This window comes from Oncorhynchus gorbuscha, linkage group LG14, assembly GCF_021184085.1.
Source record: "Oncorhynchus gorbuscha isolate QuinsamMale2020 ecotype Even-year linkage group LG14, OgorEven_v1.0, whole genome shotgun sequence".
Classification (NCBI taxonomy): Eukaryota; Metazoa; Chordata; class Actinopteri; order Salmoniformes; family Salmonidae; genus Oncorhynchus; species Oncorhynchus gorbuscha.
Genome location: NC_060186.1, coordinates 28646057 through 28718145, shown reverse-complemented (window position 1 = coordinate 28718145; position 72089 = coordinate 28646057). Strand labels below are relative to the sequence as shown.

Here is a 72089-nt window from a genome sequence, read left to right as displayed (position 1 = left end):
AATTAGACGAGGTACGATCACGAATATCCTACCAACGGGACATGAAAAACTGTAATATCCTATGTTTCACGAAATCGTGGCTGAATGACGACATGGATTTTCAGTTAGAGGCTATACGCTGCACCGGCAACATAGAACAGCACACTCCGGTAAGATGAAGGGGGTGGTCTGTGCATATTTGTAAACAACAGCTGGTGCACGAAATCTAAGGAAGTCTAGATTTTGCTTAACTGAAGTAGTAGAGTATATTGTGACACTACTTGCCTAGAGAGTTTTCAGCTACAGTGCCTTGCGAAAGTATTCGGCCCCCTTGAACTTTGTGACCTTTTGCCACATTTGCCACACAGAAGCATTTCATTACACTTGCATTAACACCTGCTAACCATGCGTATGTGACAAATAAATGTGTCTGCCCAGTACACATGCAGTGGATGCCACTCTCACCACAGCCATTGCAAGGTCTCCCCGTTTTCGCGACACACTCTAGCATAATGCCCTTGTATTCTGCATCGCCGACATAAAAAAATCATGGCAGTCCCAGACTGCGTGGCCAGGCTGAATACAAATGTGTATCACAAGGAAGTATTCGGGCCCCTCCAACATCTCGAACTTTGTAGAATACGGTAGCGAATGCACCACGTCTGTGAACCGGACCTTGCAGCCTACTTAGAGCTGTTATTTTATGCCTTCAAGACACACTGGACTGACAGTATGATGGATGGAGTAAGAAAGCGATGGATGGATTTGCTTTATTTTAATAATGGTAGTTAGAGGACGTGTGGGGTTGCTATTTTAATTAAGCGGGATAGTCTGCAGAATATTAGGGTAGGCTTTTAAGTTTGACATTTTTTGAATGTTTAAGCACCTAATAATGAGATTGACCGAGGTGTGTTTTTTCAGTCACTTGAGCAACATTGTGTGGGTAACTATATTGGTTGGTAGATTTTAACGTTCGTTTGACTTAACTGGACATGTCAAGGAGTGCATTGTTGTGCTCTGATCCGTCTAGGCTAGTCTTGCTGGGGGTAAAGAAGGATCATTGAGTGATGTATGTCGGGGCATGAATCCAGGTGAGAGCTTTCTCGAGGCAGGTCGTTTTAAATTGTCTCAGGCAAAGCCGCATTGATTATTGTTTAGTGGATGTAAATGTGGTGCAATATGTTCACAAGATTACGTATGATTTAAATGTTTTAAGTGATCATGCCTCTCTTGGGTTCCTGCTGAGTCATAGTATTGCCTACTAGAGGGTGGTGTATGGTGTTTGAATGCTGAGCTACTAAAAGAATAAAAATATATTGATATGATTGTATTAAACAGAACTGTTGAGTGATTTTAAATGTGTTGATATTGTATTGTGGTGGGTCTAAAAGAGAAGATTAGAGGGTTGAGTGTTGACTATGCAAGACGGAGGAATTTTCTTTTAGAGAGGGAGCGGATAGCTTTAAATAAACAACTTAAAATTGAGATGGAAAAAGTTTATACGTTGGAGGGTTATGATGTGGCAGGCTTTATGGAAGCTCAGGCTCCTGTACATAACTTTGAAGAAGGACATGTATGGGGGCGATCAACGCTGTAGTGAGGTGTGAGGTTTTATCGATGCTAAATTATCTGATGCTGAACGGAAAATGTATGACAAATATATGATGGTTAAGGAGATACGGAAGGCTACCTTGGCCAGTAATAGGAATAAAATGTCCGGCATCAGTTGGGCTGAAAAGTGAATTTTATCATCGACTTGTGGATATTTTACCACCTGTATGTGTACATGGAACGGGCACAGGTAGTTCCAGAATCATTGTCCACAGGATTGTTAAATATTATAAAACAAATGGAGCAGGGAGAGGCTGGAAAATGTTAGGCCTACGTTTACGGAATACTGATAAGATTTTGGCAAGGGTTTTCGCTAACAGTGTTATCAAAGCGATAGGGCGTATCATATCTGAGTCAGGGATATTATGGATATTACTTGTACAATAAGGGATGTTGTTCAACATTGAGGGAGGCATAGTGCTTAGCCTAGATTTGAACAAGAAAACTAACTTGTGAAGTGTGAAAAAAGGCATGTGAGGGATGTGATGGAAATGCATGGATGAAGGTCAAGTGTGTATAAGAGTTAAAGGTACCCCTAATCAAAAACAATCAACCAGATCAGAAAACAAAATGGTGCTTGTGGAGAGAGAGAGAGGAAGAGGCAAGACTGGGCACCAGGACCTTTTATAAACTAGTTGATCCCAAAACCAGGTGCTACTTCTCACGTTAACGACCCAATCAGCTCCACCTGTCCCCAATCTGCAAATGTAAACACAAACACAGAGAAGGAGGCAGGGAAACCGAGGTGGTCTAACACCCCCTCCTATGAAAATCAGGAACTAACAAAGAACTGAAAACAAAACCCACAACCACACAAATATGCCAATACAACAGATCAAAAACCATAACTAATAAAGGTTCAGAAACAAAATACTATACAAACCATAAAGGTAATAGGCAAACCGGATGCCGATGATACCAACACAACCAAATCACCTGACCCCATCCAACCTCAGCAACCACGGTAGCTGGAAGCAACAATTTAAGAGAAAGAAATGGAGACCAAGCAACGGGAGAGCAGAAGCCAGAGCAACAGGAAGGACCAAATGAACCCTGTACAGACCACCAACCGAAAAATAAAAAAACAGCGAAGGCGTCCGAAGATCGACTAAATCGGTGCACAGGAAAGGCCATCAGCCACCACATTATCCACACTTTATACATGTCGTACATCCAATGGAACGCGTGCAGGATCAAACAACAATGCATAATCCTGCGATTTGAGGGCAAAGCATGGTGTGCAGGAAAGTAAGGGGGTCAGTGTAAACCACAATAGGGACCACACATATACCTCAAAATGCTGCAAGGACCTCCTTCACCCCTACTGAATAATTCAACTGATAGCTGTTAAACCTTCGGGAGAAATAACTAACAGGATGTTCAACACCCCCATCTGCTTGAAGTAACACGGCACCTGCCCCTGCCCAAAGGCAGTTCCAATCATGGGGCAGCCAACACAGGGTCAGAGCTAAGGAGCAGTTTCACATTTTCAAAAGCACTCTGACAGCAGGAAGACCAGATTAAATCAGCCCTCTTCTTCAACAGATCAGTCAGAGGTGCTACAACCGTGGAGAAGTTGAAACAAAACCCCCGATAATACCCAAACATACCTACAAAGCGTTGCAGCTCCTTGGTGGTGGGCCGTGGAAACGGATCGATAGCGGCCACTTTAGCCCACACCGGGAGAACATGACCCTGCCCGACCACTCTGCCGAGGTAGGTCACTGTTGCATGGGAAAACTCACATTTGGCTCAGTTCACAGTGAGACAGGCCTCAGCCAAACATTCAAACAGAGTCCGTATCTGCACCAGGTAGCGCTCCCAAGCGTCACTATAAAACAACCACATCATCTAGATAAACAGCACAGCCTTCAAGGCCAGAGATCACCCTATTCATAAGACGCTGAAACGTAGCGGGAGGGTTGCGTAGGCCTAAACTCCTGACCGTATAGGAGACAATACCTAAAGGAATAATAAAAGCAGATATTTCACGATCTCTTGATGACAACGGCACCTGCCAGTAACCCTTCAGCAAATCAAACTAGCTGAAAAACTGGGCAGCACCAACCTGGTAAACACAATCTTCCATCCGTGGGAGTGTGTAACTGTCCGGTTGTGTCACACTAACCTTCCGGTAGTCAGTGCAAAATCTAAGATAACCATCTGCCTTGCTCACCAAGAGACACGGGGAGGCCCAACTGGAGAAGGATGGTACAGCGATATCATTAACCAGCATGTACTTAAAACTTCTTAAGGCTAGGGACAACTTCCACTGAAACTGAAGGGCTCACAATTCAAATACATCATCTTTAAAATTTATTGATATTAAACATTTAGGTGCATACAAGAGTCTTATATTGGTTGAAAGCTTAAATTCTTGTTACTCTAACTGCACTGTCCGATTTACAGTAGGCTTTACTGCAAAAGCATTCCATGCGATTGTTTGAGGACGGCGCCCCACATCAACAAATTTTTCCAACGTCACAGGTTTCAGAATTTCACAAATAGCAATTAAATATAAACTTTTTGAAAACCTTCCTCTGATTTGTCATCCAAAGGGTCCCAGCTATAACATGTAGTGTCATGTTGTTAGATAAAAATCCTTCTTCATATCCCAAAAAGTCGATTTAGTTGGTGCCATCGATTTGAGTAATCCACTCGTTCAACATGCAGAGAAAGCAATCCGAAAATTTACACCTAAACGTTTTTTACAAAAGTCAAAATACGTTTCTATTTAGTCCTCGAGTACTGTAAAATGTAATTAAACTATAATATTTCATACAAAAATAAGTATTATAAATAGGAAATATTAGCACCTGCGCGTCCTATTTATCGCACACGCAAACATGGATATCCAAACTGGTGTCATTGAACTAAAACTCATATGTTACAAGCCTGAAGCCTTGAACAAAGATTTGACACCTAGTGGAAGTCATAGGAATTGCAATATGGGAGCTGGAATTGGATATGCCCCTATGCTTTCCATTGTAGGAGCATGGGCTCTCAAAAAAACAATTATTCTTGTTGGTTTTTCTTTGGATATTTCCTACCATATCTATGTATCAGCAAAACAAGACTGAAAATCAGTGATCAAATCAGTTAACTCTGCTTGACAATCAGACAGGTGACCCAACAAACTCTCCAAGTTTGCAAGGGACTCTGAATTCAACCTACCCTGCAAAATACCACCATCAGGGCCTGGCGCACCCTGTTCAACACACTGCATGTGAAGGTGAAGTGGCTGACCTCAGATCAACTGATTCCACCCCAAAAACCAGGACTAAACACATTAGTTTTAGCACATAGTTCTGATTTAGCCAATTCAGAAGGCAAACGAGCATAATAGGGCTTTAACAAATTGATATGGCAGAGCTGATTCGCCTTTCTCCGCTCAGGGGTAGCAATTAGATAGTTCAGATCAGACAATTGGGGAACCACAGTGTATGGGCCTCTGAATTTGGCCTGAAAAGGAGAACCAACAATGGGCAGCAGGGCCAGAACCTGGTCCCCTGGACTAAATTGTTGCAGCTCAGCTCGTCGGTCAAACAACCTTTTCATCCTCACCTGAGAGGAAGCTAGTTTTTCTTTAGCCATTTCACAAGCTACATACAACCGGTGTCAGGAACACTAACGTATGACAACAAATTTGGGGGAGGCTCAACCACCTTCCAATCCTCCTTTTATACAGCAAGAATACCGTGTACAGTTTGACCAAAAACAAGGTCATTAGGACTGAAACCAGTCATGTTTTAATTCAATGCAGTACGCACGTAACAGTGACAGTGATAAACGCTCAAGGGCAACTTGACTCTGCACATGATAAGCACTGGCCTGGTTATGATTAAACACGATATTCACAAGACTTGTAAAAATATGTGTGAAGTGAAGTTGGATCCCTGATGGCTCTGAATCAACTTAGGTATTCCAAAAGTTTAAATGAACGGTGAGCAGCATTCACAACAAATGTATGGTAATGTTGCGTAGGGGATAGGCTGCATGATCTTCTGGCCTGACACATCACAGTTAACATGTATGTGCTACATGATGATGTAAGCGGAAATGTCTTCAAATAAGGCCAATAAAAATGACAAACAATTCGATCATAGGTCTCACTAACCCCTAAGTGATCAGAAACGTCATGAGGTGTTTTCAAAACTAGATCAAAGCTTAGAAGGAACGCGATCTGAACAGAAGCATCACCCACAACTTTTGCTGTGAGGTGTCCATTTCCTCATCAACAAGTGATCTTGAACGTTGTAACCCTGGGCAGCACTCAGCCAGAAGTACTTGATCAAATAAACCTTAAGGTAGGATCAGCGGACTGCTCCATCATAAGATCACTACAGGTCATAGGCAAAGGTAAGTAATTTAATGGATAATCTAACTGTTCGGTTATGTGTTGTGTAAATTCCGTTTTGACCGTAGTGTCAGCACGGCTCATAGCACGAGTCACAGTGCATGCGGAATACCTTCTTTAAAAAAACATTTTTTACCCCTTTTTCTTCCCAATTTCGTGGTATCCAATTGTTTTTTAGTAGCTACTATCTTGTCTCATCGCTACAACTCCCGTACGGGCTCGGGAGAGACGAAGGTTGAAAGTCATGCGTCCTCCGATACACAACCCAACCAAGCCGCACTGCTTCTTAACACAGCGCGCATCCAACCCGGAAGCCAGCCACACCAATGTGTCGGAGGAAACACTGTGCACCTAGCAACCTTGGTTAGCGCGCACTGCACCCGGCCTTCCACAGGAGTCGCTGGTGCCCGATGAGACAAGAACATCCCTACCGGCCACCGAGTCTACGTCTCTCACATTGGTAGGCATGCCATTCCATAAAAATGGAGCTCTATAGGAGAAAGCCATGCCTCCAGCTGTTTGCTTAGAAATTCTAGGGACAATTAGGATACCTGCATCTTGTGACTGTAGCGTACGTGTAGGTATGTACGACAGGACCAAATCAGAAAGATAGGTAGGAGCAAGCCTGTGGCGAAATCTGCACGGAGCCTTCACCGTGCACTGCCACTTTAGGAGCGCATGAGCAGTAAGGAAGGAGGAAATAAAGAGAGCTCATTTAGCTCTTTGGGGAGGAGCTCTTGGGTGGCGCAACAGTTTGATTGGGCTGTGCTGCAGAAATTTTGTTTGTTTTCAGCGTGTGTAGTTTACAAAGTATTTAACTCAATCATCGGTGTAATTGCTCTTAGTTTGGGACCGCACCCGTTATGGATCGCATGGATTAGTAGCAACATTGTTGCGAAGCTTTAACATACAATCCAACAAACCATCGGACAATCAGACAGTACACCTGCACGCCTGAAGACTACAGCTAAGATCCCTCTTGTTCTCTTTCTGTTTTTCTCTTCCCTCTATCGTTCCAGTGCTTTACCCTGCAACAGACTCTCTATTTTTCCAATGCACTTCCCATTGAAGTTCATTAGAGCTGGACTATTATTGCCCTGCCAGAACTATTTGGGTGGACATTTTAGTTAAAAGGGAGGTTGCTCGCAAGTTATGCATTGTTATGTGAACTGTATTGATGTGTACTAATGACATGTGGCAGAGAAGATTGTGAACATTTTTAAGGCCTTTGTTGTGTCTATGAACCCCCCCCCCACATTCATACCCTCTGCACTCCTCCACTGGACGATAATACATATTATTGCAAATCCTCTGTTAATGACTGGGTTCTTTCTTGTATGAAGTTGCTGTTAAATTGCTCTGCCATTATTAGTAGTATTATTATTGTATGAGGTATTCTTGTTGGGGTTACCCACTGGCTATCTGGTAAACAGGCTACACTCTAGGCAGTTTCTTCTGCTGATGTGTGTGGGTCTGGTAGTGGTACTCTCTCTATTCTACTCTTTTCCTTTCGGCATGGTTAATACCTGCCTGGCGCCCGAACAAAATCTTTCTTTACCCCTCGAATAAATACCGCTACAAGCCCATGTAATGCTTTGTAGGTTAGCAGTAAAACCTTGAAATCAGCCCTTGCCTTAATAACTTCTTAAGATATAGGGGGCAGCATTTTCACTTTTGGATAAATAGCGTGCCCCATTTAAACTTCCTGCTACTCATGCCAAGAATATAAGATTTGCATATTATTAGTAGATTTGGATAGAAAACACTGAAGTTTCTAGCAGTCAAAACCCAGAGGACTAACCGTTCAGATTTTTTTCTTCTTAGGTCTCTTTCTGTTCACTGAGGTCTCATTGGGAAACTATATTTCTTAGTAACTTGTTTTCAGTTCCTACCGCTTCCACTGGATGTCACCAGTCTTTGGAAGTTGTTTGAGGTTATTCCTTTGTGCAAAGAAGAAGTAGGCCATCTAGGAACTGCGTAACACTGTTGAGAGTTGCGCAAGACTTGAAAAGTAGCTTGGTTTGTTGTGTTCCTGTATTGAACACAGATAGAACCCTCTTCAATTTGATCGATTATTAACGTTTAAAATTACGTTTAAAAGTTGTGTTACAAAAGTAGTTTGAAATATTTTGGCAAAGTTTATAGGCAACTTTTGAAGTATTATAATATGTTGCGCATTTTGGAAGCTGTTTTTTCTGGATCAAACGCTCCAAATAAATTGACATTTTGGATATATATGGATGGAATTAAACAAACAAAAGTACCAATTGTGATGTTTATGGGACATATTGGAGTGCCAACATAAGATGCTTGTCCAAGGTAAGGCATGTTTTATATTTTATTTCTGCATTTTGTGTAGTGCCTGCAGGGTTGAAATATGCTAAACTCTTTGTTTACTGTTGTGCTATCATCAGATAATAGCTTCTTATGCTTTTGCCGAAAAGCCTTTTTAAAACTGACATGTTGGCTGGATTCACAACGGGTGTAGCTTTAATTGAGTATCTTACATGTGTGATTTAATGAAAGTTAGATTTTTATATCATTTATTTGAATTTGCCGCGCTGCATTTTCCCTGGCTTTTGGCAGAGTGGGACGCACGCGTCCCCTATACCATAAGAAGTTTGTAGGGAGTCTAGCACAGGAGTAATACGATCAAATTTTTGGTTTCTAGTCAGGGTTCTAGCAGGCGTATTTCGCACTAACTGAAGTTTATTTAGTGCTTTATCCGGGTAGCCGGAAAGTAAATCATTCCAGTAGTCTAACCTAGAAGTAACAAACGCATGGATACATTTTTCTGCATCATTTTTGGACAGAAAGTTTCTGATTTTTGCAATGTTACGTAGATGGAAAAAAGCTGTCCTTGAAACACGACTGTACAACCATCAAGATTAATTGTCAGATTCAACAGAAGATCTCTTTGTTTCTTGGGACCTAAAAACAAGCATCTCTGTTTTCTCTGTTTAAAAGTAGAATGTTTGCAGCCATCCACTTTCTTATGTCTGAAACACAGGCTTCTTACGAGGGCAATTTTGGGGCTTCACCATATTTCATTGAAATGTACAGCTGTGTGTCATCCGCATAGCAGTGAAAGTTAACATTATTTTTTCGAATGACATCCCCAAGAGGGGAACATATAGTAAAATATATAATGAAAACAATAGTGGTCCTAAAACGGAACCTTGATGATCACCAAAATTTACAGTTGATTTGTCAGAGGACAAACCATTCACAGAGACAAACGGATATCTTTCCGACAGATGAGATCTAAACCAGGCCAGAGTCTCCATATTTTCGAAATCCCTCCAGATTTGTCATGTCCAGGATGATTTTTTTTCTATTGCCGGTGTGATGAACAGGTAGAATATTGAGGCCATGTCACGGGCATGGGAAATGGCATACGTTATCGGTCCTTGGGTCATCTCCATGACCTTATATTCTGCCATCCTTCCCTGTTTCTGATATGCCACTGAGGATCATTTGATTTGGCAATTTTTTGACAGGAAAGTCTCGCTTTCAGCTTGAGGGATTTCATCTTCTGAAGATGATACATCATGCTCTCGGTTGTATTCCTCCCCATCTTCATCTTCTGACAAATCCTCCACTTCCTCTTCTGAATCAGAGTAGTCTTGCTGGACACAAAAAATCTGTACTAGAACCTGTTCAGCAGTGAAATGCACAGTCAAGGCTTCAGCGCCTTGGACAAGACCAGTCCGGACATGTACGGACATGTAACCATGACAATATTATAATCTCTTGTTTCGTACAGCATAAACGGGGACATGAATAAAGACAACATTTCACTTTGGGTTAAAATGACCCAACAACAGCGGGAGGGTTAAGAAACACGGGATGCCTTTCATAGTAATGACGGAGAGACAGACGTAGGGATAGATACACATACTCAATAAAATGGGACACACCGCAGTGTTCAATAGACTGTTCAGTTATTTATTATGTATTCGTTTTCATTGTCATAGTACATGCTGTACAGGCACGGTGTCATGATTCAAGAGATGAGGCTCAGCTGTTGCTAGATCGCAGTCAAGTCAATCTCGTGGGGTTGCTTGTTTCCAACGATGGCTGTTTGCCGTGAAACAGCATGAAGGCTCACTGAACGTGCCTATGGGTCCAAGGTCCAGGTCAAACATTTCCTTCCACTGGTGGATGTACTGTGATGACGATCATCTTCTTTACTTTTAGGCTTCTCTTGTCATGATGTCTCTTGGCTTGTCTTTTCTTTCCCTTACTCTTGTCTTCTCTCCCCTGCAATTGACAACTGATCATGATGTGTGGACGACTCACTGCACTGCTGCAAATTGCACGTGTCTCACAGGATAGTCATACAAGCTTTTCACTGTCGGGTAGACACAGCACGCGTCATGGCTAATAGGGCGTCGAGATGGTGGTAGTGCGTCAACTCCACGTACATGGGTCTGGTGAAGGAACTGTCCTTGGGTCCTATCATTACATTGGGGCGGCAGGGTAGCCTAGTGGTTAGAGCGTTGGACTAGTAACCGGAAGGTTGCAAGTTCAAACACCCGAGCTGACAAGGTACAAATCTGTCATTCTGCCCCTGAACAGGTAGTTAACCCACTGTTCCTAGGCCATCATTGAAAATAAGAATTTGTTCTTAACTGACTTGCCTAGTTAAATAACGGTAAAATAACATAAAAAACATCAATTCTGTTGTGGATGACGGATCTCACGTTGAAACGGTCCAGGTTTTCCTTCTCGTGATCTGTCAGGGTCCTATTCTTCAGGAGGCAGTTGTACCAAGCGGCCATTGCGTTAGTCGATTCGGTGGGCTCCTGGTGTAGATGGCGGGTTACTAGGGAGGAGAGGATAGGAGGTCTGCTTCGGTTATCCGAGGGGTTTGGTGAGAACGGGGAGCAAGAGTGACTGACTGGGCAGAGTTTGCTGCACCAAGATAATGTTTCTGCAGCATCACTTTCTTTACTTCTTTTGCCGTGGGTATGACTTCTGGTACTAAAGCATGAGACGGTTTACTGAGGAAGCTGTTCGTAAATACTGGGATGTGACGGGAGAGGAGCGCTCAGTGACACGCGCTCTCGAGCTTAACCATTATACCGGTGACCCTCATATAGAAATCTAGATATTGTGGGCTTTACCTGGTGTAGCCTTCTTCCGAACCTTTCGGCGTCGGCTGCAACCCAATATGACAAGCCTGCCTCCCTTGTTGTTTCTTGTTGTTTTCTCCTTGGTTTTGTTCTATTTCTCATTCACATTCTTCTCAACTCGATCCTCGCTCTGTACCCAGTCACGTTGGTGGTGTCGTGGACGAGTCTGATATGAAGCGCCTGAACGGTGATGTGCACTACACTGTGACAGTGCACAAGAGTGGGAAGTTACCTAGATAACACTTATCTATCTCTTATCTATCTCTGAAGCACACATAGTCCTCTCACACTCTCACAACCACTTTTTTGACTGTATGTCTCTTTGATTACATTGTTCATCACAACCATGTTGGATTCAGACTCCAGAAACCATTCATTCTGCTCCTCATATTCCACTGCCGACTCCACTGATAGTGTTGATATGATTATTTTCTAATTTCTGTGGTACCCAGTTGTAATTATGAAAGTAATAACGCGCATCTCTGTCATTCGCTAGATGCCTGGTGGGCTGCTGCATTTATCCTTTCTTCAAGAATGAGTGTCTGGACACAGTCTACCACTGCCCTATCTGCAACGCTTCGCTGGTTGTAATAAAGAAGTGAAGTGAAGCAGCTATATGGTCCGGACAACTGTACGGTTTCATATGAACCTAAACCTGTGAATATGTTCTTTGTTCCTATTCATAATATTTTCTGTTGAACGTCTGTCAATAAAGAGAGACCAGACTCCAAGAAATTGAGTCCTTGTCATTTATTCACATAGATACCACAGGTTGATCCACGACACACGTCTATATCGCTGTGACAAGTGAGGAAACACAAAGGGGGATCGCCCAATCACACAGGAGCCTATTCTGCTATTTGTACGATTGTTCCCTTGTTGTGGCCAGTGTATTATTCAGTTCAAATAACTAATAAAAAAGACAAAGAAAACGTTTTACATAACTCATTCAAAGGAGACGTTGACGTTGTTTTCATTTCTTCTGAAGTGCCGGGTCAGGTCAGCTGCTTTTGTGTATTGCTGATGCAGCTCCTGACACCTGGGCTGTAACCACAACAGACGACACACTGAGGTCCTTGAAAATTATAGTAATAGCCATAACAATATACTAACTTCTCCTTACAGCCTGTAGGGTGTGCTGTTCGGGTGCGTTCCAGCTCTAGGCTCCCTTTGTTTCTCAGCTCAGATGGAGGCGGAGACGTTAGAGAGGCTCGAGTTCCTTACATGAAGCTGGATTGTGAATGGTAAGGGTTGATGCTTCCTCTCATGTAGTCTCGATCTGAGGAGGGTATGGTCACAGCCTCCGGGATGTCTCTATGAACATCAACCCGGATTATTTCATGCTACCCCTTTAGAACGGTCGAAGTCAGCACCATGGTCACCACGTACATGATGTAGATTATGATGTTGAACACGGCAATAGCGCACTCCATGTATTGCAGCCCCTGAGCTCCGCTGATCAGAGGTCGGTACAGCAACTCCATGCAGCCCTCGATCCCAGCCATGAACAGCTCAGTGTTCATCATGATGAGGCATGCCAGCACGGTCCTGGTGCTCTTGGTGGACTCCAGACCCCTGTAGGAGCCCTTGGCGTCGTCCATTTTCCGTTTGCTCTTGGAGGCGAAGTAGCTGAGCACTATTCTCACGACCATGGCCAGGCACCCGAGCGGGATGAGGGCTATCCCCGAGTGGATGTAAGCGCACTCGTAGTGAGGTCTGCCATCGGAAGGAGGTGACTGCTTCCAGCTTGCCCGTGGTTCTCGTACCATGCTTGTTGTTGATGAAGTACAGAATGTTGTTAGGGATGGTCAGAAACCCCACAATGAGAGAGGTGATGACAGCTTGCCCCTGCGCCTCGCTCAGGATGGTGCCGTTAGGGACGGCTGACATTCTGCTGTTAACCTCTCTAGGGTAGGTGGGACACGTCCCACCTGGCCAACATCGAGTGAGATTGTAGAGCGCCAAATTCAAATACAAAAATGCTCATTATAAAAATTCTGAAAACAAAACATATATTTACATGGCTTAAAGATGAACTTTTTGTGAATCCAACCACGGTGTCAGATTTTTAAAATGCTTTATGACGAAAGCATACCTTACGATTATTTGAGAACATAGCCCAGCAGACAAATCATTACAAACAGTAACCAGCCAAGTAGAACAGTTACACAAGTCAGAAATAGAGATAAAATGAATCCATTACATGTGTAAGTGCCATTCTACATTTTTTTAAAATCTCTTCCATCAGTTCGTATTGGTCATACTAATTACACAGTACCCCAGTGGCCGAAGACACTGGCCTCCTGAGCCATGGATTGTGAGTTCTATTCTTTTCTGAAGTGGCTGAAAGCAGAGTGGTGCAGCGGAAGCGTGCTGGGCCCATAAACCCAGAGGTCGCTGGATTGAAACCATCCTCTGCTAACCAGTCTGTTTTTAAAAATGAAACGCAAACAGAAATAAGATAGCATAATTTCATTGTTCATACTGATTACACAGTACCCCAGTGGCCTAAGACACTGGCCTTCTAAGCTATGGATTGTGAGTTCTAGTCTTTTCTGAAGTGGCTGAAATCAGAGTGGCGCAGTTGAAGCGAGCTTGCCCCATAACCCAGAGGTCGATTGATTGAAACCATTCTCCGCTAACCAGCTTATTTTTAGCATTGAAGTGCGAACAAAAATAAAATAAAATGTGAAGTTTCATTGCATGTGTAAGAGCCATTATATATATTTTTTACCTCTTCCATCAGTTCTTATAGGTCATACTGATTACACAGTACCCCAGTGGCCTAACACACTGGCCTCCTAAGCTATGGATTGGGAGTTCTAGTCTTTTCTGAAGTGGCTGAAAGCAGAGTGGTGCAGCGGAAGCGTGCTGGGCCCTTAAACTAGATGATAGGAACATTGTGGACAATTTTCAGTAAGTTTCAACCATGAAATACAGTTTTTCTATAAACAAGGTCTAAAACATGTTTGATGCACACTGTAAGTCCATTTTTTGCAGTACTGTTTAAACTAGATAGGAACACTGAGGACAATTTTCAGCAAGTTGCAACCTTGAAATACAGTTATAAAAAGGTTTCCATAAACAAGGTCTAAATCATGTTTGAAGCACACTGTAAGTTCATTTTTTGCAGTACTGTTTAAACTAGATGATAGGAACACTGGACAAATGTCAGAAATTTGCAACCATTAAAAACAGTTATAAACAGTTTTCCATAGACAAGGTCTAAATCACGTTTGATGCACTCTGTAAGTATTTTTTTGCAGTACTGTTTAAACTAGATGATAGGAACACTGTGGACAGAATGTCGCTAGTTCGGCATGACCTGTTACCGTTTCTGGGTCACGAATATGATTTTTCTTTTTTTTTATCGTTAAAATGGTTTGTGATTATTTTTCTTTTGGCCTATCCGGAATGTCGCTAGTTCGGCATGACCGGAGTCACCGTTTCAAAGTCACGATTATCAACAAAAAAAGCACTTTATTGTGAAAACGGTTTTTAAATCTTTTTTTTGCCCAACCCAGAATGTCGCTAGTTTGACATGACCGTAGTCACTGTTTCTGGGTCAGGAAAAGAAGAAGAAAAATTTGTACTTTTTCGTGAAAATCTTATAATCTTTTTTTTCCTATCCAGAATGTAGCTAGTTTGGCATGACCGGAGTCACCATTTTAAGGTCACTATTATACATTTTCTTTAGCACTTTTTCGTAAAAATGGTTTTGTCAAGCCTTGGTCTTAGTGTTTTGTGTTTTCGTTATATATTTGGTCAGGCCAGGGTGTGACATGGGTTTAATGTTGTGTTTCGTATTGGGGGTTTGTAGTATTTGGGATTGCGGCTGAGTAGGGGTGTTGTATAGGCTTGGCTGCCTGAGGCGGTTCTCAATCAGAGTCAGGTGATTCTCGTTGTCTCTGATTGGGAACCGTATTTAGGTAGCCGGGGTTTCACTGTGTATTTCGTGGGTGATTGTTCCTGTCTCTGTGTAGTTTCACCAGATAGGCTGTAATTTGTTGTTTTTGTATTTGTATAGATATTTCATGTGTCACTTTTTTCATTAAAGTCATGAGAAACCACCACGCTGCATTTCGGTCCGACTCTCTTTCTACAAACGAAGAACGACGTTACAGAATACTTTCGCAAGGCAATGTATATGTATGGGGGATTGGAAATTATGCAGATAATTGCGTTGATGGAACCCCCAATATACCTGCAATATTAAAGCTGATCTACCCCCTTGCATTGGTAGAATGTTTTAACTTGATTTGGGCACACATCGTGCCAGTGTGGTCATGTTTGCTGGGAAAAGATAGCTTATTTCAGGCAAAGTGAGGGCTGAGGCGCATCGGCCCAATGTGGGCAGCCTATGTAGGGCCAATATTTTACCTGCATTGGGTAAATGTGATCATGTTTACTGGGCTCTCTCTGTTCTTTGAAGTAAATTGAACTCTCTGTCTGTCTGTCTTATATTTTTTATCAATACCCTTGGATGAAGAGCATCATACAATTTGAATACCTTTTCCTTCCTCAAAATCAATACAGAACCAACTATATTAATTTGGGGAGAGTTCAAAAAGCAGGAAACATTTATGTCAATTTATCTAGCTAGCTTGCTGTTGCTAGCTAAGTTGTCCTGGGATATAAACATTGGGTTGTTATTTTACTTGAAATGCACAAGGTCCTCTACTCCGACAATTAATCCACAGATAAAATGATAAACCAAGTTTGTTTCCAGTAATCTCTCCTCCTTCAGGCTCCTTCTTCTTATTCTTTGGACACTATATGGAGGTTGGCAACCAACTTTAAGGTGCATTACAACCACCAACTGGGGTGTGGACCTCAGTTCATCTTTCAATCACCCACATGGGTATACGATCCTAAAAACCAATGAGGAGATGGGAGAGGCGGGACTTGCAGCGTGTCAAGTGTCACAAAATGGTCATCATGTAAGGTGAACACAGGTAAGTGAACGCTTTTTGGGAAACTGTTGTATTATGTTATTGTAAGAAGTGCTGCATGTGCTGTGTGTGTGGTCTCTGTTGTTGCACTGAAACCGTTGATGCAAAGTTAGTTGAAAATAATAATGCATAATTATTTATAGTTATGATATGAAGGTCTTAAAAGTAATAGGATATTGCAATAACCTGTTGCTACATAATGTTTTTCATTATGTTACATGCAGAAAGATGTAGTTCTTGTAGCAGGCTGGGAATCGAAATGTGTAGGCACAGCTGCATTGCAACAGTGGTACAGATAGACAGTTGCCATGAGAGGTTCAACACATGTTTTTTAGGAAAATTAATATAGTTGTCACTGTCCATTCAATTTCCCTTTCTCTTGGACTAGCAGTTGTTTACTAACTTAAAACGATAAGTTTGGCCTAATCATCATGTTATGAAATAGTTATGAAGTTGCAGTAAACACAATAAACAGCAGATAGAGGTAGAGAAACAGACCAATGGAAACAATGACCTCAGGAACAGTAAAGCAAAATCCTTCCTACAGAAATGAACTTCTTGACAGAAAAGTGAATAATCCCTGCACAGTGGATGAAGTAATTTGAACCCATTACATTGCAAGTCAACTGAACCTCAGCCAGCTAAAATGACCAATGATCTAGCTTAAGATGAGAAGTGGTGGAGAGGAGCCAGAACTTTCAGTTAGCTGGGAAGGGACCATTGTGTAAGAGTGGGAGGGGTCTGCAGCTATAGTGGGAGAGCGAGTTTAGGAGAAAGGGGTCAGCTATTCCTTTAGGATACATGGCAAATAAAGCATATAGAGGGAAATACTAAATCAGACTACTAAAGCCTTGGAGCTGCGTTGGACTTGATGCAACCTTTGAGATACACTTCTTCATAAAAAGCCAAGAGATGTTTTCCACGGTGTGTGAGAGATGATTGATGACTAGTGTTGGAGTTGTGGGAAAGGAGAGGCAGATCTTAGTATGGCAACATATAGTATTGGAGTTGACCTGCTTGTGATTGAGGAAGTCATGGATAATGATGCTGTTGTATCAAGGGTCACTGATGTGGAAATGAGCTCCTGTTCCGCTGGTAGACTCACAAGGTCTGTGCAACAGAGAAAGGTAAGGACGACTAGATGACGATTTGTGCATTGGCTGAGTTTGATAATATTGTATTAATTTCTTGTCCTGTGTCAAAATTGTAGGACCTCTACAAGGCTGATAAACGAGAATAATGTGATATTATGTGTGTCCTGCTGTATATCCAGCAGTATGTGAACCCCAGGTGCTTTTTTAACTTATCTACGACTTAGTATACAGCATCAAATTACATTTTATTGGTCACATACACATGGTGGGAGTGTAGCGAAATGCTTATGCTTCTAGTTCTGAGAGTGCAGTAATATCTAACAAGTAAACCAACAATTCCCCAACAACTACCTAATACACACAAATCTAAAGGGATGAATGAGAATATGAACATATAAACACATGGATGAGCGATGGCCGAGCGGCATAGGCAAGGTACAATAGATGGTATAAAATACAGTACATTCATATGATATGAGTGATGTAGGACATGTAAACATTATTCCAGTGGCAGACATGCGGTCTAAAAGGGTCTGCTTGGGAAACTCTACCCAAGATCTTCTCAGAAGCCAGTGAACTGAGAGACAATGCCCTGAGAACTGAGATACAGAGACAGAGTAGAGTCTCAGAGTGTTTAAAACATTTCCATTTGCCATTGTGACAGTGACAGGGGTTCAAAAGTATCAGTACTCCCTCTCCAATAGTTATTTGCGACTCAAACGTTTTATTTGTGTGCTGACTTAGCCCCTCATGGGATCTGAACTATTTTTGTCATGGTTTTGTATGAGACTTAATTGGCTGTGCAAAATACTGTAGGAAACCAGATGTGAGGAATGAATGAGAGGTGGAAAATCAGTTAGGATACTATTCTTACACTGATTCAGTCTCACTGGGACAGAGATGCCTCGACTCTAGATGTCTGGCTAGTGATTTTATGAGCTTCATAGACATATCTGCATGACTAGAACTAGGATTAAGGGAATCCAAAATATCTGATCTCTCTCTCTCTCTCTTTTCTGCAGTATCCCTTTGTGTGTAACTGTAATTTGAAACTTGTCTCTATCTTCCTGTCTCTCTCTCTACAGGTGTATGCTGAGAATGGAGTCTGCTAGCAGGATGACTGCAGGGCAGGACTGCCTTTACCAAATTGTTAACAAGTGAGTATGATGAGAGTGGGGACCTGTAATGTTGGGGGAATATTTATGGGTCCATTGAAAAAGAAAAGTCACCAAGAAGATCATGGTTACAATGTAAAGTGGTTCCCCTTAAGCCATACTATTCTTTCAACTACTAATACACTTCCCAATTCAAAACCATCAACACACATACAACTAATTCAGTTTCTCTTTAATTAACGACTTAAGTTTTTATTTGGGTTCAGAATGCTTATTTAATCTATTTTCTTATTTCCATCTAAAACAAAACCGTTTTAGATGGCTCTGGTCCATGTGGCTCTGGTCCAAGTATGTGTTTGTTTACTGAAGCTCTGTGAGAAGGATATGGTCGGTCACAGGCCTGTCCTCATGACATTTATGCTACCGCCAGACTAAAGACCCTGACTTTCCCATCAATGACTGAACAGACTGGAATGTTCCTTAAATGAGTCCTGTTGTTATTGTCTCTTTATGTTGACTAAATGGAGAATTTGAGGTCTACAATATATTTTCAAGTCTATTTTGCCTGAATTGAAAATTCAAGGTTGTGTTTTGAGGTCTAAAAGTTTTAGTTTCCTGTGTTAATATGGTTTTAGTTGCCTGTGTTAATATGGTTTTAGTTGCCTGTGTTAATATGGTTTTAGTAGCCATTGTGTTGACTACCATTTGGACTGATATTTCAGACGTGGCCTTCTGAAAGGGGACAGTGCACCTACAGACCCTAACAACAGGCCAGGGCAGTGCCAGGACAGGGAAGGAAGGGCAACCGATCTGCCCCTCATCTCCATAAACAACCTGCTGGAGGTCCCAAGCATAACTATGCAGGCTGAGAGGAACACCTTGGCTGGGGGCAGAACACTCTCCAAACCTCCCCATGCCACCATCAAAGACAAGATCTCAAAGTGGGAAGGGAAGGAGTCTTCCCCATCCCCAACATTAACAACAGCTACAACTACACCCACTCAGAGTATTGTGGAAAGAACTGACTCCTTAATTAAGAGTGATTCCAAACCCACCATTGAGGACTGCGAAAGAACGAAGAACAATGGGAAGGAGAACATAGAGCATATCTCCCCAACAGTCACTACAGTTCCTATTGGGAAAATAACAGAATCCCTAAAAAAGATTGATTCCAGACCCACCATGGAGCACTGGAGTAGACCAGCCAGCAAGGAGACACAGCAGAACCATGGGAAAGATAATGTAGAAATGGCTGGGAATTCGAGGACTACCTCGCCTGTGGGGCATGTAAAGGACACTACTGTGAAAATAACTGAATCCCTTCAGAAGATGGATGTCAGACCCTCCGAGGAGCAGCATAAAGGACACTGCAGCAGGCTGGCCAGCAGGGGAAAGCAGCAGAACTTTGGGAAAGAGATCATAGGAAGGGCAGGGGTTTCTCGGCCTACTGTGGAGCCTGTGAAGGAGCAGGTGATGGGGATGCTGAAGAAAGACAACGGTAGGAGACTGGTAGAGCAGAGAGCCGTCTTCACTCTCTTCAAGAAGCTGGAGCAGACCATGAGGGAGGAGAACCCCAGCAAGAGTCATCTAGAGCTACCTGGCAACTACTTCTGCCCACCTAGCAGAGATACACATGTAGAGGCCAAGAGAAGAGAGATAGAATCCATTTTAGGGACATTGGATGCTGACGAGATGTTTGGGGAGTCAAGGCAAGGTGGGCAAGAGGGACGAGACCTGCAGAATGTGTACACAGAGCCAGGGTCACCACCCATAAACCCGGTCCCCAAACCCCAGCGCACCTTCCAGCAACGTACCTTTCAGCACCTCTCCAAATTTGAAGCGAGGACCCGCTCATTACCGAGACATGGGAAAGGGCAGAGGAATCTGCCCCCACTGCCTTCCATCTCCCCTCCACCTCTGTCCAACCAGCCTTCCCCCAACATCTACAGGAGACCCAGGACAGACAGACAAAGAGATAGAGACAACCCCAAGAGGTAAAATAGCCATACAGAACACACAACACTAAATTCACACTAACAGTAATTCATTCACTCTCATATAAACATACACACAATATATTCTAAGTATTTCCCCCTTTCTTTTGTTCCTTCACAGGAAATCATTTGAGTTTGAGGACATTCCATCATGTCATCCGCCTTATCATCATTATGAAATTATTACAGGTGAAGAATAAAAAAACTGATCTAATCACAAATAATAATTTGAACTAAATTCAATTGTGTTTAATTATCTTTGGTCTTCCTGCAGACTCTTCCAAGGAGAATCCATATGAGGACATTGAGGTATCCAGTCAGTGCTCATCACAACCTTCTCTACCTTCCTCTCCTGGGTCAGAATGCTCCAAGGTACATAACACTGTCTTAATGATGACATAACAGTCATGACAGTTTGTGTCAGTTTAGCAGATGGGGATCTGTGATGCTCACTCCTCAGCCTGAAGTGTCTCCACATGCGCTGTTGGATAGCCAGCTTTTCAGTGGCATGACTGGGTAAGATGTGTGTTTGCGAGGCAGAGATCTTGGGTTTGAGTCTCATGAGCCACATCAGGAGGAAGCGGTACTCGCTAAGCAAGCAGTGTGATGTCCTTTACATTAGCTTATGACTTACTTTACTTCACAGATTGATCTGATTATTTTTAGTCTCTGTGCAGATCTCCAGGCCTGGTTTCTTCAGACAGAACTCTGGTGGGAGTTGCAGCTTCAAGCTTCCAGATCTGCGTAAGACCAACCATCACCGTAGTGATAGTGGAGGAGTAGCATCTCCCCCCCGGCTCAGCCCCCAGTCCACCCCTCACAGCGCAGATGAGCTGCCCCACTGGCTGTCTGGAGGAGATTCCTATAACCACGCCTGCAGGAGGATACCAATGGTAAGAGACTGTGGGGGAATCTCAATAGTCTTAAGTGGCTTCCTCTCCTTCTCCTATACACTGAGTATACCAAACATTAGGAACACATTGCTAATATTGAGTTGCACACCCCCTCCCCCCTTTTGCCCTCTGAACAGCCTCAGTTCATCGGGGCATGGACTCTACAAGGTGTCGTAAGCGTTCCACAGGGATGCTGGCCCATGTTGTCTCCAATGCTTCACACAGTTGATACACATGGGAAACTGTTGAGTGTGAAAAACCCAGCAGCATTGCAGTTCTTGACACAAACCGGTGCGCCTGGCACCTACTACCATACCCCGTTCAAAAGGCACTTAAATATTTTGTTTTGCCAATTCACCCTCTGAATGGCACACATAAACAATCCATATATCAATTGTCTCAAGGCTTATTAAACATCCTTCTTTAACCTGTCTCCCCTTTATCTACACTGATTGAAGTGGATTTAACAAGTGACATCAACAAGAGATCATAGCTTTTACCTGGATTCACCTGGTCAGTCTATGTCATGGAAAGGTATTGTTAATGTTTTGTATACTCAGTGTATATCCAATATTGATATTTCTAACATTCATTCTTCCAACAGGATGTGCTTAAAATCAACAGTATCTTTGAGGCTCGTGTTGGAAAGAAACATCTGAGGAGGGTCTATCACATTGCTGAGACCAGCTCAGGGAGAGGTGAGTGCGAGATTCTTTCAACCCCCAAAACATTATTTCAATGCTCTCCATTTTGTAACACTTTTTTCATTTTTGTTGCAGTCACAGATGAAAACACTGACTCAGAAAGTGAGACAGAGGACAGGGCTAAAGGTATAATGTGACCAACTGACATCTTTCACAATTCCATAAAGTGCTTCTGTCAGTATCAAATGAATCTTCCCTTTTTCTACCCCTCTCCTTCATTACCTTTGCTTTTCCTTCCTTTCCTTCCATACCCTCCTTCCCCTCTCACAGCCCATCGGCAGCGCATGTCCTCAGTCCAGTCTATCCTGAGCCAGCCGGGAGAGGGTCAGTACTGTAACAAACACAGCTCTCTGGACCTCACCAGGAATCTGAAGGAGCTTCATCAACGCCAGCTCTTTGAGTACTTTCTGGTTGTGGCGCTGCACAGCACCAAGGCTGGCGTCCACTACCTGCCGGAGGTCACACAGCACTTTCCCCTCAAGGTGAGGAGAATGGTTTGAACATGGGGCTGCCGTCTTAGAGGCTCCTGCTGTTTTTTTCATTATTTTCTATGCTGATCTTACATTTTTTTGCACATAATGTCTCCGCCATAATTTCCCATGACCGAAAACAGCTTTTGGACATCAGAACAGTGATCAATAACCTCAATTTGGATGAAGATATCTACTTTAACAAGTCGACAGCCCTGGACGTTCTGCTTACTCTGGACCCTGATCCCAGGACTCGAAAGAGGAAGTGGTGGCAAAAAAAGAGGCAAGCTGTAACATAGATGCAGGGAGTCAGGAAGCAGGTGCAGTTATGGAATGATACAAACCAAAAGATACGTCTGACATGGAAACACTAACAATACTACTTGCTGACTGATAACTATAGGGCGCTAAATAAACGGTAGGTAATCAAGGGAGTAATGAAGTTCAGGTGTGACTGATGACGAGACTCAGGTGTGCGTAAAGATGGGTTGCCAGGACCGGTGGTTATTCAACTGGTGATGTCGAGGGCTGTAGTGGGGAAGCGGGAGTGGACGTGACACAAGCGACGCCGCGTCATACGGAGATTACGTCAGCGAGCATGTAGACCGCGATTAACTCCTTCATTTGTAACAAGTTTCAGTAAATTATTTTTGGTAGCATTTCTATGTTAAAGATTTTTTTCAACCTGTTGCGACGAGCAATCCCGTATCCGGGATCCTATTTATAGCCTCAAGCTCATTACCATAATGCAACGTTAACTATTCATGTAAATCGCAAATGAAATGAAATAAATATATTTGCTCTCAAGCTTAGCCTTTTGTTAACAACACTGTCATCTCAGATTTTCAAAATATGCTTTTGAACCATAGCTAAACAAGCATTTGTGTAAGAGTATTGATAGCCTAGCATAGCATTTAACCTTAGCATTCAGCATGCAACATTTTCACAAAAACAAGAAAAGCATTCAAATAAAATAATTTACCTTTGAAGAACTTCGGATGTTTTCAATGAGGAGACTCTCAGTTAGATAGCAAATGTTCAGTTTTTCCAAAAATATGATTTGTGTAGGACAAATCGCTCTGTTTTGTTCATCACGTTTGGGTAAGAAAAACGCAAACTTTTTTCCAAATGAACTCCATAATATCGACAGAAACATGGCAAACGTTGTTTAGAATCAATCCCCAAGGTGTTTTTCACATATCTATCGACGATAAATCATTCGTGGCAGTTTGGTTTCTCTTCTGAAGAAAATGGAACGCGCATGGACCTGGAGATTACACAATAATTTCGACGGAGGACACCGGGCGGACACCTGGTAAATGTAGTCTCTTATGGTCAATCTTCCAATTTATATGCCTACAAATACGTCACAATGCTGCAGACACCTTGGGGAAACGACAGAAAGTGCAGGTTCATTCCTGGCGCATTCACAGCCATATAAGGAGACATTGGAACACAGGGCATTCATAATCTGGACCATTTCCTGTATTGAAATTTCATCTTGGTTTCGCCTGTAGCATTTGTTCTGGGGCACTCACAGATAATATCTTTGCAGTTTTGGAAACGTCCGAGTTTTTTATTTCCAAAGCTGTCAATTACATGCATAGTCGAGCATCTTTTCGTGACAAAATATCTTGTTTAAAACGGGAACGTTTTTTATCCAAAAATTAAAAGAGCGCCCCCTCATCTCGAAGAAGTTAAATTGCTGATTTTCCCCATATTCCATCCAGTTCGCTTTATTTTTATAATATATTACACTTGATCGTTCTTGAATACGTTTCTCCAGTTCTTTTTGGTTTTCCTCTAACTTATTCTGTACCTCTATGGGACAGTTTTATTGCTATCTATCTGTACTGTTAGTCCCTCTATTTCCATTGTTGATATATGACTCACCATCTGGATTCGGTCTTATGTAGCAAATTTGTAATTATTTTTTAAACATTATATAAAAGTAGAGACTCGCTGCATTTGAGGAACAATGGGAAAGCAATTCTGCTTCGAAAGTTGTTCAACTTGTAAACTCACTTTTGAGAAAATCTCCTTTCAATGTTTTGCTATCTAGTGAAGAGCACTTCTTTGTCTATGCCCATTCAGCATCGTTCACACCCTCGCCCTAAGCTTTGGCCCCACCCATCTCGTTTCGCTCTCGAAGCGCACATTTGACGCTCTGGCCGATGATTTGTTTACCTCTGGATAACATGAAAACAGTCTAACCAACTCTGCTGGCAGCAATTTCATTACTCTTTTTATTTACCGATGTTTACTGACACTGGCCATATTCAACGGGTGTTGTACACACATCACGTAACGTTAGCTAACGATCCAACCAGCCAACATTAGCTAGTTAAACTGTAAACAGTGCCAACAATGCCACAGTGCTAGGAGCTAACAAACCATATTCAATGTTAGCTAGCTAACGGTACATTTTTAGCTTGAAATTAAACCACTTCCTGTCAAAATTAGAAAATGTGTCATAACTAAAAAGCTAACGCTAGACTATCTTACCTGTAAACATCATCGTGCATGGACACGTCTCCCTGTCAGGAATGCCGTGCCATGGTTGCCCTGAGTTTGAAGATGTAATCCGGAGAATGGTGTTTCCTCCATCTCTTTAGCTATCATACTCTGATTCCACTGATTTCAAAACTTGATCCTCCAGAAAGTGGAGAGCCACACTTATGCAGCTCCACTACACAATAAAAAACATTTAAAGACGCGTTTGACAGGATTACCAACACAGACTGATTCTATGGCAAACCAATCCAAAGTCCTCTCTCGGCATGTCCAGCCCACTCATTATCTCAGCCAATCATGGCTAGTGGGAAGGTTGCTGACTTTTTCTGTGGCTTAACCAACAAGGCTCGTAATTTAACCTCTAATGAATCCCCATCCCGCATGATGGAGCGTAATCATCGACTGACACTAATTAGCATAACGCAACGAACATAAATATTCCTAGAAAATATTCCTATTCATGAAAATCACAAGTGAAATATATTGAGACACAGTTTAGCCTTTTGTTAATCACCCTGTCATCTCAGATTTTCAAAATATGCTTTACAGCCAAAGCTAGACAAGCATTTGTGTACATTTATTGATAGCCTAGCATAGCATTTTGTCCAGCTAGCAGCAGGTAACTTGGTCACGGAAATCAGAAAGGCAATCAAATTAAATAGTTTACCTTTGATGAGCTTCGGATGTTTTCACTCACGAGACTCCCAGTTAGATAGGCAATGTTCCTTTTTTCCAAAAATATTAATTTTTATAGGCGAAATAGCTCCGTTTGTTCTTCACCTTTGGCTGAGAAATCGCCCGGAAATTGCAATCACGAAAACAGCTAAAAATATTCCTAATTAGCTCCATAATATTGACAGAAACATGGCAAAGGTTGTTTATAATCAATCCTCAAGGTGTTTTTCAAATATCTATTCGATAATATATCCACCGGGACAATTGGTTTTTCAGTAGGACCGATTGGAATAATGGCTACCTCTGTATTTTATGCGAGAATCACTCTGGGAGCCATCAGGTGACCAGTTGCGCAATGTAGCCGCTTACGGGTATTGTTCAACATAAATGCGTAAAACTACGTAACAATGCTGTAGACACCTTGGGGAATACAGAGAAAAAGTAATCTGGTTGATAGCCCATTCACTGCTCAATAGGGACGCATTGGAACGCAGCGCTTTCAAAACGTGAGGCACTTCCGGATTGGATTTTTCTCAGGCTTTCGCCTGCAATATCAGTTCTGTTATACTCACAGACAATATTTTTACAGTTTTGGAAACTTTAGAGTGTTTTCCATCCTAAACTGTCAATTATATGCATATTCTAGCATCTTGTCCTGACAAAATATCCCGAAAGCTCACATGTTCAAGAAGGCATTTCTGCCCAAAAAATGCATTTTGATAAGAAAAATATGTTTTACGTAAAACGACTTTCCTGTGAAGTTGTGACTTGTGACATACATCTAGTTTCCTGAATTGGGTCACATATGAACTCTTTTGACCTAAATCGCTTTTGTTTTAAAGATGAGTATGAGATGAGCGTGAGTGTTTTGTTGTCGAATGTGCAATCTCGATTAGCTCTGCTAGAGACTATCCTATCAACGGGACCTGAAAAACTGTAAGGTACTATGTTTCTCGGAGTTGCTGGTATTTCTATGCATCCTCAAGACCAGATGGCAAACTTGGGTAAGGGGAGAGGGGGAGTGGTGTGTCTCATGGTTAACAACAGCTGGTGCGTGATGTCTAATGTTAAGTCTTGAGTTTTTGCTTGCATGAGTTAGAATACCTCATGATAAGCTGCAGACCATACTATCTACCAAGAGTTTTCATCTGTATTTTTCATAGCTGTCTATTTGCCACCACAAACCGATGCAGGCACTAAGACCACACTAGACAAGCTGTATAGGGCCATAAGCAAACAAGAAAATGCACAGAGGTGACATTTCTCATGGCCGGTCATTTTGATGCAGGACAACTGAAATCCGTTTTACCTCATATTTACCAGCATGTCACCTGTGCAGCTAGAGGCGAAAAACTCTAGATCACAGAAATGCATACAAGACTCTCCCTCGCCCTCCCTTTGGCAAATCAGACCATAGCTCGATCCTCCTGATTCCTGCTTACAAGCAAAACACTCAAACAGGAGGTAATGTGTTGTTTGCCTCGAAGCGAGCGTAGTTCAATATGGAAGTGGTCTGACAAATCAGATGTTAAATTATAGGACTCTTTCGCTATAGCACAGACTGGAATATGTTCTGAGATTTACAACATCAGTCACCAGCTTCATATATAAGTGCATCGACATCGTCATCCCCATTGTGACTGTCCGTACATAACCCAACCAAAAGCCATGGATTACAGCGAACATTAGCACTAAGCTAAAGGCTAGAGCTTCCAATTTCAAGGAGCGAGACATTAATCAAGACGCTTATAAGAAATCCCACAACGACCACCGGCGAGCCATAAAACAGGCAAGGCGCCATTACAGGACCAAGATCGAATCCTACTACGCTGACTCTGATGCTCATTGGATTGTGGCCATGAAATGCTTTGAAAGGCCGGTCATGGCTCACATCAACACCATCATCCCAGACACCCTGGACCCACTCCAATTTGTGCACTGCCCCAACAGTGATGAGGGGTGGTAGTTTGACCGTGGACCCATAGCGGATGCAGGCAATGAAGCAGTGATCTCTGAGATCCTGACTGAAAACAGCAGATCCACAGATGATCTCTATTGCACTCCACATTGCCCTTACCCACCTGGACAAAAGGGAATACCTACGTAAGAATGCTATTCTTTGACTACATCTCCGCATTCAACACCATGTCACTTTCAAGCTCATCATCAAGCTCTGAACACCTTCCTGTGCAACTGAATCCTGGTCTTCCTGACGGGCCACACTCAGGCAGTGCGGGTAGGAAACAACAGATCCGCCACATTGACCAACACTGGGTCCCTCAGGGGTGGGTGCTTAGTCCTCTCCTGTTCTCCCTGTTCTCCCAGGGCTGCGTGGCCATGCACAACTCCAACACCATCATCAAGTTTACTGATGACACGACGGTGGTAAGACTGATAACCGATGAGGCATTCTATAGGGAGAAGGTCAGAGAGCTGGCAGTGTGGTGCCAGGACAACCCCTCCCTCAACATCAGCAAGACAACGGAGCTGATCGTGGACTCCAGAAAACGAACGACGGTGCGAGCACGCCCCCATCCACATCGAAGGGGCTGTAGTGAAGGGAGTCGAGAGCTTCAAGTTCCTCTGTGTCCACATCACTGAGGAATTAACATGGTACACATACACCCCACTCAGTTGTGAAGAGTGCACGTCAGCACCTCTTTTCCCTCAGGAAACTAAAAAGATTTGGCATGGGTCCTGAGATCTTCAAAAGGTTCTACAGCAGCAACATTGAGAGAATCCTGACTGGTTGCTTCACTGCCTGGTACGGCAATTGTTTGGCTTCCGACCGCAAGGCACTACAGAGGGTAGTGCGTACGGCCCAGTACATCACTGGGGCTAAGCTGCCTGCCATCCAGGACCTCTACACCAGGCGGTGTGAGAGGAAGGCCCTAAAATTTATCAAATCAAATCAAATCAAATCAAATTTATTTATATAGCCCTTCGTACATCAGCTGATATCTCAAAGTGCTGTACAGAAACCCAGCCTAAAACCCCAAACAGCAAATAATGCAGGTGTAAAAGCACGGTGGCTAGGAAAAACTCCCTAGAAAGGCCAAAACCTAGGAAGAAACCTAGAGAGGAACCGGGCTATGTGGGGTGGCCAGTCCTCTTCTGGCTGTGCCGGGTAGAGATTATAACAGAACATGACCAAGATGTTCAAATGTTCATAAATGACCAGCATGGTCAAATAATAATAAGGCAGAACAGTTGAAACTGGAGCAGCAGCACAGTCAGGTGGACTGGGGACAGCAAGGAGCCATCATGTCAGGTAGTCCTGGGGCACGGTCCTAGGGCTCAGGTCCTCCGAGAGAGAGAAAGAAAGAGAGAATTAGAGAGAGCATATGTGGGGTGGCCAGTCCTCTTCTGGCTGTGCCGGGTGGAGATTATAACAGAACGTGGCCAAGATGTTCAAATGTTCATAAATGACCAGCATGGTTGAATAATAGTAAGGCAGAACAGTTGAAACTGGAGCAGGAGCATGGCCAGGTGGACTGGGGACAGCAAGGAGTCCTCATGTCAGGTAGTCCTGGGACATGGTCCTAGGGCCCAGGCCAGTTGAAACTGGAGCAGCAGCATGGCCAGGTGGACTGGGGACAGCAAGGAGTCATCATGTCAGGTAGTCCTGGGGCATGGTTCTAGGGCTCAGGTCCTCCGAGAGAGAGAAAGAAAGAGAGAAGGAGAGAATTAGAGAACGCACACTTAGATTTACACAGGACACCGAATAGGACAGGAGAAGTACTCCAGATAAACAAACTGACCCTAGCCCCCCGACACATAAACTACTGCAGCATAAATACTGGAGGCTGAGACAGGAGGGGTCAGGAGACACTGTGGCCCCATCCGAGGACACCCCGGACAGGGCCAAACAGGAAGGATATAACCCCACCCACTTTGCCAAAGCACAGCCCCCACACCACTAGAGGGAAATCTTCAACCACCAACTTACCATCCTGAGACAAGGCCGAGTATAGCCCACAAAGATCTCCGACACGGTACAACCCAAGGGGGGGGGGGGACCCAGACAGGCCGACCACAACAGTGAATCAACCCCCCAGGTGACGCATCCCCCAGGGACGGCACGAGAGAGCCCCAGCAAGCCAGTGACTCAGCCCCCGTAACAGGGTTAGAGGCAGAGAATCCCAGTGGAAAAAGGGGAACCGGCCAGGCAGAGACAGCAAGGGTGGTTCGTTGCTCCAGAGCCTTTCCGTTCACCTTCCCACTCCTGGGCCAGACTACACTCAATCATATGACCCACTGAAGAGATGAGTCTTCAGTAAAGACCCCAGCCACCCCAGTCATAGACTGTTCTCTCTACTACCGCATGGCAAGCGGTACCGGAGTGCCAAGTCTAGGACAAAAAGGCTTCTCAACAGTTTTTACCCCCAAGTCATAAGACTCCTGAACAGGTAATCAAATGGCTACCCGGACTATTTGCATTGTGTTCCCCTCCAACCCCTCTTTTACGCTGCTGCTACACTCTGTTTATCATATATGCATAGTCACTTTATCTATACATTCATGTACACCCTCAATTGGCCCGACCAACCAGTGCTCCCGCACATTGGCTTACCTCAATCAGTCTGACTAACTGGTGTCTGTATGGAGCCTAGCTGTTTTTATAGCCTCGCTACTGTTATTTTTCAGTCTTTTTACTGTTGTTTTTATTTCTTTACTTACCTATTGTTCACCTAATACCTTTTTTTGCACTATTTAGAGCCTGTATGTAAGCATAAGGTCTACCTACACCTGTTGCTTTTAGCGCACGTGACAAATTAACTTTGATTTGATTTGATAGGCTCAATCAAGCTTGTTGTCTTCACTACTTTCTTACGTCATTCTCGCTGGCTCCAAAAGTTTAAAACGTGTTGATAGGGGACAGAATGCGGTCGGACCATCAAATAATTGAAATTTACATCACTCTTACAGATTTTCCACATTGGTGAGGATATTGGAAATGTAATCAAAGGCTGTTGGATGACAACTTGTTTTTAACCAGGACAGAATAGTTTATAACTGACTTTCCTAACATAGCATAGATACAGCAGATCCCATTATTGTATGGGACACTGTTAGTCCTACCCACACCGTATTCGGTAGCGTAATCATAGCCTCAAGCTCATTACCATAACGCAACGTTAGCGATTTCTAAAAATCGCAAATGAAATGAAATAAATATGCCTATCCTCAAGCTTATCCTTTTCTTAACAATCCTGTCGTCTCAGATTTTCAAAATATGCTTTAGAACCAGAGAAAATCAATAATTTGTGTAAGAGTGGTGATAGCTAGCTTAGCATTTAGCGTTAGCATTTAGCACGCAACATATTCACAAAAACCAGCAAAGGGATCAAATAAAATAATTTACCTTTGAAGAACTTCAGATGTTTCAATGAGGAGACTCTCAGTTACATAGCAGATGTCCAGTTTTTCCTGAAAGATGCTTGTGTAGGACACAACGTTCCGTTTTGTTACTATGCATTTGGCTACCGAAACTAACCGAAAATTCAGTCACCTACACGTCAAACTTTTTTCCGAATTAACTCCATAATATCGACTGAAACATGGAAAACGTTGTTTGAATCCATCCTCAAGGTGTTTTGTCATATATCTCTTCATTGAAATGCCATTCCTGGAAGCCTGCATTGTTCTCAGATTCGGATGGAAAAATACTGGTACCTGACTTTTGCGCACCAATTTCCACGCAGACACCGTGCGGGACCCCTGGTAAATGTAGTCTCTTATGGTCAATCTTCCAATGATATGCCTACAAATACGTCACAATGCTGCAGACACCTTGGGGAAACGATAGGAAGTGTCCGTTCATTCCTGTCGCATTCACAGCCATATAAGGCGATCATGGAAAACGTGCCATCAGAAATCCTGTTGATTTCCTGGTCGCTCAAACATCTTGGTTTTGCCTGTAGGTTTTGTTCTAAGGCACTCACAGTGAAAATCTTTGCAGTTCTGGAATCGTCAGAGTGTCTTCTTTCCAAAACTATCAATTCCAAGCATAGTCGAGCATCTTTTCGTGACAAAATATTGCGCTAAAAACGGGCACGTCTTTTTATCCAAAAATGAAATACTGCCCCTAGAGTCTTAACCGGTTAAAATGTGTCTTTAGAGGCCATGCAATTCAATACTCATCTTTAAAACAAAAGCCATTTAGGTCAAAAGAGTTCATATTAACAATGGAAATAGTACAGATAGATAGCAAAAAAACTGTCCCATGGAGACACAGAACAATTTAGAGGAAAAACAAACAGAACTGGAGGAACTTATTCAAGAAAGATCAAATGTAATATATTATCAAAAATAAAGCGGACTGGATGGAATATGGGGATAATTGCACCAAATATTTTTTTTATCTTCAACATATTAAGCATGCTACTAAAAATAATTTACTTAAACAAATGACCCATGATTCACCAAACTATTTTATTGAAAGAGGACGCAAAGTACTTTAATAAGCGTGATCACATCTGGCCGTGATTCATAAAGGTAATGTCATGTTTGGGAATCATGAGTGGCGCAGCGGTCTAAGGCACTGCATCTCGGTGTTTCAGACGTCAATACAGACACCCTGTTTGATTCCAGGCTGCATCACAACCGGCCGTGATTGGGAGTCCCATAGGGTGGCGTACAATTGGCCCAGCGTCGTCCAGGTTTGGCCGGGGTAGGCCGTCATTGCAAATAAGAATTTGTTCTTAACTGACTTGCCTAGTTAAATGAAGGTAAAAAAAAGTTCATCGTAAAGATTTCTTTCCATTAATACAGCTGTTAATTAACAACTGTACAAAAAGACTAATTTGAAAGCCACATTTCAGAGGAGGAACTTATTGATGCAATTATAGCCTTTCTTTATTATTATAAACTCCAGGGCTGGATGGCATACCAGTTGAGGAATACCAAATATCTGTTGATATACTCAGAGGACCGTTATTAGCATGTTTTAACCACTCCTATAAAAGTTTTACATTATCAGATACTCAACAGGAAGGTCTGATTCTTGTTACTGAAACATGATCCAGGTGACCTAGGTGGTAATATAAAGATCCAGTCCATTAAAAAAATTGGAGGCCCATACACTTCAGTGTTGACATGCAAAAATAATAATAATAATAATAATGTCCGGGTAAATCTCAACCAAAATATCCGGTCAGAGACCGGAAGAACTGCGCTGCCTTGTGTCTGTTTGACCTAGAAACAAATCGTAGGCAAATGACAAGACTGTTGACATCGTGTGGAAGCTGTAGGTATTGCAACCCCGGCCCCATTTAATGTGGATCACGTTTAACAATGGGTTGAAGTGGCGCATGGATATATTTTCCCATTTTCAGTGATCAGATTTTCCTGCACTTTTCGATGAAACGCACGTTCTGTTATAGTCACAGCCGTGATTTAACCAGTTTTATAAACGTCTGAGTGTTTTCTATCCACACATACTAATCATATGCATATACTATATTCCTGGCATGAGTAGCAGGGCGCTGAAATGTTGCGCAATTTTTAACAGAATGTTCGAAAAATTAGGGGGTAGGCATAACAGGTTAAAGAGTATTTTGTGTAGATTTTTGACAAAAAAATGATTTCAATAATTTTAATCCCACCTTTTAGCACAATAAAATGTGGGAAAAGTCAAGGGGTGTGTCACGCCCTGGCCTTAGTTATCTTTGTTTTCTTTATTATTTTGGTTAGGTCAGGGTGTGATATGGGTGATTTATGTGTTTTGTCTTGTCTAGGGGTTTATTAGATTCATGGGGTTGTGTTCAGTTTAGTTGTCTAGGAAAGTCTATGGTTGCCTAGAGTGGTCATCAATCAGAGGCAGGTGTTTATTGTTGTCTCTGATTGGGAACCATATTTAGGCAGCCATATTCTTTGGGTAGTTTGTGGGTGATTGTTTCCTGTCTTTGTGTTTTATGCACCAGTTAGGACCGTTTCGGGTTTATTGTTTTGTATCCTGTTCATGGTTGAGTTACCTTATTAAATTAACATGAACTCTAACCACTCTGGGTTTTGGTCCGCCTCTCCTTCCCAGGAAGAAAGCCGTGACGGGGTGTGAATACTTTCTGAAGGCACTTTATAGCATGTGCACACATGCATACTAACGACACACACCACTTATGCTGCTCCTAATGTCTATCATCTATCCTGTTGCCTAGTTACTTTATCCCTACATACAGTATATGTACATAGCTAACCTCAATTACCTTGTACATTGACTCGGTACTGGTACTCCCTGTATATAGCCACTATGTCACTTGTTTCTTTATTGTTCACTGTGCATTTATTCCTCGTGTTACTATTTACATGTTTTATTCTATATCTTTATCTTAACTCTGTATTGTTGGAAAAGGACCAATAAGTAAGGCTTTCACTGTTAGACTACAGCTATTGTTTACGAAGCGTGTGTCAAATAGAATGTGATTTGATTTGAGTGCCTGGACAGAAAATGTGTCCTGACCAAGCCCCTTCTCCACAGAAATTGCACTTTGGGGAGTATAAAAATGTTTTGAATTTTAAAGTGATAGGATAGTTAGAAATCTGTCGATGGTTCCACTTAACCTTCCAATTGTCTTAGCATTGGGTAATTCTCTGAGATCTGCAATGGGTCTTCAGGAAAGTGTTTAGATGTTAAAGGCTAAGTGTTGATTTGGGTCGGGATTAGACTCGGTGTTTGATGGATTTCGTATTTTGACCCAGACGTATGATGTTTTGTCCTGCTCTTTCTGCAGCTGGAGCGGAGCTTCAAGTTCATGAAGGAGACAGAGGATCAGCTAAGGATCATCCCCCAGTTCTGTTTCCCTGATGCTAAGGACTTGAAGCCAGTAGAGAACTACCCCAGGTCAGCAGGATCACACTCATAATGCACTAATCTAATATAGCCTATATGTCTTTGTAATCATACACAGTTCTAATGTTAAGAAAAGCACTTTATAGATAGAATGTATTTAGCTATTTATTATGGATCTGTACCATACTTTACTCTTATTAACCTCGTGAACCAAAATACTGACCTTGGAGACTATGTGGTCCAGTAAACATTACCCCATTGGGCCTATGTCGGTATTCAGTGGGCAAGGTGGGTACGGGCTAGCCCACAGCAATCCAACAACGTTGCAAAACACTAAGCCCACACCAGCCCCAAACGGGCTAGCCCACAACAAGCCCAACACAGGCTAGCCTACACTAGCCAAACAAAGGTTATCCAACACCCATCCCACATCAGCGCAACATGGGCTAGCCTACACCAATCCCAAATCAGCCCAACACATGCTAGCCTACACCAGCCCAATACGTGCTAGCCTACAACAGCCCAACACAGGCTAGCCAACACCAGCCCAACACAGGCTAGCCTACAACAGCCCAACACAGGCTAGCCCATGTCAAGCCTTCAACAGCCCAACACATTTTAGCCCACACCAGCCCAACACAGGCTAGCCCACACCAGCCCAACACAGGCCAGCCCACACCAAGCCCAATAGGGGCTAGCCCACACCAAGTGGCTCATTTCAATATTTGTCAGGCATGGTTAGCACACAATTATTTTCGGGGAAATTTATAGTACCTGTCCTGTGAAAATCTCACTTTTAAAAGTTCATATTATGTTAACTCATAACAAAATAATGTTGTTGACTCATCCTATACATCCTATGTATTTGTGGCCAAAGCATACATTGGAGGAGGGAAAAAACACTTAAAAGATCTTAAACTTGTATCTCAAAGAGACCAATTAAAAATGCTTGCCATTTCATCATAGATTAGCTGGCCAATCAGTGGTCTACTCACAGAAAAGCTGCTTTTCAACATACTTAATTTTAATTTATTTCACTCATATTGTGATTAATTATTGGCCATATTTCATAAAAATCTTTAAACACTGAACAGTGACTTTGTGTTCTGTTGTGTGATGAGACATTTTTAGGGGATCTTGTGCACTGCCAATGATGAGGTCTATAAAATTACTTAAATAAGTGCCAAATGTGATATATGAGAAACTTAACAGTTTCTCTTGTAAAAATATATTTTGAATATATTTTGAAAGAAACATCTTGGTTATCCAATTATGCAATTTATGCATTGAAATAAAGTTTAATTAATTATAAATAAATATATTCCTATGAAATTGCAACAGTGTATTGGCCCAATATAGGCAGCTTACATGGGGCCAATATTTTTGTCTGCAATGGGCCCACATCATTCTAAGATGGAAATTTTTGCTGGGAAAGGACAGGCTTATTTCAGGCAAAATGAGGGCTGCCCTCACCAGATATGGGCTGCCCACATTGGGTCACACTGGGCCAATGCCTTGGGGGCCAACGTGGAGCTGTTGAGCAAAGGCACATTGGCCCAATATGGAGAGTCAGCATGGGGACAATATGTTTGCCTGCATTGGGCCCACATCATACCAATGTGAACATGTTTTCTGGGGGGTTAATATCACAATCCTATAAGCATATTATACATATATTTATTGTATTTTATTTTTCCACAGTGAAATGTTCTCTTTCGTTTTGACTGGCGAAGATGGAAGCAGGAGGTTTGGATACTGTCGTCGTCTACTGGTACATTTTGCATGTATTCCTTCAGTACACATATACACTACTTGCCCAAAGGTGTGTGGACACCAGCTCGTTGAACATCTCATTCCAAAATCATGGGCATTAATATGGAGTTGGTCTGCCCCTCCACTTTTCTGGAAAGGCTTTCCACTAGATGTTGGAACATTGCTGCGGGAACTTGCTTCTATTTAGCGACAAGAGCATTATTGAGGTTGGGAACTGATGTTGGGTGATTAGGCCTAGGTTGCAGTGCATTTCGGGCAGGTAGCGTTCTCCTGGCAGCCGCCAAACCCAGATTTGTCAGTCAGACTGCCAGACAGACAGTGAAGCGTGAATCATCACTCAGAGAACGCCTTTCCACTGCTCCATAGTCCAATGGTGCTTTGCACCACTCCAGCCGACGCTTGGCATTGTCCACGGTGATATTAGGCTTGCTCGGCCATGGAAACCCATTTCATGAAGTTCCCGACAAACAGTTATTGTGCTTATGATGCTTCCAGAAAAAGTTTGGAACTTGGTAGTGAGGTGTAGTAACAGATGATTTTTATGCGCCACGTGCTTCAGCACTCGGTGATCCAATTCTATGAGCTTGTGTGGCCTACCACTTTGTGGCTGAGCTGGTGTTGCTCCTAGACATTTCCATTTCACAATAACAGCACTTACAGTTGACCGGGGAAGCTCTAGCAGAAATTTAATGAACTGACTTGTTTGAAAGGTGGCATCCTATGATGGTGCCACGATGAAAGTCACTCAGCTCTTCAGGCCATTTTACTGTCGATGTTTGTCTATGGAGATTGCATGGCGTGTGCTCGATTTGATACACCTGTCAGTGATGGGTGTGGCTGCAACAGCCAAATCCACTCATTTGAAGGGGTGTCCACATACTTTTATGTATATCTATAGTGTACCATACAGACAGACAGACAGTCACCGACAGGAAGTGGTTATCTATGATGTCAGCTGAGTAAATAACCATGATACTGCAAATAGAGATGGACTGGTGGGAAACAGTTATTCCCTGAGATGGATTCAGCGGAAATATGTGTGTGTATGTGTGCGCTTATGCGTGTGCTTTACTGTGTGTATAGTGTTGTAGATGCTTGTGTGTTGTTATTTTTGTGAAAACATCCTCAAGTCTCTTTCACCCTGCAGGAAAAAAACAGCATAGGCCAGCATACATTTCAAGCTGGTCTATGCTGGTTAGTGCTGTTCAGATGCTGGTCAAACTGGTATGACCAGTATGATCTAACTGGTCATGCTGGTCTGATCAGCATGGTCTAGCTGGTTATGCTGGCAGACCGGTGTTCATTGTGCTTTAGCTGGTGACCAGTGTTTGTTGTGTTTTTGCTGGTGACCAGCCTTTGCAAAAACCAGCATCAAAACACATTATGCTGGCCAGCCAGAGTGGATTTTCACAAGCTCCATTCAGAATAGATAGCAATAGTAATGGATTTTTGTTGTAGTCACTAACTCCGCCATGGCTTGTTGTCCAAAGCCTATGGAGAAATTAATGTTTTTTTCGTAGGGTTTTTGGAAAAACACTGAAAATAATATCTGTGGTAAACACAGTCTTAGGTGATCTTATGCGTTTTGTTCTATGAGATCATCTTCATCAGCTGACATCACTTCTTGTGAATTTTGAACCATTTTTGTAATCAAAGCAAGCATATAAAGCACATAATGGCTTGAAAATTCATAAAGGTAATGTCATTTTTGGTTTGATTCCAGGCTGCATCACAATCGCCTGTGATGGGGAGTCCCATAGGGCGGAGCACAATTGCCCCAGCGTCGTCCTGGTTTGGCCGGTGTAGGCCGTCATTGTAAATAAGAATTTGTTCTGAACTGACTTGCCTAGTTAAATAAATAAAGGTGACTGATATTATTTATTAGATTGAGCCTGTGTTAAAGGTGAACTGCACAGACTGATTCTACATGTGTTCCGGTGCTCATTAAGAAATGCAGTGGCTATTACTGAAGCCCAAACGGGTTGTCTTTGGATTGTGGTTTAATGTGGGTGTTTCTTGGGTCTGCCTTTGCCATTCAATCACAACAAACAAACAAGGGCAGTAGTGAGTAACTTAGTGACAGCGAGGTAAGCTATGATAGCTTTGTTATGGAGTTAAGTTTTGAAGTTGAGGACTTCTCTTCTCCTGACTGACTCGCCATCAGAAGATGTTCTTGTTTTCAGCCAACCTGACAACAGCTAACTAGCTATATCTTGGGGATAGCTACAGCTGACTAGCATATCTAGCTAGCTGGTATTTCTCTGTCAAATCACAGTTATGCCAAGATAGCAAGAAGTACCAGCGTCTGGAATGTGTTTCACGAGACACTTGTTCTACAACATCTTGCTACTAATGTAAAGTTTAGACATGTTACAGTTGAAACAATATCAACTGCCAACACAATATTCTACAACTGGCTAGTTACACTTTACCTATAAAATTCAAATAAGTTGTGGGTAGAGTACAACCATAGACAGAACAAGGGTTCTATCTGTGGTTATATTCTACACACAGTTAAAATACGTTTTGTGCACCAAATTCCCCATATTCTTTTTTAATCTTCAACATAGAAATGCTACCAAAAATAACTTACTGAAACTTGTTACAAATGACGAATCATGACTTCGCCAAACTATATTTTGAAAGAGGAAGCAAAATGACTTTAAGCATATGTTTTTGTTTCAGACTCCTCCATCTCTACTAACCGAAGTTAAATGTATGGATTTTTTTCTCTATTAATAATGTAAAACTAACAGCTGTACAGAAAGACTCAGGTAAAGGCCAAATTACAGATGAGGAACTTCGTGATGCAATAGCAAAAGTGTGCAAAGCTGTCATCAAGGCAGACTTTGAATAATCTAAAATATATTTTGATTTGTTTAGCACTTTTGTGGTTACAACATGATCCCATATGTGTTATTTCATAGTTCTGATGTCTTCACTATTATTCTACAATCTTGAACAGTAAAAATAAACTTTTGTCTGGTACTGTATATCTTCCATTGCCGATACAGATACTGTAACTATCAGCATTTTGTCTCCTGGTTGTCATCGCCTCGTATGGTGTCCCGTATAAGCCAGTTCCCTGACATGTTTGAAGAATACACAGGGTCTAGTTTGGATGTAAAAAAATATATTTCACCTTTATTTAGCCAGGTAGGCTAGTTGAGAACAAGTTCTCATTTACAACTGTGACACAGCCAAGATAAAGCAAAGCAGTGCGACAAAAACAACAACACAGAGTTAGACATAAACAAACGTACAGTCAATAACACAATAGAAAAATCTATGTACGGTGTGTGCAAATGAAGAGTAGGGAGGTAAGGCAATACACAGGCCATGGAGGCGAAATCATTACAATTAGCATTAACACTGGAGGGATAGTTGTGCAAATGATGATGTGCAAGTAGAGACACTGGGGTGCAAAAGAGGAAATGGATAAGTAGCAATATGGGGATGAGGTAGTCGGGTGTGCTATTTACAGATTGGCTGTGTATAGGTACAGTGATCAGTAAGCTGCTCTGACAGCTGATGCTTAAAGATAGAGAGGGAGATATAAGACTCCAGCTTTAGTGATTTTTGCAATTCGTTCCAGTCAATGGCAGCAGAGAACTGGAAGGAAAGGCAGCTAATGAAAGTATTGGCTTTGGGGGTTACCAGTGAAATATACCTGCTGGAGCGCATGCTACGGGTGGGTGTTGCTATGGTGACCAGTGAGCTGAGATAAGGTGGGGCTTTACCTAGCATACACTTATAAATGACTTGGAGCCAGTGGGTTTGGCGACGAGTATGTAGTGAGGGCCAGCCAATTAGAGCATACATGTTGCAGTGGTGGGTAGTATATGGGGCTTTGGTGATAGACTACATCCAATTTGCTGAGTAGAGCATTGGAGGCTATTTTGTAAATGTAAAAGACATCGTCGAAGTCAAGGATCAGTAGGATGGTCAGTATTACGAGATTATGTTTGGCAGCATGAATGAAGGAGGCTTTGTTGAGAAATAGGAATCTGATTCTAGATTTAATTTTGGATTGGAGATGCTTAATGTGAGTCTGGAAGGAGAGTTTACAGTCTAACCAGACACCTAGTTATTTGTAGTTGTCCACATAAGTCAGAACCGTCCAGAGTAGTGATGCTGGTCGGGCGGGAGTGTGCGGGACGCAATTGGTTGAGGAACATGCACTTAGTTTTACTTGCATTTAAAAGCAGTTGGAGGCCTCAGAAAGATTGTTGTATGGCATTGAAGCTGGTTGAAGGTTTGTTAGCACAGTGTCCAAAGAAGGGCCAGAAGTATACAGAATGGTGTCGTCTGCGTAGAGGTGAATCACCAGCAGCAAGAGCGACATCATTGATATATACAGAGAAAAGAGCCTAAGATTTGGACCCTGTGGCACCCCCATAGAGACTGCCAGAGGTCCGGACAACAAGCCCTCCGATTTGACTCACTGAACTCTATCTGAGAAGTAGTTGGTGAACCAGGTGAGGCAGTCATTTGAGAAGCCAAAGGCTATTGAGTCTGCCGTAAAGAATGCGGGGATTTACAGAGTTGAAAGCCTTGGCCAGGTCGATGAAGACGGCTGCATAGTACTGTCTTTTATCAATGGAGGTTATGATATCGTTTAGGACCTTGAGCGTGGCTGAGGTGCACACATGACCAGCTCGGAAACCAGATTGCATAGTGGAGAAAGTGTGGTGGGATTCAAAATTGTCAGTGATCGGTTTGTTAACTTGGCTTTCGAAGATTTTAGAAGGGCAGGATGGGTCTAGAATGTCTCCCCCTTTGAAGAGGTGGGTGACCGCGGCAGCTTTCCAATCTTTGGGGATCTCAGACGATACAAAAGAGAGGTTGAATAGGCTGGTAATAGGGGTTGCAACAATTTCAGAAGATAATTTTAGAAAGAGAGGGTCCAGATTGTCTAGCCCAGCTGATTTGAAGGGATCCAGATTTTGCAGTTCTTTCAGAACATCAGCTGCCTGGATTTGGGTGAAGAAGAAGTGGGGGGGGGGCTTGGGCAAGTTGCTGCAGGGGGTGCTGAGATGTTGGCCGGGGTAGGGGTAGCCAGGTGGAAGGCATGGCCAGCCGTATAAAACTGCTTATTGAAATGATCGATTACCGTAGATTTATCGGTGGTGACAATGTTTCCTATCCTCAGTGCAGTGGGCAGCTGGGAGGAGGTGCTCATATTCTCCATGGACTTTACAGTGTCCCAGAACGTTGTTCAGCTAGTACTACAGGATGCAAATTTCTGTTTGAAAAAGCTAGCCTTAGCTTTCCTAACTGCCTGTGTATTTGTTCCTCACTTCCCTGAAAAGTTGCATATCACGAGGGCTGTTCGATGATAATGCAGAACGCCACAGGATGTTTTTGTGCTGGTCAAGGGCAGACAGGTCTGGAGTGAACCAAGGACTATATCTATTCCTAGTTCTACATTTTTTGAATGTGGCATGCTTATTTAAGATGGTGTGGAAGGCCCATTTAAAGAATAGGCATTCTGTAGTAATCCTTAGTATCTTGTTTAGGGTGTCTTCCATTCTTTTTCGTTAGTTTTAGTTGGATTGTGCTAAGAACTGTGAGCTCTCCCACCATCCACACACACCATAGATTAAAATTTAGATATAGATAATCTGATGTGTGTTTACCACCACCATTTGTCTGCCCCTAATGGCCAGGAGCGTAAATGCCCGCAAAATACCATAATCTAAGATGCACCCAAATTGGTTCCAACACATCGGCCCCTAATTGCAACCAACAATTAACCAAAACATAAAAGAAGGAGACAATAAAGTGAAATGTGAGTGAGAATCTTCCCTTCTTCTGTGGGTCTGAGTTCTTCACAGGTCCCTCTGTACCCTCGTGAATTAGACAGATCTAGGTAACAGGTCTGTCCAGTTCTCCTGTTCTGGTTTTCAGTCTCAGAGTCTGGACCAGAGCCGCCTTGTCAGGGTAGGTTTCCGACACCTTTCCAATCAGCCTTGCAGTAGGATCCATGATGATGAACAGGTCTCCCACGGAAAAACATCTCTTCTGTTTCAAGTTTCAAATGTTATTAGTCATATCTACGAGATACGCATGGTATACAGTACATTGTCCAATGAAATTCTTACTTGCATGTCAAATCAAATTTTATTTGTCACATGCGCGAATACAACAGGTGTAGCCCTTACAGTGAATTGCTTACTTACAAGCCCTTAACCAACTATGCAGTTTTAAGAAAATACCCCCCCCCAAAAAAAATTAAGTGATAAGAATAACAAATAAAAGATGTACGTAGAGTTATTAAAGTGACTATGCATATATATTAAAGTGACTATGCATAACAGAGTAGCATCAGCGTTCCAGAGGGGGGGGGACAATGCAAATAGTCTGGGTAGCCATTTGATTAGCTGTTCAGGAGTCTTATGGCTTGGGGGTAGAAGCTATATAGGAGCCTCTTGGACCTAGACATGGCGCTCCGGTACCGCTTACCATGCGCTAGCAGAGAGAACAGTCTATGACTAGGGTGGCTGTTCCTTCTCGATAATGCAACAACAATAACAAAAATTGTAAAAATAAGAATATGAACAGAACATAAATGGCAGTAAAAATAGAATCACAAACATTCTGAGCAAACAAAGTAATAAATCACGCAAATATAGCCATAGAAAAGCAGTCGAGCAGGAACCGACAAGGCACATGCTCTCCTCAGCGCCGCCATTGTTCGTTCCACTTTTGTCTTTCTTGTAACAACGGTAAGCACTCCTTCACCCATTGTTTCCAGAATAGATTGGCCAAGTACTGAACTTGTCTCCACCTTCTCCTGGTGTAAAGTAGAGCACTTTTCTCACCAGACGAAGAAGACACTCCCACACTCCACGATGATGAAAACCAGCAGGAGTGTTGAGGTTCCACTTTATTCCACTTGATAGCAAGACACTCTATCTTGCTGTGGTCCATAGCTGCCAGTGCTTCTCTGAGCTCTCTTTCAGCTTCAATGAAATTTGTACCATTATTTGTGAGACTACCTTATGTGAGACACTTGACTTTGGCGACACATGGCTCTTCGCACAACGCTAATACAGGAATTGGTGTCCAATAACGAACTTCAGGGTTTATTGCTCTGCCTGCCATGCAAGTGAAAATGATACCATAACTTTTGACCATATATTAATAATTCACCTGACTGTAAGGGGTGCGCAACCGGTAGCAGGGAAGTCAGACGCCGGAGAGCAGAACTAGGTAATAGCCGGAGCAGTTTAATAGCAAAACCAATGGCATAAAAATAACAAGACATGGGTACAAAACCCGTCGCGCACCAGTCAACACGTGCACAAGCACCTACAATAAACAATCCCACACAAAGACATGGGGGGAACAGAGGGTTAAATACACAAGTAATTGAGGGAATTGAAACCAAGTGTGAGGAAAAACAAGACAAAACACATGGAAAATTAAAAGTGGATCGATGATGGCTGGAAGACCAGCGACGCCGACCGCCGAGCTCTGCCCGAACAAGGAGAGGACCCGACTTTGTCGGAAGTCGTGACACTGACATCAGAGTGCTCAGCTGAACACTGTATATTGGAAACACTCGGTTTGTTACTTTAACTAAATGATAACCCATCTTTGTTAAACATAAATTCCAAACTTGTTTTTGCACAGATTCCTCAACACGGTTAGCTTTTTACAGCTAGGACCGCTATTTCTTTTCCCAGAATCCTACTTAAAGGACAGGTTAAAGCCTGCTTGAAAGAGGCACTAAGCTGCTAACATTAGCAATCAAGCTAACAAAGTTAGTCCCAGATGAGTTTTCCAATGGAGCCCTCTTTTTCTGGAGAGGTAAACAAATGGTTAAAGCGCTGTAGGAGCTGTATCTACTACGCTTTGTTTTGGGATAAACTGGATCACTCAGAGTTCCAATGCAGCAATTGTTTGCTTGCTGAGGATTATAGGCTTGAGGGTGACTTCCTTGATCATACAGGTAACGCATGGTGGAATGTTTACCTTTTCTATACCGGTGGCTGGACGGTGTTCACATGTTGGATGAATCTCTGTCTTGACATTTGCCATTATCCAACTGGCCGGTGTTGCCCGGAGTTTGTTCGCCAGGGGAGCCATCTCCTGCCCCCCCCCCCCCCCAATCTGATAGTGGAGGCAAAGGAGCACAGCAAGAGGAGCATGGCAATCAACGATGGTCCCATGTCACGAGCCGCAGAGACCGATTCAGTGACCTGCTGCAATGCAGCCTACACTCCCAACGAGAGGCCCGGAGAGGATTCAAACAACAAATTGCTTCGCCGGCCTGGAGCCTGATCTTCCTGTGTCTGTGTCTGTGGCCGATGTGCCTACTCCTTCCCCCTACGATTTTGAAGTCGACATCGGCAACCTTCCATTCCTGCTCTGGATCGAGTGGGGCTTCTCCATCTGTTCGGAGGCCTGCACCATCCTGTGAAGTGCGGGAGTGGGCGGATATCCTCGTCCTTCTTGTCAGCCGTAATTTAGGGCAGCTCCATGGTAAGAAATGTGACTGCTCCTGGTGCAAAAACAATGTCCTATCCCAGAGCTCAAGTAAATGACATTACGAAGCACTCCCGAATTTACTACGCCAGGACATGGACATAGATTCTATCGTAGTCCATGTGGATTTAATGACATTATGAAAGGCAACTCTGAACAGTTGAAACTGGATTTCAAAGAGTTGATTGACTCTCTGCTAGACACTAATAAAATACCCACAATATATGGCCCTGTGCCCTTTCTCATTCGTGACAGTGAATGCTTTAGCAGGATTCTTTCTCTTCACAACTGGCTACGTGATTATTGCAGCTCAAGGGGTGTAACTTTTGTTGACAATTTCGTTACCTTTTGGGAGGAAAAACACGTTTTATAAGGAGGACGGGATCCACCCAAATCATGTGTGTTCCTGGATCCTTTCACAGCATTAATAGGCTGCGTTGAGACTAACTTATCTATTACCCAACCACAGCTCATTTAATCCCTGCCATTGTGTCGTTAAGCTGTCATAATGACTAGCACTATGTCATACTCCCATAGTCTGTTCTGGACTTGTGGACTGAAGAGACCTCTGGTGGCATGTCTTGTAAGGTATGCATGGGTGTCTGAGCTGTGTGCTAGTCGTTTAAACGGACATCTCTGTGTAGTGAAGTCAATTTCTTTTTTTTCTTCTTTTTTTTTGCAATTTCCCTAAGTCCCTCTTTGTGGCACCTGACCATATGACTGAACAGTAGTACAGGTGCAAAACAACTAGAGCCTGTAGAACCTGCCTTGCTGATAGTGCTGTTAAGAAGTTAGAGCAGTGCTTTATTATAGACATACTTCTCCTTGGCAGCAGCTAATGGGAATCCATAATAAATACAAAACCCCCACATTTGTGAAAGGAGGAATGTCAGGACAACAATTCTTTATTGTGGCAAATCTGCCATATTCTGTTCTCCAAAATTCCCGTGGTGATGTCGTCAGATGACACGATCAGAAATAACTTTTCTGCAGGCAGAGTTGGCCCTCATGATACAATACTTCTTTAGAAATGCAGATAATGTGGTTTCTTACAGCATGTCCCGGCTGCTTGTGAATGCGCTGTAGGAATCTTTCTCTCTGACTGAAACTAATGAGTACTAGACCACCCAATGCAGCTCTGACATTCAGTTTCTACTTGACTGACTGTACTTGAGAGTCACCAGCAGAGGTCAGAATTGAGTATTTTTTATTTTCCTTCTGAGCTATAGAAGAGTATCTCTGAGTTTAAGAAACCAAGCAACTGAGGCTTTGAGACATAGTTAATCAGTCGATTAGTAGAGTCCTTTACAACAACATTCACCGTCGGGCCCCTTTTAATCTCTGGATCATCTGACAGGATTGAATGGGGGTCCAAAGCAGGCTTTGGCCATTCCTCCTCTGATTTTAAGAGAAAGTCTGGGCCCTCTATCCATATTTTACAAGCCAGAAAGCTGTCAGCCTACAACCCTCTGGAAGCTTCATAAGCAGGATTCTACTTGATGCTGATATATCTCCACTAAGACACTTTTGTGGCTTCTCTTAAGGTTGCTACTTGGTTAGACACAAAGTTGTGAAATCGTCTCTTCTCGCTTTCAATGTCCAAAACTTTGACTGTCCCAGTTGAAGTGACAACTATTTCCTCAACATTCTGTCGACTTGAACCGCCAACACAGCAGCCGTGAGAATGGTAGTCTGCTTCAAGGGAGCGATTTGCTTTTCCCAGCATGAATGAAAGATGTACCGGTTTCTTGTTAATCCTGCTGAAAAAAACAGCTTAGGCTGGTGAACAGTGTTGTGTTTTGCTGGTGACCATAGGGGTATACTATGTACTGGGTTTGAGGACTTAGTGGTAACTTTTTTGTCAGTGCTGAGTTCAATTAAGGTTAACTGGTCATACGAAAGTGGCTCACCTTTTAGCCAGGTAAATTTCTATGACAACAAATCCTTCAGAACTAAGATGGTTGCTAACTCAATGCTAACTCAATTTATCCTAAATAAAGTGTCTGGGCCACAAGTTGAGGATTTTTGTCATATTATTTGACTGTGGCGCTATGCTATTCAGTGGTTGCGGATGACAATTATACCGCTTAAGGGATGGGTAGCGTCAAGAAGTTTGTGCAACCACTGTGTCAGATTTCAAAAAAGGCTTTACAGCGAAAGCACACTTTACGATTATGTTAGGTCAGCTCCTAGCCACAGAAACCCATACCACCATTTTCCAACCAAGAAGAGTGTCACAAAAGTCAGAAATAGCATTAAAATGAATCACTTACCTTTGATAATCTTCATCTGCTGGCACTCCAAGGTTTCCATGTTATACAACAAATGTTCGTTTCGTTCGATAAAGTTCATCTTTATGTCCATGGTGGCACAATGCTTGCTCTCAAAGGCACAATGCATGCTATCAAAACCAATTCGAAAATTTTAAAAAGTACAATAAAAGATAGTAGAAACACGTCAAATTATGTTTATAATCAATCCTCTGGTTGTTTTTGTTATGCATAATAATAATAATAATATTTCAACCGGACAAAAGCTTCGTCAATGGAAAAGGTAAACAAGAAATGCGCGCTCCCGATCACGTCCTTGGTTCATGTCTGGAAATTTTGACTGTCCTCTCATTGAAAGCGGTGTATCTCCCTCATTTTTCAGAGTAAAAGCCTGAAACAACGCCTAAAGACTGGTCATATGTTGAGGAAGCCATAGCAATCGTGAACTGGGTCCTAAGTCTTTGTATGGTGGATAGGCTTTCAATGGAAAAACAGCCTTTCAAAATAATAGTACTTCCTGGTTGGATTTTCCTCGGGTTTTCGCCCGCCATATCAGTTCTGTTATACTCACAGACATTATTTTAACAGTTTTGGAAACTTTTGAGTGTTTTCTATCAAAATCTAATAATTATATATATGCATACCCTAGCTTATGGGCCTGAGTAGCAGGCAGTTTAATTTGGGCACTCTTTTCATCCAAAAAGTTATATCAACGGTCATACTTGCGCCATTAAGACTCTTGACCATTGCTATTTAAACTTCCGGAATGCTTAGAAGGCCTTCACCCGCCCTTCTTCCGGCAAATCTGACCACGACTCCATCTTGCTCCTCCCGTCCTATATGCAGGAACTCAAACGGGAAGTCCCCGTGCTTCGTGCTATTCAACGCTGGTCTTACCAATCGGAATCCATGTTTCAGGATTGTTTTGATCACATGGACTGGGATATGTTCAGAGTAACTTGCGAAAATAATCTAGACGCATACACGGATACAGTGACTGAGTTCATAAGGAAGTGTATAGAAGATGTAGTACTCACTGTGACTATTAACACCTACCCTAACCAGAAACCGTGGTTAGATGGTAGCATTCGCACGAAACTGAAAGCGAGAACCACCGCATTTAACCAGGGCAAGGCAACTGGTAATATGGCAGAATTTAAACAGAGTAGTTATTCACTCCACAAGTGAAACAAGCGTTATAAACGTCAGTATAGAGAAATTCAACCATATTCGCAATTCAACAGCTCCGACACGAAAAGTGTGTGGCAGGGACTACAGACAATCACGGACTACGAAAGGAAAACCAGACACTTCGTTTAGACCGCCGTCTTGCTTCCGGACAGGCTAAACACATTCTTTGCACGCTTTGAGGATAACACAGTGCCACTGACGCAGCCCGCTACCAAGGACTGTGGGCTCTCCTTCTCCGTGGCAGACGTGAGTAAAACATTTAAACGTGTTAACCCTCGCATGGCTGTCTGCCCAGACGGCATCCCCAGCCGCGTCCTCCGAGCATGCGCAGACCAGCTGTCTGGTTTGTTTACGGGCATATTCAATCTCTCCCTATCCCAGTCTGCTGTCCCTACATGTTTCAAGATGGTCACCATTGTTCCTGTACCCTAGAAGGCAAAGGTAACTGAATTTAATGACTATCGCCCCATAGCACTCGCCTCTGTCATCATGAAATGCTTTGAGAGACTAGTCAAGGATTACATTTACATTACATTACATTTAAGTCATTTAGCAGACGCTCTTATCCAGAGCGACTTACAAGGATCATATCAACTCTACCTTACCTGCCACCCTAGACCCACTTCAATTTCCCGCCCCAATAGATCCACAGATGATGCAATCAGCATCGCTCTGCACACTGCCCAACACATCTGGACAAGATGAATACCTATGTAAGAATGCTGTTCATTGACTACAGAATTCAACACCATAGTACCCTCAACTCATCATTAAGCTTGAGGCCCTGGGTCTGAACCCCGCCTAGTGCAACTGGGTCCTGGACTTCCTGATGGGCCGCCTCCAGGTGGTGAAGGTAGGAAACATCACCTCTGCTGATCCTCAACACTGGATCCTAACAAGGGTGCGTGCACAGCCCCCTCCTGTACTCTCTGTTCACCCATGACTGCATGGCCAACTCAATCATCAAGTTTTCAGACGACACAACAGTGGTAGGCTTGGTTAGCAACAATGACGAGACAGGGCTCGGAGTGTGGTGCCTGGATAACAACCTCTCACTCAACGTCAACAAAACAAAGGAGATGGTCGTGGACTTCAGGAAACAGCAGGGGGCGCACACCCCAATCTACATTGATGGGACCCCAGTGGAGAAGGTGGAAAGCTTCAAGTTCCTTGGTATATACATCACTGACAAACTGAAATTGACCACCCACAAAGACAGTGTGGTAAAGGCACAACAGAGTCTGTTCAACCTCAGGAGGCTAAAATTTGGCTTGTCACCTAAAAACCTCACAAATGTTTACAGATACACAATTGAAAGCCCCCTGTCGGCCTGTATCACCGCCTTTTATGGCAACTGCATCGCCCACAACCGCAAGGTCTCTCTGGAGAGAGTGAGTGGTGCAAACTACCCGCCCTCCAGGACACCTACACCACTTGATGTCACAGGAAGGCCAAAAAGATCATCAAGGACATCAACCACCCGAGCTACTGCCTGTTCACCCCGCAATCATCCAGAAGACAAGGTCAGTACAGGTGCATCAAAACTGGGACCGAGAGACTGAAAAACAGCTTCTCTCAAGGCAAACAGACTGTTAAACAGCCATCTCTAGCACATTAGAGGCTGCTTGCCTATAGGCATAGACTAGGAATAACTGGCCACTGTAAGGAATGGAACACTAGTCACTAATAATGTTTACATATCTGGCATAACTCATCTCATATGTGTATGTACTGTATTCTATACTATTTTACGGTATCTTAGCCACTTAATGTTTACTCATCTCATGTTTATGTACTGTTTTCTATACTATTCTACTCTATCTTAGTCCGTTCCTCTCTGACCATGATCATCCATATGTACATGGCCTTAATTCATTCCTACTTTGTGTGTATTGGGTATATGTTGTGTAATTTGTTGGCTATGACTTGTTAGATATTACTGCACTGTCTTCTCTGTTGGAATCGCCAGTCCATCTGCTGGAGAGTCAGTTCATCAGAGAGTCTCTGGCTAACTTCCCCAGAAGTCGCAATGTCTTTCATAGTTGTCACTTTCTCAGCAGCTCTGGATAGTGTCTGTTGTAATGGATATGTCAGGCGTACAGATGGTTGTTGCATAGAATAGATACTTCCGTGGTTGTCAGTATTTTCATACTAGATTTGCGTGATTTCCAGCTGCAGACTAGTAATTCTATGTATAGAATTTGTTCTTTCTCTGTAGTGATCGATAGTCTCAGAGTTTAATTTCCAGCCATGTAGCCAACACTACACACTGTCTGGCCTCCTGGGCCTATAGCGTTGTAGTTCTTAACCATTTCAACATATTTTCTGGTCTTCTACACGATTTGAGACATCTGGTTTATCGTGTGTCCCTTTGACATGAAATGTACATTTCATCATGGGTGGTTTTATACTCAGGATTAGAAAAGGGTGGTTCCATGATGCCTGATGTATTGTCTGGCTCATGGGGGTGTGGCCACTGACCAGTTCAACTTTATATGAAAATCCATACTCTCATTTAGAAGGTTAACATCATATTACACCTTTTCACAAATAGGTTAATGTTTAATAAAATATGTTTCACAATATTTCAATGTAAACCACATAATTAAGAAGTGTACACAACCAAAGACACAGTAATGAGTGTTTCCTGTCCATCACGAGATTGCCAAATGAAACAAACTCATCATGACATGTCTCTTAAGTGTCCAATATTGTTTGCTTATTCAAACTTTTGATGTCCAAGGGTCTCTCTGTGTTCCACAGTTTACATTCCAATCTCGAATACTACAGAGCATAGAGGCAGCGTATTTTATGACTGCCATAAAACAGCAGACTTCCTGCTCTCCCCCTCTACGAGAGATCATGCTGTAGAGCGGACCCACTGTAACCTGATAATTCAGATCGTCACAGGAGAGTTATGACAATAGCTACAAAAAATAGTGTGGTCTACAGCTTATCATGAGATATTCTAACTCAGGCGAGCAGAACTTCCAGACTCCTTAATATTAGAGATTGCGCCCCAGTTGCTGTTAACAAAGTGACACACACACCCTCTTGAACTTCCAAGACGCAGCCGTTCTGTCCTGCCGATGTATAGAATTAGCAGCTAGATTTATATTTACCATGTCCTTTTTCAGCTACGACTCTGAAAAACACTTTGCTAGGATAGTCTCGAATGGAGCTCATGCAGTTGATTCTCAAGTGATTGTACAATCGCCAATAGATCGGAGGGTACAGGTGATTTATCCACTCACCAAAGTAGTCTCATCAGGTATCCCGCACTCTGGCTTCTGTCGTGTTGTCTCCTCCTTCTTCGAGTGTCAGAGAATTGGACCGCGATAATCAATATGTCTTTCGCCTCCGACTCAGTGAAGTAGAAGTTTTCCTCCAAATGGAGGTTAGTGATAACTATTCTGATGCCCAGAAGATCTTTTTGGTCATGCAATAGAGAGTATGCGGGGAAATATGATATTATGGTTCTATGTAGAACCCTTCTTGCTTTCCAAAGAATCCATCGTGCCTTCAAAGAATCATCAAAGAACCCTTTAATACAAAAACAGCTCATATGATGTTAAAGGCTCTAGGTAGAAACCTTTGCCTTACAAATAATTATTCTCTTCCAAAAGGGTTTCTTTAGATCCAAACGGTTCTTTGTAGATGCTGGGGGTTAAACGGCAGGAACACAGCTTAGTTTTTCCTAGAGGGGCTATGACAAAGCATTAAAATACCCTCCTCTCGTCTCTCAGCCCAGTGGGAAAGGAAAGCGTCTCCCTGAAGTCTACTGCATCGTCAGCCACCTGGGATGCTTCCACCTCTTCTCCAAGGTATAGTGTACTGTACTTCAGCCTCCTGGTTGCCACCTCTCATCCTGTTTCCCATCAAGCCCAGGATTCGTGCTGGCAACTCTTCCATTGCTGGCCCATCTCTCAAACCTCTAGGCTACCTGCTGATCTCTCTGTCCTGCCGTGTGTGTGTCAGGTCCTGGATGAGGTGGAGAGGAGGAGAGCCCTGTCTCCAGCCCTGGTCCAGCCCTTCATGAGGGCCATTATGGAAGCTCCGTTCCCTGCTCCTGGCAGAACCATCACCATTAAAACCTTCCTGCCCGGATCTGGTACTGAGGTAGCTCCTTGATTTTACATTAGTCTCCAAAGAAGACTTCCAATAATATTACATACAGATGCCATGCAAAGTGTTTGAGTTGAAGTGTTCTATACTGCATCAGTTTTGTATTACTTAGTAAAATATGTCTCACTCTCCTCTTCTCATTATCTTTCTTTCCATGTCACTCCCTGTCTGTTTCTCGCTCCCCCCTTCTTTCTACCCACCAATCCACCTGTCTCAGGTAATGGAGTTATGTCGTCCGTCTGACTCTCGTCTGGAGCATGTGGACTTTGAGTGTCTCTTCTCCTGTCTGAGTCTGCGTCTGCTACTCAGGGTCTTTGGTTCTCTCCTGCTGGAACGCAGGGTCATCTTCACTGCAGACAAACTCAGGTGTGATGCCATTAGCCTGATAGGCTACTCAGCTACTGTATGGCAAAGTTAATAAGTAGAAATCAAAACAATTTGAGGTATTATTTGACAATTATATTTCATTTCAAAGCATCCCCAAAAAGGGTAGTGAAGCTGGGACTGTGGATTTTATAGATGAGAGGAAAAACACAAGACAGAATAAACAGAGAAAATAAAATAGTGGCTCAGCCTCATGGTTCAAAAGTTTTTCTTCAATGTGACAGGGAGATAATAAGTGATGCCTGCTGTTGTGTTGATTCTGTCCCTTTTAGGAACTGTTTATTTCTCTTTGGAAATAGCCTGTGAGAGCCAGAGATTAATAGGGTCACTGGGGTCAGTGTAGTAGAGAAGAGGTACGCAGAATGGAATGACATAGTTGTCCTAGAGCTGGGTTCCACGGGTGATTACGGTACAACATTTTACATTGATGGACATAAAAGACTGTAAAAAATAAAAGCAAATCAGCTTGAAGTGATTTTATTTGAGGAAATCTGTTCCAAAGTATTCCCACGCATAATAGAGAGATATACACTGAGTATACCATACATTTCACACACTCCCCCACACCCCCTTCTTGTTTGCCCTCAGAACAGACACAATTCATCGGGGCATGGACTGTACAAGGTGTCGAAAGTGTTCCACAAGGATGTTGGCCCATGTTGAATCCAATGCTTCCCACAGTTGTGTCAAGTTGGCTGGATGTCCTTTGGGTGGTGGACCATTCTTGATACACACGGGAAACTGTTGAGCATTAAAAACCCAGCAGGGTTACAGTTCTTGACACAAACTTTTGCGCCTGGTTTGTCTTGCCCACACACCCTCTGAAAGGCATATATACACAATCTGTCTCAGGGCTTAAAAATCCTTCTTTAACCTGTCTTCTCCACTTCATCTACACTGTTTGAAGTGGATTTAACAAGTGCCATCAATAAAGGATCATAGCTTTCACCTGGATTCAACTGGTCAGTCTATGTCATGGAAAGAGCAGGTGTTTTGTATACTCAGTGTACGTGATCGTATACAAATGTAAACAAGTTTGAAATGATTGGGTTTTAGTCAAATGTTATATCTGCTTGGACTATTTGTGGTCAATTTCCAGTTGACATATTATTTATAATTATGTTCAGGCCCCCTGACCATCCGCTCAAAATCAAATCAAATATCATTGGTTACATACACATATTTAGCAGATGCTATTGCAGCTGTAGAGAAATGTTTGTGTTCCTAGCTCCAACAGTGCAGTAGTATCTAACAATTCACAACAATACACACACATCTAAAAGTAAAAGAATGGAATTAATAAATACAGTGGGGAGAACAAGTATTTGATACACTGCCGATTTTGCAGACTTTCCTACTTACAAAGCATGTAGAGGTCTGTAATTTTTATCATAGGTACACTTTAACTGTGAAGTGGGGGGCTGAGCAAGTTTGCACGTCGGCCATGAAGAACGAGAGCCCACAGTCCTTGGTAGCGGACCACGTCGGTGGCACTGTGTTATCCTCAAAGCAGGCGAAGTTGTTCAGCTTGTCCAGGGGCAAGACATCGGTGTCAGCGACGCAGCTGGTTTCCAATTTGTAATCCGTGATTGTCTGTAGACCCTGCCACATACGTCTCGTATCTGAGCTGTTGAATTACGACTCCATTTTGTCTCTGTACTGACGTAATGCCTGTTTGATTGTCTTACGGAGGGAATAATTACACTTTTTGTATTCAACCACATTCCCAGTCACCTTGCCGTGGTTAAATGCTGTGGTTCACACTTTCAGTTTTCCGCGAATGCTGGTCAGACCAGCGTTGCATAGACCTTAGCACGGGTACTTCCTGTTCGAGATTCTTCCTATAGGAAGGGTGGAGCAGAATGGAGTCGTGATCTGATTTGCCGAAGGGTGGGCAGTGGAGGGCCTTGTAGCCATCCTGGAAGGGAAAGTAACAATGGTCAAGAGTTTTGTAGTGCGAGTACTACAGGCAACGTGTTGATAGAACTTCAACAGTGTTTCCCAGCTACAATAAATAAATATTTGACACCACACTCTCACTAGTGGTGAAAATACTCATACAAACTTTTTAAAGAGCAACTGATGGCAATAAACATCTTCTCTGGTACAAAATGGCCTATGTGTCATCAATATGAGTCATTAGAATGTATTCTAGTGTCAAAATTGACTAAAAAGTTTAAATATATAAAACAGATTTGCGAGATATTTAGGAGAAAGAAAATTGTCACAGAATGAAGGGTAACCATTTAAGTTTATTTGGGGTTGTTTTCTAATCCTGCTCACATACCCAATTTAATCATCAATTTGGAACGCAGCTGCATGCGACCCGAACATATTGCCCATGGTCAATTTGGTTTGACATAATACATATAGGGCTAGTTACGGACCATCAGCTCCAGATTTCAATGACTTAACCTCAAACCAAATATCAATTTAAATTGAATGACCCTGTTTTAGTGTGCAGCAAAGAATACAGCGAGTATATCATCAAACCTGTTGTGATTCAACTTGGAGGATAACTAGCCAACTGTTTGAACTTGAATCACTTACCATTTCTCTTCTCTGCAGTACTCTGTCTCAGTGCTGTCATGCGGTGGTGGCTCTACTCTACCCGTTCACCTGGCAGCACACCTACATCCCCGTACTGCCCCCTGCCATGCTGGACATAGTGTGTACCCCCACCCCCTTCATCGTAGGGCTACTGTCCAGCTCCCTCCCTCAGCTCACAGAGCTACCCCTAGAGGAGGTGAGAATACAACCCCTGTCTGGTGGTCGAAACTCAACAGGAGAATATATGTACTGTAGATATGTTTTGGGGTGCTGTAATCCACAAGGAATTGAAGTTTGATGGCCAGGACTCACACACCCTGTCTGCCTTCCCTACTCTCGAGGTTCTGGTGGTTGACCTTGGAAACAGTCGCTTCCTCAGACAGGTAAAGGTTTCTTCACTGATTACCCTGAAAGACACAAATTTAGCCTAGTTCTGGACTCAAATGCAGCTTTATTGAGTACACTTCATCTATGTCTATGATATTTAGCTAATCATGTATACTGTATTTCTCTTGAATTCCCATGTCAGCTGGATGATGAGGACACTATCCTGCCTTCTAAACTCCAGTCAGCCCTAGAGACAGTCCTGGAGAGGAGGAGAGAACTGGCGTCAGAGCGAGGAGGAGACGGTCCTAATGGTACAATTATACTGTTGTGATAACCCGCGCAACTGCTGCAGTAGAGAACCAGAGAGAAAATTGACTCCTTTGATTACTTGTGATTGGCCGACGACAACAACAAGCTACACATGCCATTTTTGTGAAAAACCTGAGCAGCGGCATAATATGGCACTAGCCTCTGGCTCTGTGTGCCGTGGCAAACAAGTTAGACCAAGAGCCAATAGGTAGGCTGCTACTTAATACTCTGAATGGAGTTGTTGTAATTGTGTAGGATGGGGAAAGAGCAGCCTCAGTTAGCCTAACATTGTGTAGGATGGGGAAAGAGCAGCCTCAGTTAGCCTAACATGGTAGCTAGGTTACGTAGCTTTTCTACTGGGTTTGTCGCAGTCAAAACAATTACTATGGAATCAGATTGATGATAAATAACCAAGAAGTTAGCAGCTAGAAGTTAGTAACTAGTGTGATTCAGCTTGGTTGCTGCTGTCTCTCTTGCTCCTCCAAGTTGCCTGCACCTCACGCTACTTACACACACTGCATATGCACAGTGCCTCCCCCGCCTGATGCTAGAATTCCTCTCTCCCTTGGCTCTCGGCTTGTGCATTAACAGCTTAAGTTAATAGCCTACCTTAACTTCAATTAAACGCTAAGTCTCAAATAGCCGACTGTCCCTTTGCAATGGAACATATTTCAGCAAATAAACGCCTCTTTCAAATAAACGCTGGCAAGTAAGAACTGCTGAAATGCACAGTCAAAGAGGAGAATAATTATTCTGGCAAGGAAACTTATTTTTCCTTCTTGAAATAGAGGCATACTAAGACAAAAGAGATGTGACTGGGTGTAAATGCATTTGTGCAGCAAATGTTAGTCCTCTGTGGCTCAGTTAGTAGAGCATGGTGCTAGCAATTTCAGGACCAGTAAAAAAATGTATCCACTCTACTGAATGACAAAAATGTAAATGAAAAAAATTGATTACAATTCTGGAATGAAACAATTAAGTATGCAAATTGGCTAAACCTGTGTGCATTAAGGATATAGATGCCTGGCTCAAATAGAAGCGTGTCTCTAAGTGCCTGTTGTGTCTAGTGACTTAAGCAAATAAACACCAGGCAATTAATATACGTTTTATTGTCGCTAAAAATGGACTTTTCCTCTGGTTCCCTCACATTGACGGCTCAGATCAGGTCTGGGCCTGACCGGGTCTATACAGGGCTGGGTCTGGTTGTCCTCAGTGCCATTTGGACTGGGTCTCCATGTTTATTTATTCAGGTAGGGTCCGTTGAAGACATCCCCGGGTCCATCTCGGAACTGGAGTAACTTTTTAGACCCTTGAGATCATTAGTTTGAGGGAGACAGACCAGTGTTTGGACTGTAGCAATTTTGACTCTCTCTCTCACTCTCTCACACAGACTCTGGCCACCTCAGCACCGTTGTGTCCGAGGCCTTTGTGCGTTTCTTTGTAGAACTCGTCAGCCACTATCCACTCTTCATCACCCAAAGGGAGGTTGAGGCCTCCTCCCCCATCCCTTCTTCTTTCCAACGAGAGTCCTTCCGTAAGTCTGTCTCGTCTAAGAGTATGAGACAGTTCCTGGAGGTATTCATGGAGACACAGATGTTTGGACTGTTCATCCAGGAGAGAGAGCACCACAGACAGGCACTGAGAGGTACGGGTCAAAGTTCAGATTCAAAGCTTTATTGTCCAACTTTAGATAACACAAAGTTTGTTTGTTTTTCTACAGGACTGTTTGAGGTGAGGGTGCATGAGTATTTGGATTCAATTCATGGTAATGAGCATCGCAGGGTTAACAAGTTCCTCAAAGGACTGGGTAAGGATTACAACATTACATAGGAGAGTATGAACTGAGTGTTAATGGAGTGTTAGAAGACAAGCTGGTGCTCATATTGTTTAAGTATGTACCTGTGCTTAAAGCTGGCATGTGTTTTGTTGTTTTTTTACCTCCAGGAAATAAAATGAAATTCCTGTCCAAAAAGTGATCCCCTCTCGACCGATAATCTGTTAAACCAGTAGCCTACATGCAGATGATGGGACTGGACACATTAAGGACTGAAGAACGAAGAGACCAACTGACAATGAGTTTATTGTGACTGAGGCCATGTCTAGACTTGACAGTTAATGCAGTTTTTGTATTCTGATCATGGAGTTCTGATCATGGAATTTCAAATAAATAATTACATTGTATTTAACCAGGGGAAAACGCTTTGAGACCTTGGTCTCAAAGGCTGGGTCTCATTTGCACATGTGCCCTGGTAACAATACAGAATCAAACAAAAACAAACACATTTATATATATAAAAAATACCCAGCCTTTCTCCTAAATTGACCCAGAGACAACAGCACATTCAAATGATTATTCCACATGATAGGGGCCTGGTAGGAAAGGCAGATTTACCCAACTCTACACATGGAGTCTCCAACCCTGTGATCTAATGTTGTAATCCGCACAATGCTGTTAAGTAAATTGGTAGTTGTATTGAGTAAGGCTTCATAAATAAAAACAGAATAATGAAGTGACGTCTGTGTTTTTAGCTAGGTCCAACCAACATAATGATAAAGGATGCAGTGGTGAGTGTCAAAACTGTCAGATGTTATAAAACAAAGTGTGCTTCAAAACACTGGAAGCAGCATTCATGTATTTAATATCACCATAATCTAAAACAGGAATAAATGTAGCCTGAATTATCTGTTTTCTACTATTTAAATGAAAGGCTGGCCCTATTCCTATTAAGCCCAACTTAATTATTAATTTATTGACTAACTCGTCAACATGCTTTTTAAAAGATAGCATGCATCTACACCAACATTTAAATGTGTCTACTGTGTCCACACTTTGTTCTGGCTGGCATTTATGAGGCCAGCAAACACGTTCCTCAAACGCTAGAAACATATTTCCTCCAACATTATAATGAAAAGGGAGCATCTCTGAACACAGACCACCTGTCTTTTCAATCCGATCCTCATATTCTGATAGCAGAAGTCGCATGTTAAGTGTCAAGTGTAGACATGCCCTCAGGGACACATGAAGCCTGCAGTGTGTACATGATAGACTCAACAGAGAGAATCCTGTATACTGGGAGACTGTATAGCACAGCCTGTAGAGAGACTGGTATTGTACTATATAGTGTACTTATCCAGTCTAAATGATCCAAACTACATTTGAGGCCACATGAGGGCAGTAGTTCATTTTATTTTAACATGTATAATGTAATTGTTATGAGTGTGTCTGATTTGATGAATACAGACACTTTGCCCTGACCATTGTTCTTGTGAATGAGACTCTGGCCAGGATGCAATCAGATTGAGCGTTAGCCAGCATTGACGATATCCGCATTCAAATGTGTTGGAGGTGTAACTGCAGTATGAGCTGACATATCCGTGAGCGGCTGAGTTCAAAACTGCACTGCGCTAGAAAGTGAAGGCTCTATCGATCTTCGAAATAATGACTCTCAAATATCAAACCATTGACGTTAGGCTAATGCATGTTAATTTGGATGGGAGGGGGGGTGTATGCCTATCAATATATATTTTGTGTTAGAACTTGTAAAGTGGCTGTATGGGATTTGTCAGATTATAGTCAGGTGTGGATTCATTGCATCCAATGGCAGTCTGCAATAAGGTAACGCAATAAACTGCTTGTGGATTTGACAGCTCTAATGCAATTCCACCTCAGATACCGTCAAAACAACTCTATGCGCATGTCCAGCTGATTGAAACCTGCCCTCTGACTGGATAATTATTTGCGGACAAAACCAACAGCTTTTGTTTCCCTTGAATTCCTTTGTTTATTTCAGTGTTGTGTACAATAAATGTTAGTACATTGAGGGTCTAAAAAACGGACAACTTAAAATGTACTTTATGAAGTTGAAGATGCATACTCATTCCTAGCATGCATGTTCGTCAGCCTACATATTCAACAGGCTACCTGGGATAAGGGAAGGTGCTGGGGATAGGGGTTGTACTGGGCGTGTTTCTGGAGAGTAGGAGGAGAGGAGAGTCCATGGGGTGACAGCTGATGGATGTCCATACAGCTGTCGTGTTGGACCTAGACATGAAACCCCTCCAGAGCTAATGCGGCATTCCTGTCATGTTGGAAACTCTGAAAATTCCAACTTGCTAACCTAGCAGGAAGAGTTGGTGAGTTTCCCACTTGGGAGGTACCAGAATCAACCAATAGGAAATAACTTGCGTTCATTTTAACTCAGAGGTCCTGAGTTTCCAACATAACATGAATGTGGCATAATGCCCTGCCTTTCTGCCATCCTAAACAAGCACAGCTTCAGTCTGCCACATAGACGTCTTCCTGCCACCTTTAAGCCTGCTAGCTAAGTAAAGCATTACATAACACAGCTGCTGACTGCTGAGTATACTGTTGTATTGTCTCAGCCTCCGGTCTTTACCCTTTGCCCGGTGAGCCAGCCTGTATGCCCCAAGGACATTCCACATCAACACAACAAACTCACAGCCACAAGTTTGCACCGTAAAGCTGTCAGAGGATAACAATAAATAATTGTACCATCAAATCAGACAGTGACGTCCATTAACATGCCTCAAACTCCTCCCAGGATGCAATGAAATATCACAATGTTTTGAAGAATCATCTGTTGAAAGAAGTCTGTTGACAGATGTTTGCCTCATTCCAGGATAAAATTCTCTCTCTCTATAGCAGCCAGGTTGCTACCTGTTTATTCTATCCATGGCAACATACCTGCAGTGCAACCACCTGTCTGTTTGTCAGCTTGTCAGTTGTGGATTACTAACAAGGACTCCTGGTTCTTAATGCAATGTAGCTGACCTGTTACTGAGGGCTCAATACAACATTAATACAGATGGAATTGGTTGTGCTGGGGTTTAGCCATGTGTAGACAACTGGGCTACAATATGGTGGCCAACATGTTGTCATTCTCTGGCCAAAAAAACGGTCATGCCAACATACAGGGCGCATAGAACAGACCAGCCCAAAACCAGGACCAAACAGTCCGGAGAATACACACATGAAAACCACAATCCAACAGAGTAACAAAAAACAATCCCGCACAAAACAAGGGCGGGACAACCTACTACATAATTAAACTAAAATACACACAGGTGAAACGAATAAGACAAAACCAACAGACAAACGAAAAAGGGATCGGTAGCGGCTAGTAGGACGGTGACGACGACCACTGAGCACCGCCCGAACAGGCAGGGGAGCCAACTTCGGCGGAAGTCATGACACATGTCTACATGTATGACATTCCTGTAAAAGAACTGAGCTGGTATTCACCCTTGACATGCATGATATTCCTTTTTTTACCATTTGTAACATTGGAAAGGAATTTAGCAGTTTTAAAAAAGAAAGCGGGCTGTAAGCAACAAGGGCCACCAACTCGGTGCTATACAAAGCACACTATTACAGCCCATTAAAAGCACATTACAAAGGCATCCTATGCTGCTCCTGACATACCATAGATTTTCCACAGCCAAACTTTATTTCCAGAGTAAAGTCATAGGGTGCGGGAGAGCCCTTCTCCAAAGTTGTGCACTATGAGGAGAATAGGGTGCCATTCGGTATGCAGATTACTTAATTACTTTGATTTAAGGGAGGTAGGGAAGATAACTAATCTGCAACTACTGTATCATCAATCCATTACTATTTTATTGAATCTCTCTGTAGTGATTTGTACATGAAGTATGTCTCACTGTGTCTTGGTATGTACTGTTGCCCACTTTACTGGCTCAAATAGCCAACCAATCAGCCTGTTACTAACCCTTAGTAAACATTTGGGGAAGAAATTGTGTTTGACCAGATACAATGCTATTTTATAGTAAACAAATTGACAACAGACGTTCAAATCAAATCAAATCAAAGCAGGCTCTAACCAATAATGAAAAAAAGGGATTAGGTGGACAATAGGTAAGTAAATAAATACAAGAACAGTAAAAGACAGGCTATATACAGTAGCGAGGATAAAAAGTAGCGATTTCCATGTAGATATGATTAACACAATGAAAATAGTCCGGGTAGCCATTTGATTAACTGTTCTGGAGGCTTATGGCTTGGGGGTAAAAAAAATTGAGAAGCCTTTTTGTCCTAGACTTGGTACTACTTGCCTCTGACCGCAACGCACTACAGAGGGTAGTGCGTACGGCCCAGTACATCACTTGGGCAAAGCTGCCTGCCATCCAGGACATCTACACCAGACGGTGTCAGAGGAACGCCCTAAAAATTGTCAAAGATCCCAGCCACCCCAGTCATAGACTGTTCTCTCTACTACCGCATGGCAAGCAGTACCGGAGTGCCAAGTCTAGAACAAAAAGGCTTCTCAACAGTTTTTACCCCCAAGCCATAAGTCTCCTGAACAGGTAACCAAATGGTTACCTGGACTATTTGCAGTGTGTGCCTCCTCCCAACCCCTCTTTTAACACTGCTGCCACTCTCTGTTTATCTTATATGCAAAGTCACTTTAACCATACCTACATGTACATACTACCTCAATAAGCCTGACTAACCGTTGTCTGTAAATAGCCTTGCTAGACTTATTTTCAAATGTCTTTTTACTGTTGTTTTACTTACCTACACACACACACACACCTTTTTTCACACTATTGGTTAGAGCCTGTAAGTAAGCATTTCACTGTTGTATTCGGCGCACGTGACAAATAAACTTTGATTTGATTTGAAAAGGTTTGAATCGGTGGATTGTATTTATCATCATTAGTTTAGGTCAACATTTAGGTCAACATTGGATCATTCAGAGATCCTCACTGAACTTCTGGAGAGAGTTTTCTGCACTGAAAGTAAAGGGGCTGAATAATTTTGCACGCCCAATTTTTCAGTTTTTGATTTGTTAAAAAAGTTTTAAATATCCAATAAATGTCGTTCCACTTCATGATTGTGTCCCACTTGTTGTTGATTCTTCACAAAAAAATACAGTTTTATATCTTTATGTTTGAAGCCTGAAATGTGGCAAAAGGTCGCAAAGTTCAAGGGGGCCGAATACTTTCGCAAGGCACTGTATCTACAGTACTAAATACATGTGTATGTATAGTGTGTATATTATCGTGTGTGTCTGTGCCAATGTTTGGGTTGCTTCACAGTCCCCGCTGTTAATCAAGTTAATCAAGCTCTGTGAAGCGAACCCGTGCACATGTGCAGATACTGTGTGTGACCGTGTGAGAGCATCTCAATATCTGTGGTGTTGCTCATTTGGCTGAGTCTACCTTTTCTCAAAGGTTATTTATTGGGCAAGAGTTCTCCAAGGAGCTGAGAAAGAACCTTCATTTTGTTCAGTGTAGAATGGATAGCTAAATTACCATCCTATACCATACTATGTAGTCTTCAGAAATATTTGACAGAAATCCGTCTTTAATTTACAGTAGTGAATATGATCTACTGACTCCTCCTCTCTCTCACTCTCTTTCTCTCGCGGCCTTGCAGGACCTGACTAGGGGACTGAGAGTTTCTGGACTTGGGGACTATAGCTAACCTCAAGGCACTGTCATCCATCCCATGCCCCCTTCGTCACACAGTCGCTATCACGTATCCCACTTAAGTATTCACTTCTTATTATCCTCATCATTCTTTATTAAAAACCTCTTGGCGCACCGATCCCTTTAGCGGGATCATTTTTCAACATCCGGTGAATTGCAGAGCGCCAAATTCAAATTAAATTACTACAAATATTACATTTTCATGAAATCACAAGTGCAATATACTAAAACACAGTTTAGCTTGTTGTTAATCCACCTGGCGTGTCAGATTTTAAAAAAGCTTTACGGTGAAAGCATACCATGTGATTATGTGAGGACAGATCTCAGCAGACAAAACATTACAAACAGCTGCCGGCAAAGTAGATTGCTCACGAAAGTCAGAAAAGCAATGAAATTAATCGCTTACCTTTGATGATCTTCGTATGTTTGCAATCACGAGACTCCCAGTTACACAATAAATGTTAGTTTTGTTCGATGAAGATTATTTTACATCCAAAAACCTCAATTTGGTTGGCACGTTTTGTTTCGTAATCCACAGGCTCGTGCGGTCACGACGGGCAGACGAAAATTCCAAATAGCATCCGTAAAGTTCGTAGAAACATGTCAAACTATTTTTAATAATCAATCCTCAGGTTGTTTTTACAATAAATAATTGATAATATTTCAACCAGACGGTAGTCTTTTCAATAGGAGAGAGAGAGAAAAGGTCTCGCTCCAGGCGCTCGCACATGCACAAATCTGGGGACACCTAGCTATCCACTGACGCGATGTGATCATTCTCGCTCATTTTTCAGAATAAAAGCCTGAAACTATGTCTAAAGACTGTTCACACCTTGTGGAAGCCATAAATGGAGAATTGCAATGGAAAAGAGAGGTTTCAGAAAAACAGCACTTCCTGGTTGGATTTTCCTCCGGTTTTCGCCTGCAATATCAGTTCTGTTATACTCACAGACAATATTTTGAAGTTTTGGAAACGTTAGAGTGTTTTCTATTCTAATCTGCCATGCATATTCTAGCTTCTGAGCCTGAGAAATAGGCAGTTTATTTTGGGCACGTTTTTCATCCAAACATCAAAATACTGCCCCCTAGTCTCAAGAGGTTTTAATATTTCTATTCTTGGCAGGAACCCGTATCCAGGGTGACGTGCATAGCTTACATTTTACGTATTGTGTGTTTATGCAGCTGCCCTACTTCTCTGAGCTGATTCTGGTCAAGCGTGTCCGTTCAGATTTCCCCCTTCCAGTCGTTCTGTACCATCTGGTTGCTGTGTGTGGCTGTGCCTCTCTGGCTGGTCTACACATGGACTGTGAATTTATGGTTGAGGAGGGCAGAAGGTATGGGACGGTGGGTTGAGGGTTGGTGGAAGGGGATGCAGATAGAAAAGTTTGTATGGTGGGATTTTAACATTTGCAAAGTGTGAAACACCAAGTCTGCGACAGAGTCTAATACCATTCACCTAGTGACCATGTGCTGTCATCATTCACCATGGTCAACTTATGGCTGATGGTTTGGCTTCTGCCCTTAGGACTCCATATGGATGCAATAAGAGATGGCCCATGTCTGTATCCAGGCATCTATTATACATAACATACTGCAGAATCTCTGTAGTGTCAGATGTTGAAGTATGTCTATATAATGACAGATGCAGTCCCAGCTCCTGCTCCTGAGCCCTAAGATTCATACGGGTTAGAAAAATAATCCAAAGTCCATTCAAGTCCACATATTGAAAACACATTCCCAATCAGGAGTTTAAAAAAATATGTGCAGTATTCTGCTGGAAAGTGAAAAACTGTGGAAACATCTGGACTATGCATGGCTTGGGCCTGACTCTACTGTGTGGAGGCCCTGTATTGTGAAGCCACGCTAACTGCTCTGCCCCACTCACAGGCTGCTGACTAAAACAGACAATGGGCGATCATGTTACAAGCCACGCACCATGATGCTCATCAATATGGAAGGATCCTCAACTGTCTGCCTTTAATCTAAAAAAAATAGAGAAATTCATCTCCCTACCAGGTCATCAGTTAGATTTTCTATCAGATGCTCAACAAACGTTAAGCCTGCTCTTCCCCGTCTTGAGGAGTCGCAGGTCACCGTAGATGTATTATGTGTCCCACAAGGCACCCTAATCCCTATAGTTGTCACGTGTGCTCCCTCTCTGACCTCTAGGTCACCAGGCTGCTCGTTAGGGCGCACACCTGTCACCAGCGTTAAGAGCATAATGACACTCAACTGGACTCCATCACCTCCTTGATTACCTGCCCTTTATATGTCACTCCCTTTGGTTTCTTCCCCAGTCGTCATTGTTCCTGTTTCATGTCGGTTCGCTGTTTGTGTTTATTATTTTGTTCATTAATTAATTAAAATGTATTCACTCCCTGAACCTGCTTCCCGACTCTCAGGTAACATCGTTACAATAGTGCACTACTTTTTACCAGACCCCTATGGGATCAAAAGTAGTGGACTATATAGGGAATGCCATTTGGTGCCATTTGGAATTTACAGGCCATAGATTAGAAAGACGGAAATTAGATATCAACTTTCCTCAATAAAAACCACTTGACGATGTTTGTCTGTCTCTCTGTCTGCTGGTATTGTACCCAGGCTATGTCCCAGCCCACTGCGCCTGTTCTTTGTCTAACAGGAAACTGTCACCAAAACACACATACACACATGCACACACACACAAACATGTGCATGGACGCACACACGCACATGCATGCATAAATATACAGACGCACTCGTCTCGCATGCACAGATGCAAGCTTGCAAGCACAAACACAACGATGCACGCACATGAGCACACACACACGCAAACACACTCCTGTCTGCCATTGGACTCCATGATTTTGCTCAGCTGTAATAATGAATCAAAGGATTACAGGTTGTTTAGGGCAGAGAGAGGAATGGATGAAGGAGGGAGAGAAGAAGAGGAGGCAGCCCCACGTTCAGATGTGTTGAAACAGTAGCTAGCAATGGGTTGGTTGACTATCTAGATTAGGGTGGAGTTTTATTTCTCTGAAACTAGACCTTTAAGAGATCTCTAAGAAACTAGCCTCTCTTCCCAAAGGTGGGTGGTTAATGACCTGTGGAGTTGGTCCTGCTGTCTCAAAGATGTGACGCCCTCAGAGAGGACAAAATGTACAAAATGGAATTCAAATAACTGACCCGATGTTAGTCAATTAGTTGTTTAAAAAACAAGAATTAACTGAAATTAGGCTAAACGCTCAACACTACAGAGAAGACAGGGAAGAAAGCACAATGTATCTGTCTCTAGGCTGCTATACATTCTGTATTTATTTGGTTTGCCATTCTATCATTTTTTCATGGAATTTTAGTGGTAAATAAATATAAATATAATTCCAGAAATAGTTTAACCAGCTTCACGTATTCTGAACAAAAAAGAAGTGAGGGAGCGCCACTCCTCTGTGCTCGGGAGCACTTACACCCCTGGTGCAAATGCACCTTTGATAAATGAGCCCCCTGCTTATCCCTGCTGCTGCCAATGGATTAATAGTAGTTTCACTCTACTGCTTCACGGGCCAGTCTGATTACACAACCTGCATGCGTCAAACACCTTTATTAAAATTAAATATGGGAAAATAATCAACAACAACAAGTTTCTTCTATTTCTTCCCAGAAACTGGGAAAAGTTGGGAAAGGTAACTAACGTGTGTATGTTATCCCAGGGACTTAAGTTTCATCTCACAGAAATACCAAAACAATCCCCTGCCATAAAACTCTAATTCGGCTCATCACCATATGAAGATGTATGCAGGAACAATTTATGGAGTAAAAAGTAGATTATATTCTTTAGGAATGTAGTGAAGTTAAAAAAGTTTTTGGGGTATCTGTACTTTACAATTTATATTTTCACCAAGTTTTACTTTTACTTCACTACATTCCTAAAGAAATTAATGTACTTTTTACTCCATCAATTTTTCCTGTCACCCAAAAGTACGCATTACATTTTGACATGAAAATGGTCCAATTGGCATACTTATCAAGAGAAATTCCCCGGTCATCCCTACTGCCTCTGATCTGGCGGACTCATGAAACACAAATGCTTCGTTTGTAAATAATGTCTAAGCGTTGGAGTGTGCCCCTGGCTATCTGTCAATAAAAAAAGAAATAAAATGGTGCTGTTGTCTTTGCTTACTATTGTAATGACTATCCAGGGAGAAAAATGTGTAGGTTCACACGCAGAGCGCAGGTGTTTATTTCACCTTCACAGAAGGCAGGAATGTGGTCACAGGCAGGCAATGGTCATACACAGGTAGGCAAACAGGCAGGTGAATCACAACTAGGATTGAAGGCAAACTGGTTCTCACAAAGAGCTAGGACAAGGCTTAGTAGAGTCAAAACGAACAATACCTCAAAGGCACAAACAGAATGAACTGAACTAAATAAGAAGCTGGTAAGAGTAACTAACACAGGTGAAACCAATGAATAAAAATGAAAGACAGGCCTATGTTGAAGAACACAAAGAAACAGGGCTACGCTCAAGAACACAACGAAACAAAACACAAGGTTGACTAAGAAAATAAATACAGAACCTTACAAAAATAAGGAATTAGAACGGATTTATACTTTTAGTTTTGATACTTAAGTACGTTTAAAACACAATACATTTAGACTTTAACTCAAGTAGGATTTTACTGGGTGACTTTCACTTTTACTTAAGTCATTTTCTATTAAGGTATCTTTACTTTTACTCAAGTATGACAATTGAGTACTTTTTCCACCGTCTCCCATGAGTGCCTTAAAGGGAAATTACTGAGCACTATAGAAGGCAGATGGAAAGAAATACAGTTTTATTTGACCACTTCTCCCTGGAAACACAAGCGCATGCACACACACTCAACTCAGCCGTGCTGTGGTCCAGGGCCAGTCATTCAGAATCCCCATGCTTTTATAAGGCTGTCTGCCAGAGGAGGGAAGTGAATCAGCCCTGGGCCTAGCTACTCTTGCCTGTGTGTGTGTGCGTGTGTATGTGTGTGTGTGTGTGTGTGTGTGTGTGTGTGTGTGTGTGTGTGTGTGTGTGTGTGTGTGTGTGTGTGTGTGTGTGTGTGTGTGTGTGTGTGTGTGTGTGTGTGTGCGTGTGCGTGTGCGTGCGCGTGCGCGTGCGTGTGTGTGTGCCCTAACTACCCATCCCAACAATATAAAACAGCTCTCACAGAGCAGCTGTGTCTCAGCTATGACACCCAAAATAACTGCAGTCATATTTTCTGTGTTTTTGTCTTGCCCTCATCTCTGTTATGATGGTGTGTGTTGACTGGAAATATTTATCTTGAGTGTTTAGATATTTAGATTTTTAGAGAGACTTCTCTACAAGTTTGTGCTTGAGTGTTGATTCCCTGAGCTCCATTGAGATGGCAACAGGCCTTGGTATCCATGGATATGTTTGATTAACATACAGTTAATACAAACAGTTAATGTATTCTGTAGCATCCTTGTGCTGGTTTCTGTGATTGGGAGTTTGGGACATGATGGTGAGTTTACACTGAGTACAAGGTTACATCACCTAAACTGATGGCGTCACTCTACGGGAGCAACAAGGTCTCATGAACTCACAGACAGACAGACAGACAGACAGACAGACAGACAGACAGACAGACAGACAGACAGACAGACAGACAGACAGACAGACAGACAGACAGACAGACAGACAGACAGACAGACAGACAGACAGACAGACACACGCACACGCACACGCACACACACACACACACACACACACACACACACACACACACACACACACACACACACACACACACACACACACACACACACACACACACACACACACACACACACACACACACACACACACACACGAGGTCACCCACATTAAACCAAGCCCCCAAGACAACTTTCATTAGGCTACACTGTTAGGGAAACAGGAAATTCATAGAGTCTAGTTATAACCAATTACCATTGTCATTTGTCATCTGTGTCTTCCTCATTGTGGTCAAAGGATGAGCAGGATGTTATGAAGCCCATAAAGATCAATGAAGAGGACATCAGTGGACTCAGAGCACATCCTTTGCTGTCAGTGACAGTGAAGTGAAACATGTGGACTTTGTCCCAAATGGTACCCAATTCCCTATATAGTGCACTACTTTTGACCATGGTCCATAGGGCTCTGGTCAAAAGTCATGCACTATGTAGGGAATAGAGTGCCATTTGGGACACAACCATGATCAAAGAAGAGAGGAGCGTTATAATTGGATGAGTATGTCTTTAAAGGCATCGTATCCAATATTTCTGTAACCAAATTCTTCTGATAATAGATTTTAAAAGGGTAGGGGTTGACTGGAAGCCTACTGAACTGCCATAGATTTCAGGCCTATAGCTGTTTTGTTTGCCTTAGGAAAGTTAACCCGGAAGAAAGAAGGAAAGAAATTCTGTTTTTTAATTATGACCAACTTTGCACTACTAAAATGGTTCTCCTATTGCTCTCAAGAACCTTATTTGGTTCCAATTTGCACCTTTATTTTGAAGATTGTAGCTACCAGTAGGCCTACAGTAGAGTACAAACAGAGCTTGATGAACTTTGAGTAAAATAATATTAACCAGAGACAGATTTTAGTTGAATAATCTCTCTCTCTCTCTCGGAATTTGTGTAAGAGGCAACGTTCATTCATGTTTCTGATTCACTTTTTCCTGAAATCCGTCCCTACACCAACTTCTTATACTTTATATTTAAACACATTTTATTCTGTGCAGTTTTAGGATACCACTCCACTATATTAATTTATAAACTATAACGAAGAATATTTCAAACAACATGGCTTATCCACCAATCATGAATTCTGTATTTTGGATCGGAGTGCAATATAACCTACTACAGCATGGCATCTATGTTTATGGTTAACAGCTTCCAAGATCTCTAGTGTTGCAGCAGACAGGACTGGTTGTTGGGACTAACTGTGACAGATTAAATCTTGGCCTGGTTTCCGCCAGAGTCTCGCCTGTCCCCTTTATTGCCCAAAATATTGGTTTAAATAAACGTGCAAAAATATATTTATAACAAATGTTTCCTTATCTTTCTTATATCTCTCAGATATAGATCTCAGATATATACTTCAGAACTTCCTTTTGATATTTTATTGGGACTATCTGTTGTTCAATGTGGTGAATATGTGATTCAATGCGTTTGTATGGGCTAATAGCGGTAAGGCCACAAATATTGTTTCATCAAATATATATGGATATATTTTTGGGATGATTCAAAGGCTCCTAAAATACCAAATCAAATAGTTGAATGATCCTTGGAATGACCTGTCTTAAAACAATTCAATGTGGCTTAGTAGAATAATAATAATAATAATATATGCCATTTAGCAGACGCTTTTATCCAAAGCGACTTACAGTCATGTGTGCATACATTCTACGTATGGGTGGTCCCGGGAATCGAACCCACTAGAACCCCCCTTCCCCAGCTTAGATAGGGCTAAGCTGGGGAATGTTAATGTTCAAAGTCTCTGCTCTGTGTCAACCCATGGTAATAGTACGTATGAGGCAGGAAGGCTTGGTACAGTACAGGATGAGTGCTAAAAAAACAAGGAGCTGATTGTGGACTTCAGGAGACAGCAGAGGGAGCACACCCCCATTTCCTCGGTGTATACATCACTGACAATCTGAAATGGTCCACCCACACAGACAGTGTGGTGAAGAAGGCACAACAGGAGGCTGAAGAAATTTGGCTTGGCCCCTAAGACCCTCACAAGCTTTTATAGATGAACCATTGAAAGGATACTGTCTCAGACTCTCACCTCCTGGTATGGCAACTGCATTGTCTGCTACCACAAGGCTCTCCAGAGAGTGGTGCGGTCTGCCCAAAGCATCACCGGTTGCACACTGCCTGCCTTTCAGGACATCTACCGCACCCGGTGTCACAGGAAGGCCAAGAAGATCTGAGCTAAGGCTTGTTCACCCCACTACCATCCACAAGACAAGGTCAGTTCAGGTGAATATAAGCTGGGAAAACAGCTTCTATCTCAAGGCCATCAGACTTTTAAATAGCCATCACTAGCCTGCCTTCACCCAGTACCCTGCCCTGAATTTAGTCACTGTCACTAGCCGGCTACCACCAGGTTACTCATCCCTGCATCTTAGAGGCTACTGCCCTATGTACAGTTGAAGTTGGAAGTTTACATATACCTTAGCCAAATACATTTAAACTCAGTTTTTCACAATTCCTGACATTTAATCCAAGTAAAAATGCCCTATCTTAGGTCAGTTAGGATCACCACTTTATTTTAAGAATGGGAAATAATAATAGTAGAGAGAATGATTTATTTCAGCTTTAATTTCTTTCATCACATTCCCAGTGGGTCAGAAGTTTACATATACACTCAATTAGTATTTGGTAGCATTGCCTTTAAATTATTTAACTTGGGTCAAATGTTTTGGGTAGCCTTCCACAAGCTTCTCACAATAAGTTGGGTGAATTTTGGCCCATTCCTCCTGACAGAGCTGGTGTAACTGAGTCAGGTTTGTAGACCTCCTTGCTCGTACGTGCTTTTTCAGTTCTGCCCACACATTTTCTATAGGATTGAGGTCAGGGCTTTGTGATGGCCTCTCCAATACCTTGACTTTGTTGTCCTTATGCCATTTTGCCACAACTTTGGAAGTTTGCTTGGGGTCATTGTCCATTTGGAAGACCCATTTGCGGCCAAGCTTTAACTTCCTGACTGAAGTCCTGAGATGTTGCTTCAATACATCCTCATAATTTTCCTACCTCATGATGCCATCTATTTTGTGAAGTGCACCAGTCCCTACTGCAGCAAAGCATCCCCACAACATGATGCTGCCACCCCAGTGCTTCACGGTTAGGATGGTGTTCTTCGTCTTGCAAGCATTCCCCTTTTTCCTCCAAACAAAATGATGGTCATTATGATC

The 72089-nt window shown here is 42.6% G+C and overlaps 1 protein-coding gene across 1 annotated transcript; it reads left to right on the top strand.

The window, feature by feature from the left end:
• The first annotated feature begins 16802 nt into the window (after positions 1 to 16802).
• On the top strand, positions 16803 to 60772 carry LOC123994750 (DENN domain-containing protein 2A-like). Its single transcript, XM_046297703.1, has 20 exons — positions 16803 to 17164; positions 18217 to 18288; positions 18969 to 20240; positions 20362 to 20429; positions 20515 to 20612; positions 20918 to 21133; positions 21738 to 21831; positions 21913 to 21963; positions 22108 to 22319; positions 34229 to 34338; positions 35989 to 36058; positions 51761 to 51838; positions 51993 to 52133; positions 52357 to 52505; positions 55092 to 55269; positions 55415 to 55456; positions 55603 to 55711; positions 57100 to 57354; positions 57430 to 57516; positions 57654 to 60772. The coding sequence occupies exons 2-20, from the start codon at positions 18221 to 18223 to the stop codon at positions 57683 to 57685; spliced, it is 3330 nt and encodes a 1109-aa protein (XP_046153659.1). The 5' UTR covers positions 16803 to 17164; positions 18217 to 18220; the 3' UTR covers positions 57686 to 60772.
• The last annotated feature ends 11317 nt before the right edge of the window (positions 60773 to 72089 follow it).

Coding starts and splice junctions, on each gene's coding strand:
- LOC123994750 (XM_046297703.1), top strand. CDS start 18,221: ATGCTGAGAATGGAGTCTGCTAGCAGGATGACTGCAGGGCAGGACTGC. Junction 21,832..21,912: donor TGAGACCAGCTCAGGGAGAG/GTGAGTGCGAGA, acceptor TTTTTGTTGCAG/TCACAGATGAAAACACTGAC. Junction 51,839..51,992: donor GCTTCCACCTCTTCTCCAAG/GTATAGTGTACT, acceptor TGTGTGTGTCAG/GTCCTGGATGAGGTGGAGAG.